Source organism: Triticum urartu, chromosome 5 (genome assembly GCF_003073215.2).
Source record: "Triticum urartu cultivar G1812 chromosome 5, Tu2.1, whole genome shotgun sequence".
NCBI classification, from domain to species: Eukaryota; Viridiplantae; Streptophyta; class Magnoliopsida; order Poales; family Poaceae; genus Triticum; species Triticum urartu.
The window spans coordinates 68,246,921-68,319,009 of NC_053026.1; the positions used below are offsets into that span (position 1 = coordinate 68,246,921).

General features: G+C 43.5%; 3 protein-coding genes across 3 annotated transcripts; 2 read left to right on the top strand and 1 right to left on the bottom strand.

The window, feature by feature from the left end:
* Positions 1-2,554: 2,554 nt before the first annotated feature.
* LOC125507930 (flowering locus K homology domain-like) lies at positions 2,555-9,205 on the bottom strand. Its single transcript, XM_048672459.1, has 7 exons — positions 9,044-9,205; positions 8,084-8,586; positions 5,365-5,611; positions 4,276-4,424; positions 3,918-4,202; positions 3,623-3,811; positions 2,555-2,952 (listed from the first exon to the last, which is right to left on the bottom strand). The coding sequence occupies exons 2-7, from the start codon at positions 8,579-8,581 to the stop codon at positions 2,758-2,760; spliced, it is 1,563 nt and encodes a 520-aa protein (XP_048528416.1). The 5' UTR covers positions 8,582-8,586; positions 9,044-9,205; the 3' UTR covers positions 2,555-2,757.
* Positions 9,206-9,367: 162 nt separating this feature from the next.
* Positions 9,368-14,324, top strand: LOC125507931 (ureidoglycolate hydrolase). The gene is made up of 12 exons (XM_048672460.1): positions 9,368-9,667; positions 9,881-9,966; positions 10,530-10,604; positions 10,995-11,123; positions 11,450-11,536; positions 11,674-11,876; positions 11,952-12,054; positions 12,135-12,226; positions 13,059-13,121; positions 13,216-13,456; positions 13,596-13,636; positions 13,941-14,324. The coding sequence occupies exons 1-12, from the start codon at positions 9,383-9,385 to the stop codon at positions 14,036-14,038; spliced, it is 1,503 nt and encodes a 500-aa protein (XP_048528417.1). The 5' UTR covers positions 9,368-9,382; the 3' UTR covers positions 14,039-14,324.
* Positions 14,325-19,573: 5,249 nt separating this feature from the next.
* On the top strand, positions 19,574-23,335 carry LOC125555664 (cinnamoyl-CoA reductase 1-like). Its single transcript, XM_048718541.1, has 6 exons — positions 19,574-19,853; positions 21,006-21,175; positions 21,957-22,142; positions 22,390-22,555; positions 22,723-22,912; positions 22,994-23,335. Exons 1-6 carry the CDS (start codon positions 19,724-19,726, stop codon positions 23,181-23,183), a joined length of 1,032 nt encoding a protein of 343 aa, XP_048574498.1. The 5' UTR covers positions 19,574-19,723; the 3' UTR covers positions 23,184-23,335.
* Positions 23,336-72,089: the final 48,754 nt, after the last annotated feature.

The window sequence follows — 72,089 nt, forward strand, 5'->3', positions numbered from 1 at the left end:
TATTATTGCCTCTAGGGCATATTTCCAACAGTCCCAAGCTTGGTGATATGAGCTAGATGGTAACAAGAGAAGTAGGGACACGATGTTTTACCTAGGTTCGAGCCCTCTTGATGAGGTAAAATCATACATCCTGCTTCTTATATATTGATTGCGATGGGGTACAGAATACAACATGATCTACCTCGAGGTCGTATGAAAATGTTCTAATCTCTAAAACTTGCGATCATGCCTCTATAGACTAAACCCCATGGCATATATAGATGCCCGGGGTATTTAGGGTTTACAAATGGTTGGTTGCGATCTTGGGATAAGCATGTCGATCCTTTAGATACAATCGTGAAGTGTACGCCAAGTCTTCGGAGATCTTCATTTGGATGACGGTGAAGGCATCAACCTAGTCAGGACCCATTCAACCATTTGTGAGTCCTCGGCTCGGCCCATGGTTGATGGGCCGTCATGATTTGCACCCCTAATCCGGGATACCGTCAGCAGGGATGGCGGGCCTACCATGGCACGACAGTCGAAGCACTGTCTGGTGGCCTTGCAGGGCTTATCGTCGATCTGCATCATGTGACTAGTACATGAGGAGGTGCATCCGTAATCATGCCACGAAAATGTAGCCATGTTGGTGAACCTCGTTAACAAACCTCGGTGTCGTGCTCTTACTTGTCCTCAATGGTTCGACGATGGCCTCAGATTATTGTAACAGGAGTCTTGACGCTACACCAAGGTAAAACACACCAAGGTAAAAACCTTCTGGTGGAGAGTCATTAATGTTTTTGTTCCATGCAAAGACAGTGCTGAGAGATCGACATATTGAGAATATAGGTTTCTATGAAGGTTGAGGAATTCAATCATTCATGCACTATTTGAATGCTCTTGGGCTCGCATATTCTGGCAGGAGACTAAGATGAAATCAGGGGTTAAGGGCATCTCCAACGTTGAGGAGTAAACCGGACAACACATCCGTCTTCGGACAGGGGAACCAGTCCGCAGACACGGATGTGGGAGTCGGCCTTCGAAAGCTAGTCGCATACATTTTAAATCGGGTTTCAACTAACCGGACGAATTTCATCAAGCACATTGGATTCATCAAAGTTTGGATAGAAAATAGCACAAATCATTCAAAATAGCGTGCAAATATGTCTAGCACAATAATAATTCTAATTCAACCGGATGTTCAACAAGTTTTTCATGGATAGATCAAATTCATGCTAACTCCAGTCCGGCACATGCTATCCTACACATACTGTCCCTTGAGCTTCGTCCAACAATACATGTGCGTGGAGCAACAATGAGTGACTGAATAAATCAATCAACATGTAGAGTAAGAAGAAGCAAAACCTACGATCTTCATGGTTGCCGCATGCAATGTCCACATTGCCTCCATGCGATGAATCGCGCCACAATACTTTGTTGCACAGTTCTGGATCGTGTAACATCAAACTTCACATTGCATTCATTGATGATGTGCATGTCGTAGGGCGCAAAGTGCTTTCGCACATGAAACGAATCATGCACGCGCTCCAAAAGAGCCCCCTTCTGCTCCTGCGTACAAAGTCCGCAGATATGGCCAACCATGCATCGCACCACAACTAATCCTCCATGGTTGAGTACCCCGTCATCCTTCTTACTCTAAAAAACAACATGAAGTTTGAAAACCTGTAGGGCGTGGTGTCCAGCATGGACATCGTTGACCGGGAAGGGGGGAGGGTACCTGGTTGCGGATAGGCCCGGGGTGGACGATGTCATAGTGCAAGGCGAGCGGGCACTTGGGGTGGTGGCTGCAGACATCCAACAATGCCTGGGTGGCGGTACAACGGGGACCCGAAGAGGGATTTGAGTGGGCCGGGGTGTCAGGAGTCCTACATGACAGCGGTCTAGACTCTCGCAAAGCTCCTCCCCCCAAGTTTGCTTCCAATTTGCAGAAAAAAACACATCCGAACCAGTTGGCAAACCGATACATAACTGCTTTGGATGACAAAACATGTCTAAAACACAGTCCTGACGATCGGCGAGATGCCTTAAGATACCAGAACTACATTCAGTTTCATGGGTTGGGGATTTTATCGAAGGAGTGGAGAGAATATCATGTGATACCATCTCTTATGCTCCCATGATATCAATTTCAAAAAGTGAAATTTAAATGCTTCAAAAAATTCAAAAACAATTTGTGGATGTTCACAACACATGTGTCTACAATCCTTGAAAAATTCAAAGTACACACAGAATAATAGTGTCAATAAAGTCAAAATCATGAACAGTTTAGATAGTTAAACTATGGGGGAGAAGCATCTTTGCGCTCGAACTAGCAATGTTTCCGCTTGAGGGCATCTTTGCGCTAGCTCCCTTGCGGAAACAATTCAGCAAGATTGTAATTCTATTCACTCAAAGTTTCCAAACAAAAGCCATAATTGTCAAATGCACACCCCCAGGTTGGTTCCATTGCCGTCAAAGCCCTTGTTGAAGGGCATGCCAATCTAGAGGTCTTGATTGCTTACCAACAACCGTTTCTTCTCCTTACCATATGGGTGATGGACCATTAGGTAGAGTATTGAGTATGAAAGAGCCCATAGATTACTGATCAAGTTTACAGCACCAAAAGGTAACTAAACAGCACATCAGAGAACAGCTGTGCTCCACAGTTTACACCACCAAAAGTTTGGAAATCCTAATAATGGTCTCACGTGCTCAACAGATTAACAGGCCGAAGAACAAAACCGAATTCGTCACTACATCCTAGTGTTTCATATCCAGCTAGTACCCGTAGTTCGGAGGGTAGTGTGCCCCATAGCCTCCTCCATTGTGAGGGGTAGGACCTGCGCCGCCTGGAGGGGTTGCATACGACGGTCCTCCATACGGCGGGTATGAGTTGTAGCCCGAGTCAACTGGTTGAGAGGGAGGAGCGGGACCTGGTGGAGGAACTTGGGGAGAAGCTTCGGCCATGAAATTCTGCAACAAGAGGATGGTGATCAAATTTAATAGAAGACGGAAGAACTGCAAAGCGCAAATGACAAGCTATACAATATATGATATGATTTTATGGCAACAATGACATTATTGTAGCTTCTGAAATTGTAATTTGAACCTTGGAAAATAAGCATCCAGCCATCTAAACACTCTGATAGAATAATCAAGGAGCCATCATAAGAGTTTTTCCTCTTCAAGTTGTGCAACATCTTCCATGTACTCCCTCCGTCCCACAATATAAGACGTTTTTGCAAGCTATGTTAGCTTGCAAAAACATCTTATATTATGGGACGGAGGAAGTACATCTGAAGTACTCCCTCCATTCCACAATGTAGTGCGCCCGCGCTTCCCAAGATCTAAGTTTGACCATACATTTAACCAACGAGACCGACTGCGGCGGGAGCAAAAATTATATCACTGAATTTGCTGCTCCCGCCGCAGTGGTCTAGTTAGTTAAATGTATGGTCAAACTTAGATCTCAGGAAGCACGGGCGCACTACATTGTGGAATGGAGGGAGTAGTACTTTGTAATATATATAATGACAATACTGAGGCTAGGAAATAGGATCCTCACCAACATGCAATTTTAGCCAAAATGCAGATGATGAATGCATGTGAAATTGATGCATTCTAAGAGGACAAATGAAAATACCTTGATCAGCTGCTGAGCAGTTTGAACTTGTGAGGCACTTCCTGCGATCTCGACGGTCATCTCCCCAGGAACACCTTCTTGAATACTTATTGTCGCACCACTATGCTTGCGGATATAGCTAATATTGGCACCAGCAGACCCAATCACAGCATCAGCGTAGGAAAGAGGAACTTGCATTTTTTGGGAAATCTGTCAATAAACCAAACAAATTTTTGGAAAAGGCAGTGTAAGCAATAAATTTACAGGCATAAAAGAAGACATCATGTTCATAATGGTCAAATTTAAAGCAACTAACTTGAGAAGACCCATGCGATAGGTGTTGATTCCCTGAGGTAGGAGCAGCAGTTGGATTTGCATCACGTCCATATGAAGAAATTCCATAGTGCGGTTGCTTCTCCACATGGTGCACATCAGGAGGAGGATAATAGTTGTCTTGTGGCCGTGGCGGCATAAAATGTGGATTCCCACCATAACCTGGGCCACTGGGAGGAATGTTTGGTGGATGACTCCAGGGCGGAGGAGGACCCCATTGCTGAGGAGCAGGCATAGGTTGCTCTCTGGGCGCACTGTGCACTTTCATCTGTCAAGAAGGACAAGGTTTATTGGATACTTCTTTCAAGCAAACAATTCGCTGCATAATAGAAATCACTTACCTGCATTTCGAATAAAGGGAGAACACTACGGTCAACAAGAAATTTTCTCAAATGGTTTGCAATCAGTTCCACTGCTTTGTGAACATCATGAGGTTCACCTTGTATCTCGACAACTCTGTCATCATTTAATGCTACAGGTGGCACATTCTCTGAAGGAAAAAAATTAGTAAATGGGCGTCATGTGTGAGTACATGCAAAACTAAGCCTAATGAAAGTTCAGTACAGTTGATTAGCAATGATTTAGCAAACCAAGGAAAAAAGTACAGAAACAAGCTGCAACAATCACCCCATCAAGCCAGGGGGTGGCACATGCTTAGTACATTCTAGCATAACAACAAAAACAACAACAACAACAACAAAGCCTTTTAGACCCAAACAAGTTGGGGTAGGCTAGAGGTGAAACCCATAAGATCTCACGACTAACTCATGATTCTGGCACATGGATAGCAAGCTTCCACGCACCCCTGTCCATGGCTAGTTCTTTGGTGATACTCCAGTCCTTCAGAACTCTATTGCATGCATCATAAAACTCAGATTCTGACATCTACCAGCCAGCAGAATTGAATTCTTAAAGGGCAGGCTTTTGTCATGCGTGTGCATGAATTCCATATCTTCAAAATTCCATATCTACCAGCCAGCAGAATTGAATTCTTACGCGCAAGGAGCAAGTAAAGAATCAATACACAAGGAAAATGGTTGATCATACAAAGTATGATAATCATAAATCATAAGCACCACTAGCATATGGTACACTGTACGCGCACAATCAGTCGCGAAAAGCTAGGAAATAATTTGGAAGTACACATGGTTCCCACAACGGGTGCCTATGTCCTGATCCATAAAGAAAAGGATAACAATGCAAAACATGAGTCATATCATCTTATCAGTTCAGTGACACAAACTGCATATGGCATGCGAGTAAACCACAAAAGAAAAATCACAGATCTATCCTTGGCTAGCTGAAGACAAGCAAGGAGCTACGAAACTTGGTATCAAGAGCAGAAGAGGTCTTATGTCATACTATACTACAACAATATGGTGAAGCATTGCCATGCTGAGACAACAATATAGGGGAAATATGAATCTTACCAAGAATGCGGAGGGCACACTTTGAAGCATCCTGTATTGATTTAATGGTTGCTCCTTGCTTGCCAATCAGGCTGCCAGCTTGGGAAGCTGGCACAAGTAGCCGTGTTGGCCCTGCAGGACCAGCACCTCGCTGAGCCTGGTCGGTTTCACTGTCTAAACCATCTGTTATTCTATTATGTACTCTGAGCAGACCATCAATGGCTGGCGGAATGAGTGCATCTGGCTCATCCTTTGCTGAAATCATTACCTTTAAACAGGAAAACAGTGTCTAGATGTCAGCAAGGAGGCACACAAACATGTTGCACAAGGATGGATAATACAGGAAAGCAATAATTAGTAGCAATATGCACGAGCATTGAGGAGACACAATATGGCATTGCAAGGATAAGCATATATTTACATCCTACATTAGTTGGATGATGAAATGACCACAATACTTACACTACACCTACTACTACCCCAAGGCCAAAATAATCAAAATGCTGCATGTTGCTAAACAAACTAAAGGGCATACACATTTGGACACCTCCCGCATCTGATTCAGCCTAGGCAAGAACAGCTTATGTTCAGCTGTGCAGATTGTAGAATATCAATCCTTCCCTATTTTAGCACAATTTATCCAAGATGTGTTAATTGGGGAATGTTTGGTTCATTCCTACGCTGTACTGTGGAATGCAATAGTGTTTACTCTTTCTGGTAACATTTATATTACATCTCTCAAAGAATAAAAAAATGTGAAATAAAACTGCCAATTAAAGTAATTAGACTGCCAAACTATGTGTTCCCATTGTGATTGCATAACTTCAAAGTTGTAAATAAGATCATGACATCTGATGCTGAAGTGGTTATGCACAGCACTATGGAGCAATATATAAATTATAAGCCCAGAAATTTCCCACCCAACTCGATATACTTGCTCATCATTTAAGTAATAATATTATTATTTTGGACTGTGAATGCTGCTTCAGTTAGTACGAATTCCTAAAATATTAAATACTAAAGAAAGCGTTATAAATGGCATTTTTACTTGCTGTTGACGGGTATGCACTTGTATATTTTGACTTTGAAGATAGTCATTTTCTGAAAGAACCATCTAGGATTTAATGAAATTGTTAGGATTAAGCTTTTTCATACTATTTTAGCCCTGTAAATTTTGCCAACTGATTTCCTTTTGGCCAAAAAATCAAACGGGTCATGGAATTACCAGCCAATATGTGGAGCTTCTTGACAGGGATCTTCATCCAATACTCAAAAGACTTAAAATCGTATTTGCAGCAGATGAGCACAAAACTGAATCTGGTAACCATGACTGTTCGTCTATTTTGGATACAAAATGGGATATGACTTGAGGCCTTAGACTGCAGTGAGAACCTGCAAAGATTAGTTTCTTACTGTTATCGTCACCATTAAGTTTTCGACTTAATGTCACTCTATGGATAGTTTGCTTGTTTTGGGTTTTACAGGTTCCATACTTGTGCAGAAACTTCTATGAATCATAGCATAAATATCAATGTCTTGTGTTGTCCTGTTATAATTGTTTTTTATTTGCATTACAAATATCAATATTTACAATTATAACTAATCAGCTCTTTTTGTAGCAAGAACATCCAAAATTATCCACACGGTTCATGAATAAATTTGGAAGCTTGCTAGGACTTTGACAATTATACATAATGTTCTTAAGTTGGCCGATAGCAGTACTCCTACCATATGATCAATCATTTTATTCTAGAAAAGGTATTTCAGAGTGCAACAATTACTTTATATCCATGTAAAAATCCAAAATTATCAATAGCTGCTTCCGGACTAAACTAACTCTTTGTTAGGACTTCACTTAACTAGTCAAACCAATATCAAAACATTCGCTTGCTCCTTGCTGGTTGCTGTAACAAAGGCATACAGCCATTCCATATAAACAGGTGGTTCATATAGCATTGTTTTTTATGAACAGTACAAAATGTAAAAAAGTATTTTTATAATATCTTTGATGATCCAATCTTCCAAATTCTAAACCTTCAGTCTGATTTAGCAGTGATAGTGATCATAATTAAATGGAGCACTATTAAGCCCCAGATTCACGAGTCTTAACTATTTTTGAAACATTCAGAAGCACCTGAAACAGATTGCCTCTTCAAAACTCAAGGACAGTAAGCATCCCTAATTGAGCAATTGGTTCCTTATAAGAGCAAAATCAATCTGCAACTACAAATGTACATTAATACGGCATTGTACAGCATACAAATTGAGAACCAGTTGATCTATTCATATCTATGATTTTTTAAGTGCGAGACTTACTAAGGCCTTCCGTTGCCAATTACTATAGGCATCTACAAGTAAACTATAGCACATCAAGACAACATATACAGAAACCTTCTGAACTTCTGATAACCCGGTAAATAAGAATGTGAGAAGGCACATCAACACAGAATATAATTGTAAGGTGCTGTACAGTCCTATAGCTACAATATAGTTGTAAGGCTTGCTAGTTGATCTATCCTTCAAGACAGCCACAAAAACAGATCACCATTATGCAACGAACCAATATACCTCTGCATCGTTCTATTAAAGCAACACTATAGAAAAAAAAGAATACTGATATGGGCAACAAATCAACCTTGGCTTTCACATGTACTCAGGATGCCTAGAAGGGAGACCTAAAACACTACTGAAAACTGTGATAATAACAATCAAAGATGGTACAAGAGAATGAAGAACTCACAGCTCTTTCTGGAACACCTGGTGGGCCATCAAGAATCTTTATGCGGGCTTTGGATTCATCACACATTCTTTTGATAAACTCCCCTTTGCGGCCAATGAGAGCACCCACCTTTTGGGCAGAAACCAGTACACGGAACACACTTTCTCCAGGCCACCCAGGCCATTTCGTGTCCTCCGTCTCCACATTGGCCAGTTGCTCTGCCTCAGCTGGCTCTTCAAGTGAACGGATAGCCTGGTCCTCGCTATTCTGATCCCCCATATCATCATCTTTCACAGTCACCTGCGCTTCATCGCTCGGGTTACCAGATTCTTCGTTGTTTGTGCCTTTGGGTTCCTCATCAGATGTATTTTCTGCTTCTTCCTTGATCTGCTCTGCCACATCACTCTCAGGATTGGCTTGCTCCTCAATGCTAGCATCGGCTTGCTCACCGCTGGTAGGATTAGGGATCTCGCTCATCTCATGCTCCGTAACAGCAGGAGCCTCAGCAGGCCCATCCATATTCTCTGCAACACACAACCAAAAACCACTGTCAACCACAGCCAAGTAGCATAAACTCTCTGCACATACTCTAGATGCGCTAACCACATCATCACCTAAACCTTGCACGGACCAAAGCATGCACGGCGAAACCACTAAAAAACCCAACCAGATGTTGCTCTAGACCTCACTAAGCACACAGGCCGCGGATCCGCGCGCAAACCCTAAGCGTCGGTCGCCAAGGAGAGACGTGGAGGGCGCACGGCCTCCGAACCCTAAATCCGGAGCACTGGAGCGCGCGCGCGCGCCACCATGCCCCGAACCGCGCGTCCGCGTCCAGAGTAAGCTACCACAAGCGCGCGCGTGCAAGGCTACAGCCGCCAGCCAGCTAATCACCTACGCTCAACCGCGCGAGCAAAGCTCCAGGGTTACGGGTGGCAGAGCGCGAGCGATAGGGAGAGGGAGAGAGTGCAGAGCGTGAACCTTGTACGGACGTGGAGGCAGCCCTCGCCGGAGAGGAAGCACGGCCGCCGCCGCCGCCGGAGAGGTGGGGGCGAGGGTTTTGACGGGAGCGAAAGAGCACGGGGGAGGGGGAGGGGAAGGGTGAGGATTTGGGTCGAGAGCGGGTTGTGTGCTCGTGCGCTTGCCGTTTTCGACATAGCTATATACTGGCTGCGGCGGCCCTGCAGGCCGGGCCCAAACGAGTCTCTGGGCCTTGGCTCTTCGCGTTCCTCTCATGGGCCGGGCCGAGTGGGCAGCGGGCCCCACCGAGCCAGTAGTGCCCGAGTTGTTTAGCTCGTTCGTTTGTTTCGTGGTGGACTCATGTCGTCTTCCTCGCCACCACACCACACCACTGCAGTGCCGTCGCGTCATCTCCCACCTCCCCCATCGGGCCAGCGGAAGCAGCAGCTGCGTTCGGAACCAACCATGCTCCCCTGCCTCCTCTCCCTCCTGCTCCTCGCCGGCGCCGCGGCGGGGGTACAGGGCCACGACGACGCGGCGGCGAGGCGGACGATGGAGGAGTTCGCCGGCTTCCCTGCCTCCAACGACGGCGAGGGCGGCCGCGCCTCCCCCTTGCGCGTAGACTCCGACAGCCTCCAGCGCCAGGTACACGGCGCCGTTGGATGCTCCTCATCCTCCCCCCTTGCGCTGATTTCCCGTCCGTCGCGCCGGCCGGCCAGGCCGCCGGTGACCGCGGACGTGGCGCGCGCAGTATTAGTGAACTGTGATCCGCGCGCGCTCCCCTTCTAATTGGTGCCGATGATATGTTGGGGTTGGCAATGTGGTGGTGATGGTTTCTCTTCCGCTTTGGTTGCGCAGATTGATGAACTGGCCTCGTTCTCCGACTCGCCGGCGCCGTCGGTGACGCGTGTTTTGTACAGCGACAGGGATGTGCAAGCTCGAAGGTGAGGATACCGCAGGCAGTTAAAATTTCCCGTGCCCCTGACTCGTGAGGGTTAGCTATGTTCCCTGGTCACGAGAGTTGGTAGCGAGTAGTTGCAATTAAAATAGCTTCGTTCGCCTTTACTCTGATTGCCTCCAGTTTTCTTGGAGTCAAATTGGCTTGTTATTCATTTCAAACTCGACAGAAATTTATTTCATTGACATATATAATTAATTGATCACTCTGGATTATTATGCTCTGAATTTACGTTGCTTCTGGTTTCACATACTGACCGTCAAATTTTGAATGGTTCTGTGCAAAGTTTTTGAAAAAACGCTAGGCATTAATTGTGAGTTTTTGCCACTGCCTTGTGCTTTTCTGACCAAAGCGCACGCTTAAGTGCAATTATGCGCACATTAAGCACAATTAACCGCTAGGCTTTTTGCTTTCGCCTATAACCTGGCGTGCCTTTTGTAACTATGGTTGTGTGTACAGTATACATGCTGTTGGCCCGTGACAGCGTGCATTTCTGCCTAGCAGCTACCCTATGCTGATCATTGATCTCTTCTCTTAATGCATATATAGGTATATTAAAGGGATAATGAAACAGCTTGGCCTCTCTGTTCGAGAAGATGCCGTTGGCAACATATTTGGCCGCTGGTGAGTTGGTACTTGATACCTCTGGGATTCTGTTGTTTGTTTATGTATCTGAATTTGAAAGTTGTTAGCAATGGACAATTGCAAACGATTCTTTCGCCAATCAGCTTTGAATTTATATGATTTGTATGGTTGGACCGTTGGAGTAATAGCTTTACCATGGAGCTCTTTTTTTTTGCTCGAGTAGCCGAAGTGATAATTTATTGGCATGATAGGAATGACCGCATCTGATAATGTGCCAATTATGAAACTAATTTTATTACTGTTCTTGTTCCCAGTTTGGATTTACTTGATGTGCTCAAACTCTCGGCATTGGACTTGATATGTATAAAAGGAACATATTTCTGCTGGCTAATTGTGTTTCACATTGTAACAGTGTGTTTGTTTCTACAGGGTGGGTTCTGAGGCAGAACTAGGAGCAGTTGCAACTGGTTCTCATGTTGATGCCATTCCATTTTCAGGCAAATATGATGGGGTCGTTGGTGTTCTGGGTGCTCTTGAGGCAATCAGTGTGCTACAACGGTACGAATTCTGTCTACTCATTTTTTTCATCATTTTTTGAACATAAATTTCATTTTCCCTTTTTTTGGATTGATATTAGGCCATTGTACATGTTATTTACCTTTCTATTATTCAAAGTGTCAGATGGTTAAACTGCACTTGAGACCACATAAGGCTATACAAATATTAGATTTAGTTATACTTTCGTATTGAAGAAAACCTGGCATTTTTTTTCAATGTTGTCACACCCTCGGAGACATGACTCCAGGCTAATATAAAATGTGAACTCCATTGTGATTTTCATCTTCAGAAAAACCTTACTTGCTTGGCCTGCATGTGTCATACAGGTCTGGTTTCCAGCCAAAAAGATCCTTGGAGGTTATTATGTTTACATCAGAGGAGCCTACACGATTTGGAATTAGCTGCTTGGGAAGGTTCACCCTCATTTACATGTTACATGGTTATTATGTTTACATGTTATTCTAAGAAATGATATCAATTCTGCTTGAGCTAATTGTCGCTTGGTCTTAGTTTGTCGGTTCTCATATGTGCACTCTTTGAAAATGTGCAGCCGCTTAATGGCAGGGAGCAAAGAACTAGTTCAATCACTAAAAAGGACAGTTGACAACCACAATGTATCATTTGTTGATGCTGCTGACTCTGCTGGCTACAAGATACACCCAGACGATCTACATAATGTGTTTTTGAACCAAGATGCATATTTTGCTTTTATAGAATTGCACATTGAACAGGGCCCCATTTTGGAAAAAGAAGGTCGGATTTGTTTTAGTTGTATCAGTATGTATGTGGTTCAAAACATCTCTTACTCATGTCTGTTCTTATGAACAGGCATCCCAATTGGCATTGTAACTGCCATTGCTGCTCCTGCGAGTATTAAGGTGGAATTTGAAGGGAATGGGGGTCATGCTGGAGCAGTGCTAATGCCCGCAAGGTTAGCATCCATTGTTTGGTGTTACAGTTGAAGGGTCTCCACATATATGTATGGTAAAGAGCCGAAGCAGTGTTTTGCAGAAATGATGTTGGATTGGCGGCAGCTGAGCTGGCATTAGCAGTTGAGAAACATGTTTTGGAATCAGGATCGATAGATACAGTTGGAACAGTTGGTATGTTTGATAAATTGGCTTTTATTTTCTAAGTCATGTGTAGTAGTACTAGCTCATGCATGTGCTACCGACTTATGTGTTCCTCTACAAAATGATTTGCAGTTGCACAAAGCATGTTTTGAATCCGGTGAAAGGATGCTTAGCCTGCATTTCCAAAATTATATTCATTTTAAGCCCTCTATGGATTGTAGGATTTCAATCCGTATGATTTTTTCCTATGGATTGCCTTTGGATCAAAGGAATGGTGCTAGCGAATTCCTATGGATTTGATCCTATGCCTCAATTCCATAAGAATTTGAACATCCACCCGAACCTCATTTTAATATTTAATCATGTAGGATCAACTCAATTTTCATGGGTTTCATCCAAATGACTATTCAGCAGTCCTCTGTGTTGTGCAATCATCTGTTTTGTACCAGCAAACGTATCAAATTTCTGTGGTTTTCCTATTCCTATGTTTCCTATATCTGTATTGAACCTTCCTTTGATCATTTCTTAGTTCAACTGTTAAAATAAATGCACATCTGATGAAATGCATCAAATGCAGATTATGTATCCATATATTTAGCTAAGCCATGAGACTTAACAACTTGAAAACATGAAAAGTATTTTGATGTTCTTTTTGAGTCAAAATAATTTGATGCTTAAATAAAAGGAATAGTGAGCATGGTTTGTAGTTATCTGTTGTAGACTAGGTGCTCAGTTATATATTCGAATGTTTTTTTCATCGTGAAAGTATGCTTATGCAGCTACTGGTCAACCAACATCTTAAGAAGATGGTCAAGGAAGGCTTGCCCACATTATATTTTTCTAACAAATTATTTTCATATAGGTATTCTGCAGCTACATCCCGGAGCTATCAATAGCATCCCAAGTAAATCACACCTAGAAATTGGTAGGAGCCTGTAACTTCAGCTACAACTATTGTTTTTCCTAAGGGGAAATGGTTTTTTTTTTCAACCAGTAAATCCAAAATATCATATGTACAGATGTAAGAGATGTTGATGAGAAAAGAAGGAATGATGTCATTGAGAAGGTTCACAAATCTGCCATTGACATATCAAAGATCCGTGGAGTAGAACTATCGGAATTCAAGATCATCAACCAGGATCCGCCTGCTCTGTCTGACAAATCAGTCATAAACGCAATGGAATTTGCTGCAAAACAGCTGAGCCTAGAATACAAATTGATGATAAGCAGAGCTTATCACGATTCACTCTTCATGGCCAGGTGAAGTACCAGGCCCCAACAGAGATTTTCTCATTTAGCAATATTTGCAATGTGCTGCTTTACTTCATTTCTAGTATCATTTTAGCGCATTCATTGTGAGTTCTCTCGAGTAACACATACACCTGTCTTTGCTCTGCAGTATATCACCAATGGGTATGATCTTCATTCCCTGTTACAAAGGTTTGTACTCCGCTCCTCCATAACGCTATCATATCTTTTGTCAAAATGAAGATGCTACAATGTCTGAGATGATATAAAAATCCGATACCAGTTCGGAAGTATATGCCATATGTTTTTTATAGTATAGATCCTGGTGGATATTGAAAAGTCAGGGTATTGCTTCTGTGTTTGGTGGAGACTTAGGTGATGTGACGTTCAAGTTTATAATGCACGAAGTAAAACTAACGAATGACTACAACATAAATGGCTGCTGAGTTCATCCTTCTTTTTCTGAACGGTGCCTAACATATCTTTCTGGCTGCAGGATACAGCCACAAGCCCGAAGAGTATGCATCGCCCGAGGACATGGCAAACGGGGTCCAGATGCTAGCCTTAACAATGGCCAAACTATCGCTGGAGTGAGCATGGCTTGGAGAGAAATCAAGAGGGACTAGAATGGTCTAATTTGTGATGTGATGACGTGTGGCGTTGATTATGCACGTGAAACCACTTAAGTTAAAATCATGGTCTCATTCTGAAACCATTTTCTAGCCGTTCTCTAGAGATTTTATCCGGAGGAAAGGGCCTCTTTGATTGGCATGACTCGAAAAACACAGTAATAAGAAAACATAATAATTCCATCCCCTTGTTGAATCATACGGGAATGGAAAATGCGTGAAGGTGTAATAGAAGGTCTCTGGTTGCAACATGGTCTGAACTTCACTAAAGGATTAATTGCTTGTCACGGGAACACGCTAAATCCAGGGACCCCTTTGGCTAAAATCATTTTCATATGAAATTTGAAGGACTGGAATTCATTAGTAATATTTTTTCTCGGTTTGTTGTTTGGTTTGTAGGATTGACTTCTACAGATTTTGTTTTTTTCTCTCTAATAAAAGAAGATTCCTGTGCATTATATTTCATAGAAATTTCACTATTGACATAGACCTTTTGTTTTCTCCTATGATGCAATCATTGCTGTCCTTATGATGTAATCAAACATATTTTGATGCAAATTATATCAGGTAGGAACCAAGTAGACGTGGCTCCTGCGGGTTTCTTTTTTCCCGTCCTAGCGTTTTAGGATTTCTATATGGAGTTCTCTCTGAAACTGCATATGAAGTAGTCCTTCAAAACTTCCTATGGTACTCTTTCCCGCAAAAAGAAAAAAACTTCCTATGATACTCAATCTTATACATACATAATCAAAAAGATCTACATGGAGTATGGAATATTCTCAAGAGCTAGGATCCTCTAAAATTTACATGAAGCTTCTATGTTTGAGATTTTTTTTTAACCGGCAAGGAGACGAAATAGTTAAGTGCATCATCGCTTGGCAGCTGCCGTGACAGATACTCGCGTTCTTTAGAGTTTGGCTGACCATAGGTGTGCCAAGTAAAATAACAGGACTCCCCCCCACACACAGAAAAAGTAAGAAAACAGGACTGCAGGAGTATACGATGTCGACCCCCATGAAGCCGTCGTTGCTTCGCCCGTTGCGTGTAGGGGATTGATTATGTTTCTGTGCCTCTCGTAGGAGTACTCTTCACGCTACTTCTATACATAGTAGTGCCTATATAATGCACCAAGTAACGACGAGGAGACTTGGAGTGATCTGATGTTCAAGTTCTATAATGCACGAAGTATAAAATCAACAAAATCACTGGAAAAAAATGGCTGCTGAATCCATCCTTCTTTTCTGAACGGTGCTGAACCCATCTCTGTGGCTGCAGGGCACAGCCACAAGCCTGAAGAGTATGCGTCGCCGGAGGACATGACAAACGGGGTTCAGATGCTAGCCTTGACAACGGCCAAACTATCCCTGAATCAAGAGGGACTAGCATGGTATAATTTGTGATGTGATAACGTGTGGCGTTGATTATGCACGTGAAACCACTCAAGGTCAAAATGTTGTCGTCTCATTCTCAAACCATTTTCTAGCCGTTCTCTGGTGATAATGTCCAGAAGAAAGGGCCTCTCTGATTCGCATGACTCGAAAAAGCATAGTACTAATAAGAAAACATAGGGAAATGGAAAATACGTGAAGGTGTAATGGAAGGTCTCTGGTTGCAGCATGGGAAAGGATTAATTGCTTGTCACAGGAACAAGGAAAACTTAGGGGCCTCTTTGGCAAAAATGGTTTTCATACGAAGTTTGGAGGACTGAAAATGGTTTTTTTTTTCTCAAATACGCTAAGGTAGCGTATCATTGCATTGATAGACGGAGAGAAAAAGTACAGGGGTGGGATTCATAGTCTCGTGCACACGGATGGCGAGCCTAAGAACCCAGGGGAGCAGAAGGCAGGGGTTGCTCAGTCCCAACAGTTACAAGGTCATGTTACAAAACGGTTCAAGGCGAGCCCTCGAGCTGCAGCGGTGGCCCAGGAGTGAGCTTCCTCTTTGATTGCGGCGATCAGGGAAGAGGAGGAAGGGGTAAACTTATCGAAGATGACCGCGTTCCGGTGACGCCAGAGGGACCAAGCAATGAGGGAGGCGATAGTGGCCAGGCCACGCCTACGCGCAGCCGGGAGAAGAAGGATGGCTGCGGAGAGCCAAGCAAAGTAGCCGGTGGTGCCATCCGGCGCAGCCGTCGTTGGGGAACACCACGAGAGGATCTCGTGCCATGTGATGCGCGCGAACACGCACTCCACCAAGATGTGATGGAGTGTTTTGGGCTCCTGACAGCAGAAGACACACGCGGGTTCGTGTGGCAAGCCTCGCCGGGCCAGCCGGTCAGCAGACCAACACCTGTTAAGGGATGCGAGCCAGATGAAAAATTTGACCGAGGTGGGGGCACTAGTTTCCCAGGTGAGGCGCCAAAACTCGGAGTCCGTGGAGCCGTGGAATAGGGCGCTGTAGCAGGAGGAAGCGGAGTAGGCGCCATTGGCTGTCCATCACCAGCGTAGCAGGTCCGGACGCGGGGCGAGCTCGACTAGCTGGAGGCGGCGCCAGAGCCCCACATACTCGACAGCAGCAGTGGGACCGAGGGGGCCCCGGATGTGTGATATCCAGCAGCGATCAGATAGAGCCTGGGCCACCGTGCGCGATCGCTGGATACGACGAGGAACCAACGCCACCAGGGAAGGGGCGCTGTCGAGGGGGTAGAGACCGTCCAGCCACGGGTCCAGCCAGAAGCGGCAGGTGTTACCATCATCGAGGATCCACGACGTGGATGCCCGGAAGAACCGAGTCACCTCAGGGTCGCGCGGGAGCTGGAGGTGCGCCCACGGCCGAGAGGGATCAGTAGCCTGGAGCCAGAGCCAGTGCGTCCGAAGCGAGATGCCAGTACGGTGAAAGTCGCGGATGCCAAGACCCCCCCCCAGCTCGATCGGGCGGCATACCCGTGCCCGGCTAACTAGGCAGGAGCCGGCGCGCGCGTCCTTCCTCCCGTGCCAGAGGAAATCACAGAGGATACGATTGGCCTGCTTAAGGATGGCGAGGGAGAGAGCCATGGCGAGGAGCATGTGGACAGGCATGGCGCTCAGGACTTGCTGAACCAGATTGAGCCGCTCGCCGCGGTTGAGCAAGGCAGCCTTCCATGTAGCAACTTTGCGACCAAGCTTCTCAATCAGAGGAAGCAGATGGGCGGCGGGCACTTTCCTGAGCGAGAGGGGGAGGCCCAGGTAATGAATGGGGAAGGCCACCACCGGGCAAGCGAGGGCAGCACTGACGTTGCTCGCAGAGTCGTCGGGGCACTGGATGGGAGCGGCAAGGCACTTCGCGAAGTTTGTGCGCAAGCCCGAGGCAGTGCCAAAACGATCTAGCAGAGAGTTGATAGCAGAGAGCTCAGATCTATCGGGGTGGCAGAAGATGATCACATCGTCAGCGAAGAGGGAGACGCTTGACGGGGCATGCATGCGCGTCAGCCGCTTGAGGATCCTGGACTGGACGGCGAACTGGAGCAGCGTGTTGAGCGTATCGATGACCAGCACAAACAACATCGGGGAGACCGGATCGCCTTGGCGAAGGCCCTGACCGTGCAGAATGGGGGGGGGCCCGGTGTGCCGTTGATCAGGACGCACGTCGAGGCCGTCGAGATCAGAATGGAAATCCACTCTCACCACCTCGGGCCAAAACCCATATGTTAGAGCACCTGAAGCAGGAACGGCCAAGAAACAGAGTCGAACGCTCGCGCGATATCCAGCTTGAGAAGCACACGGGGTTGCTTCAGTTGGTGCAGCTGTCGTGCGGTCTGCTGGACGAGGAGGAAGTTATCGTGGATGCTCCTTCCAGAGATGAAAGCACTTTGGTTGGGGGAGATGAGTTCGCCAAGACGCGGCGCCAACCGAAGCAAAAGAATCTTAGCAAATAGCTTCGCGATCAGGTGGATGAGGCTGATCGGCCGGTAATCAAAGAGGGAGGCGATGTCGGGCCGCTTGGGCAGCAGAGTGATGTATGCCTCGTTAAGCCGTTGAAAGGCTTGTCCATTTAGCGCGTAGAGCTTGTCGAAGACGTTGCAAAGATCATCCTTAATGATGAGCCAACATGAACGCAGAAACTCGACAGTGAAACCGTCGGGACCGGGGGCTTTTCCAGAAGGAAGTCGCTTGATAGCCTCCCATATCTCCGCCGACGAGAACGGGCTATCTAGAGCAGAGAGGTCGAAGGAGCGCTGGCCAATGGCATCTAGGTCAAGGGTGAACCCGCGCTCTGCGGGGGCGCCGAGGACGGAGGAGAAGTGCGTGAAAGCGGCTTGGGCTAAGTCAGCCTCACCTGACACGTGCACCCCATCCACGAGGAGGCTAAGGATGCGGTTCTTGTTGCTGCGGTGAGACGCCATGATCTTGGAGATAGCGGCCGCAGCTTCGCCAGCCCGAAGCCAACGCAAACGAATGCGCTGGCGGGCGATCGAGCGCTCAAGGGAAGCCAACCCGAGGTATTTGCGCTTGAGCTGCCGGCGGAGCCAGGTCTCAGGAGGGGATAGGCGGCGAGTGTCTTGAGCCTCGTCAAGCCGGGTAATGAGCTCGCAGGCAACCCCAAGTTGAGCGGCAAGATTGGAGGCGAAGCGAGAGCTCCATCTTTGGAGGCTGCGCGCGGTGACCCTGAGCCTAGCAAAAATGCGCCTGAACGGGTCATGCTCCTGGGCCGTGGAATGCCAAGCCGACTGGACGGTTTGCTGAAAGCCATCGAGGCTGGGCCAGTACTGCTGGAAGTGAAAGCGCCTGCTGCCGGACGCCCTGGTGGCACAGTCCAGGAAGAGGGGTGAGTGATCCGAGACCGAAGACGCAAGACAGCGCAAGAGGCAGTGGGCGTGGTCGAGCTCCCATGACGAGGTACACAGCACACGTCATTACGAACCAGGATCGGATTGTTCTGCTCATTGGACCAAGCGTATCATCGCCCGTGGAGGTAGATGTCGCGCTCACAATTTCCCAACACGTGTTATTTGGTTTGTATGATCGAATCCTGCAAATTTGTTTTTTCTGAACTAAGATTCTTGCATAATGGAGTATTTCATAGATATTTCTATTTTTGATATGGACCTTTTTGTTTTGAACACGCGGCAAGGGCATTTAAGGCCCCGCCTGGTATCGGTGTAAATTTTTACACCCGTATAGATTTTACAGGTGTATTTCACCGGCCGTAACGTGATTTCCATCTGGATAAAGAACGATGTGTGGAGGTATGTACATTTTACAACGGTATATCGCTGCGAAACAACGTTCCAATCAACGCGTTACACGTCGCCACCGTGAGACTGGAACACCGCAGGCCGGACGTGCTTGCTCTAGAATGCCCGTTTTGTTTTTCCCTGTAATGCCATCAAACAGATTTTGAGACAAATTCTATGGTGTAGGAATCATGTAGACGTGGGGTGTACCGAAGCAAAACTCCGTATACAATCCTGCATATATTTTTTAGAGCTTGGCTGACCACAGCCTTGCCAAGTAAAATAACAGGTAGTCTTTTTTTTTTTGCGGGGAATAAATAACAGGTAGTCGTCTTCGTGCGCTGATCCAATGGATTTGCGTAGAGCACTTGGACCTCGTCGTTGCTTCGCCCGCCCGTTGCGTGTGGGCGGATTGAATATGCTCCTGTACCTCTCGTAGAAGCACTCGTCGCACTACTATACATAGGAGAGGACATCATCGCCGGAGACCATAGGGAGATGGCCTCTTCGCCGCCGTCGTCGCAGCCGCGGGTGTGCGTCACCGGAGCCGGCGGGTACATCGCCTCCTGGCTCGTAAAGCTGCTCCTCGCCCGCGGCTACGCGGTGCACGCCACCGTCCGCGACCCATGTACGTGCCATGCACGCCTGCGCGCTCTCTTTGCTGCTCTCGGCACCTTGTTTAGTTTTGTGTTCTTCAAATCAAACATGAAAAATGGTGATATCTGGGATGAACAAAGCTGGAGTACGTACCTGCCACAAGCTAATTCTGCGTCGCCATTTCAGCTACTACAAGGGTGTATTCCATGCCCCCCTCCTTCGACCCTTTTAAACGTAGCAAATAATAGTGGGGCTAGAAAATTAATGTGTATCCGAGTCAGAGGAACCACTAGTAATCAGCGGTATGCTCGTATTGATGATGTTGTTGCTGTTGCTGTTGCTGTAATCAAGTTATTAATGATTGGATGAAAGCAAGAAATAACCTTAAGTCGGTCTCTTCCCTAAATACCGACTATGAAAGTGAACGTAGTCTTTTACTACTTTGAAGTACATGGTTTCCCGTGCAAAAAAAAAGGTACATGGTTCTTGCCCAAAAGAGTGTGTGTGTGGGTGGGGTGGGGGGGGGGGCACAACACTCTATGGATGAAATTATAAGTTTCATATTGTATATTTCATTCATGTCCTCACAGTCATTATGGTGGCTTTGAAGGGCCAGTTTTTTTGCTAGCTTTTTTGGGCCAGAATAAGCTACCCTCTACCTAGCTTATTCTAGAAGCCAAACCAAAATTTTCTTTTTAGAAGCCTACCAGTCAAGTCTTAACTACTAGGTTTCTAAAAAATAAATTTGTTTGGGCTTCTAAATAAGCTAGGTAGGGGGCAGTTCATTGCAGCTTATTTTAGAAGCCACCAAAAGAACTGGCCTGAAGTCCTGGAGTCTTTACTGTAAGCTTTGTCTTCATTTCTTGTACGCCTGTTATCATCTCCGTGTTTAATTATACTCCAGTGCATATCCTTCTTGTTCATGATAGGTTTCATTCTTGTGTAATATAAATTCTGACTTACATAGAATTATATTCTCATAAGCACTTGAAAGAGTTCCTAGAACAAAAGTACACGATACTTGAGTTGGCGTGTGCAAGCTAAGCCATTGGTCCTTGTGTTTCATGGAATTTGAACTAGTATATGGCCGCATGGGCTAAGAGTGTAATTCGGGTGCGGATGTTCTTATCATGTACTCACACTCCTCGTATAGGTGAATAATTGTTAATAACTTCTATCTTAGGTGATCCAAAGAATGCATGTCTCAAACAACTAGACAAGGCCCTGGAAAATCTCCGTTTGTTCAAGGCAGACATGCTTGACTACGACGCAGTGGCAACTGCGTTTGTCGGGTGCGATGGTGTCTTCCATCTTGCCTCTCCAGTGCCCATAGACAAGATGGTTGATAAAGAGGCAAGCAATGAAATACATTCACTTGAGGCTGGTTGGCTGATTTTCAATCTTACAATCTAGTAATTTGTTGTTACGATCATTTACATGAAATATAATTGACGTAGTAAAATTAACACATTTCAAATTAAACTAAAAATTAGATTTAAATTTAAGATACAAACCAAAAATAGAAATCAAAACTCAGTAAAAAAATGTATTATTTGTGCACAACAAATTAGGAATTCTGGAAAGAAAAATGGTTTGAATTTGATCTTAGTTTAATTCATTAAGACTTAGTAGATTGCATTTCAATTCTAAATCGGAAAGAAATATGAAGAAAAAAATGTAATATAGAGAATAATTGTAATGATTTCTAGGATAAAAACATTCATTCTAAAGTAAGTGAGGGCAAGTTATAAATTTTATTCAATCTAATTAGTTACTATGTTCATAAAATGTTGACATGGCCACGTTAGGAGCCGCATGGTCATGTTAGACGGGGCACTCTGTCAGAATGTGTATATTCCTTATGTCAAGTAAACGACAAAATGATGCACAAATTATGGGTAAAGATAAGGAGGGTGGTAAAAAATATATTTCAGCACTACACAGGTAGTGGTGAAAAGTAGTATTCAACATTTTCAATCTATACCTGCAACAACATTAGGCCTGGTCATAATAACATTTTCTTAGGATGTAAATATGTTTTTATGAGGTCAAGTAAGATTATAAGTATTACAAGCTCACTCTTTCTTAGGTACACATGTAATTCTTAATAAGGTCCTAAGTTTGAATTGTGCAGAAAGAGATGATGGCTCCTACTGTTAATGGCACCATGAATGTACTTAAGGCTTGCTCTGCTATGAGCATTCAAAAACTTATTGTGGTTTCATCCGGCGCTGCTATTACTTTGAACCCAAATTGGCCTCTAGATAAACTGAAAGATGAGAATTGTTGGTCAGACAAAGAGTTCTGCAAGGAAAATGAGGTTAGCAACGATGATTAATTATAAGATATTCATGCACCAAGTCTCCAGAGAGATTGATATTCATGCACCACGGAACACATGAAAACATGTTGATGTGTACCTTAATTAGTTTCTTTATGTGAAAATACAATATTTTTTATATTTCATAAATCCTAAAATTGTGCAAGATCTATAAATGGTTTGTAACTTATTCCTAGAGATGGCCGTTGAGAGGTACTAGGTAGGAGGACTAACTTACTTCTGGCAGATCTGGTATGCCCTTGCCAAGACGGAAGCTGAAGAGATGGCCCTCGAATACGCAAAGAAAAATGGATTACATGTCATTACATTTTGCTCCGGTGCGGTCTTTGGCCCACTGTTGCAGGCTGATGTGCTCAATATTACCACCAAATTCCTCCGCTATGTCATAAAAGGTTTAGTGGTGATCTATTCATCATGTTTTCTCAACATTTCTCTTCTCATTTATCCCAAGGATTACATTAGTACTACATTAGTTCAACAGAGGAGTTTAAGAAATAGATAAATTATTTTCTTCTTCTTTTTTACCCTATTATATCTCCATTAGTTGGATTAATTGCAGGAGGTCCTGACACAATAAATAACAAATTCTGGCCCATAGTAGACGTCCGTGATGTTGCTGATGCACTACTGCTGTTATACAACAAGGCAGGACCATATCAGAGGTACATATGTTCAGAACACCAAATCGACATAAAAGATTTGGTGGATTTGATGAAGAGCATGTACCCCAGCTATAACTATGCAGACAAGTAAGTCATATCAGCATACTTTCATGTTTGTAGTTATGTGGTTATTATTTCCACCAGATTTTCACCACTTTTTTTGTTTAGACTGGTTGATGTGGATTATAAGCTTGGGATGAATTCACATAAACTTAAGAATCTAGGATGGAAACCGAGGAAGTTGGAGGAGACACTTGCAGATAGCGTCGAGTCATATGAGAAATCAGGAATCCTTAATGCGGAGGAGGAACCTTGTCGTGTTCCGTATTTCTACCGTATGCCACCTGTCCTGGAGTGAATGGACATTGTTGTTCACCTATTGTCGTGTCATGGTTTATGCATTTGCTTGAAAGTTGAAACTTCACCGGATGTATTTCGTAAAACAGAAATAAGACTCATGAGTTAACCATGTGCATATGTTTATCTATGCTTGAGATATCCAATTTCCAACCCTCAACGAACCAGATGGTTCATGGTTCAACCATGCACTCAAAAAACCAGTTACCACACAATCTCTGAAGGAAATATGCCCTAGAGGCAATAATAAAGTTATTATTTATTTCCTTATATCATGATAAATGTTTATTATTCATGCTAGAATTGTATTAACCGGAAACATAATACATGTGTGAATACATAGACAAACAGAGTGTCACTAGTATGCCTCTACTTGACTAGCTCGTTAATCAAAGATGGTTATGTTTCCTAACCATAGACAAAAGAGTTGTTATTTGATTAACGAGGTCACATCATTAGCTGAATGATCTGATTGACATGAACCATTCCATTAGCTTAGCACCCGATCGTTTAGTATGTTGCTATTGCTTTCTTCATGACTTATACATGTTCCTATGACTATGAGATTATGCAACTCCCGTTTGCCAGAGGAACACTTTGGGTGCTACCAAACGTCACAACGTAACTGGGTGATTATAAAGGAGTACTACAGGTGTCTCCAAAGGTAAATGTTGGGTTGGCGTATTTCGAGATTAGGATTTGTCACTCCGATTGTCGGAGAGGTATCTCTGGGCCCTCTCGGTAATGCACATCACATAAGCCTTGCAAGCACTGCAACTAATATGTTAGTTGTGAGATGATGTATTACGGAACGAGTAAAGAGACTTGCCAGTAACGAGATTGAACTAGGTATTGGATACCGACGATCGAATCTCGGGCAAGTAACATACCGATGACAAAGGGAACAACGTATGTTGTTATGCGGTCTGACCGATAAAGATCTTCGTAGAATATGTAGGAGCCAATATGGGCATCCAGGTCCCGCTATTGGTTATTGACCGGAGACGTGTCTCGGTCATGTCTACATCGTTCTCGAACCGTAGGGTCCGCACGCTTAAGGTTTCGATGACAGTTATATTATGAGTTTATGAGTTTTGATGTACCGAAGGAGTTCGGAGTCCCGGATGAGATCGGGGACATGACGAGGAGTCTCGAAATGGTCGAGACGTAAAGATCGACATATTGGACGACTATATTCGGACATCGGAAAGGTTCCGAGTGATTCGGGTATTTTTCGGAGTACCGGGTAGTTACGGGAGAAGTAATGGGCCTTGATGGGCTTTAGTGGGAAGAGGAAAAAGGCTGCTGCGCCCCCCCTCCCCTCTAGTCCGAATTGGACTAGGGAAAAGGGGGCCGGCCACCTCTCCTTCTCCTCCACTTCCTTCTCCCTTCCTCCCCTCTTGATGGACTCCTACTAGGACTTGGAGTCCTAGTAGGACTCCCATCCTGGCCGCACCAATAGCCTTGGCCGGCCTCCTCCTCCTCCATCCTTTATATACTGAGGCAGGGGGCACCCCATAGACACACAAGTTGATCATTGAGATCGTTCCTTAGCCGTGTGCGGTGCCCCCTGCCACCATATTCCACCTCGATCATATCGTTGTAGTGCTTAGGCGAAGCCCTGCGTCGGTAGAACATCAAGATCGTCACCACGCCGTCGTGCTGACGAAACTCTTCCCCGACGCTTTGCTGGATCGGAGCCCGGGGATCGTCATCGAGCTGTACGTGTGCTAAGAACTCGGAGGTGCCGGAGTAACGGTGCTTGGATCGGTCGGATCGGGAAGACGTACGACTACTTCCTCTACGTTGTGTCAACGCTTCCGTTGTTGATCTACAATGGTACGTAGATCATACTCTCCCCTCTCGTTGCTATGCATCACCATGATCTTGCGTGTGCGTAGGAATTTTTTTGAAATTACTACGTTCCCCAACAATCTCAAAGTCTCAAAACCGTTTAATTCCTGCCTCACCCTAGTAGAAACTGCTTTCCGCATACGTTAGAGGTTTTGACTGAGTTACCGCGTCATTTGAGGGCTGCCCAACTCGCCGGTAGTGGGTAACTAATGTGTGATGTCTACTATGCAACATTCTTCTTGTAGACTCGTGTTGGGCCTCCAAGCGCAGAGTTTTATAGGACAGTAGCAATTTTCCCTCAAGTGGATGGCCTAAGGTTTATCAAACCATGAGAGGCGTAGGATGAAGATGGCCTCTCTCAAACAACCCTGCAACCAAATAAAAAAGAGTCTCTTGTGTCCAACACACCCAATACAATGGTAAATTGTATAGCCGCACTAGTTCGGCGAAGAGATGGTGATACAAGTGTAATATGGATGGTAGATATAGGTTTTTGTAATCTCAAAATATAAAAACAGCAAGCTAACTAGTAACAAAAGTGAGCAAAAAGGGTATTGCAATGCTTGAAAACAAGGCCTAGGGTTCATATTTTCACTAGTCCAAATTCTCTCAACAATGATAACATAATTAAATCATATGGCAATCCCTCAACGTGCGACAAAAGTCACTCCAAAGTTCCTGTCGCAGAGAACATAAGATGAAATTACTTGCAGGGTACGAAACCACCTCAAATTTATTCTTTCCGATCAATCCATTGAGCTATTCCTATAAGTGTCATAAACAATCCTAGAGTTCGTAGTAAAATAACTCCATATTATACACATCAATCAACCCTAATGTCACCTAGATACTCCAATGTCATCACAAGTATCCGCGGGTCAATTATACGATATGCATCAAACAACTTTAGATTCATAATATTCAATCCAACACAAAGAACTTCAAAGAGTGCCCCAAGATTTCTACCAGAGAATCAAGGACGAAAACGTGCATCAACCCCTATGCATAGATTACCCCAATACCTCGGGAATCCGCGAGTTGAGTGCCAAAACATACATCAAGTGAATCAATAAAACACCCCATTGTCACCACGGGTATCCCGCACAAGACATACATCAAGTGTTCTCAAATCCATAATAGTATTCAACCCGATAATAGTGAAACCTCAAAGGTAAAACTCAATTCATCACAAGGAGGTAGAGGGGGAGAAACACCATATGATTTAACTATAGTAACAAATCTCGCGGTACATTAAGATTGTGCCAAATCAAGAACACGAGAGAGAGCGAGAGAGATCAGACACATAGCTACTGGTACATACCCTCAGCCCCGAGGGTGAACTACTCCCTCCTCATCATGGAGGCCGCCGGGATGATGAAGATGGCCACCAGTGATGGTTTCCCCCTCCGGTAGGGTGCCAGAATGGGCTCCCGATTGGTTTTTGGTGGCTACAGAGGCTTGTGCTGGCGGAACTCCCGATGTAGATTTGTTTCTGGGGGTTTCAGGATTTATAGGAATTTTTTACGTCGGTTTCACGTCAGGGGGGGGGGTCCACGAGGCAGCGGCAAGACAGGGGGCGTGCCCTAGGGGCGCACCCTCCACCCTTGTCGTTGCCTCGGGACTCTTTTGGCCCAACTCTTGTGCTTCGTGGGCTTCTTCTGGTCCATAAAAAATCACCGTAAATTTTCAGCTCGTTTTTGGACTCTGTTTGATATTCCTTTTCTGTAAAACTTAAAAACAAGAAAAAACGAAAACTGGCACTGGGCTCTGGATTAATAAATTAGTCCCAAAAATAATATAAAATAGCATATTAATGCATATAAAACATCCAAAACAGATAATATAATAGCATGGAACAATAAAAAATATAGATACGTTGGAGACGTATCAAGCATCCCCATGCTTAATTCCTGCTCGTCCTCGAGTAGGTAAATGATAAAAACGGAATTTTTGATGTGGAATGCTACCTAACATATTTATCCAAGTAATCTTCTTTATTGTGGCAAGAATATTCAGATCCATAAGATTCAAAGCAAAAGTTTAATATTGACATAAAAACAATAATACTTGAAGCATACTAATAAAGCAATCATGTCTTCTCAAAATAACATGGCCAAAGAAATTTATCCCTACAAAATCATATAGTCTGACTATGCTCCATCTTCATCATAGAAAGTATTAAATCATGCACAACCCCGATGACAAGCCAAGAAATTGTTTCATACTTTTAATGTTCCCAAACTTGTTCAACATTCACGCAATACATGAGCGTGAGCCATGGATATAGCACTATAGGTGAAATAGAATATGGTGGTTGTGGAGAAGACAAAAAGAAGGAGGTAGTCTCACATCAACTAGGCATATCAATGGGCTATGGAGATGCCCATTAATAGATATCAATGTGAGTGAGTAGGGATTTCCATGCAACAGATGCACTAGAGCTATAAGTGTATGAAAGCTCAAAAAGAAACTAAGTGGGTGTGCATCTAACTCGCTTGCTCACGAAGAACTAGGGAAATTTGAGGAAGCCCATCATTCGAATATACAAGCCAAGTTCTATAATGAAAATTTCACACTAGTATATGAAAGTGACAACATAGGAGACTCTCCATCATGAAGATCATGGTGCTACTTTGAAGCACAAGTGGAAAAAGGATAGTAACATTGTCCCTTCTCTCTTTTTCTCTCTTTTTTTTTGTTTTTTTTCTCTTTTTTTGGTGGGCTTCTTTGGCCTCTTTTATATTTTTTGTGGGCTTCTTTGGCCTCTTTTATTTTTTGTAAAGTCCGGAGACTCATCCTAACTTGTGAGGGAATCATAGCTTCCTTCATCCTTTCCTCGCATGGGACAATGCTCTAATAATGATGATCATCACACTTTTATTTACTTACAACTCAAGAATTACAACTCGATGCCAGAACAATATATGACTCTATATGAATGCCTCTGGCGGTGTATCGGGATGTCCAATGATCAAGAGTGACATGTATAAAAATATGAATGGTGGCTTTGACACAAATGCGGTGTCAACTACATGATCATGCAAAGCAATATGACAATGATGGTGCGTGTCATAATAAACGGAACGGTGGATGTTGCATGGCAATATATCTCGGAATGGCTATGGAAATGCCATAATAGGTAGGTATGGTGGCTGTTTTGAGGAAGGGTATATGGTGGGTTTAATGCACCGGCGAAAGTTGCGCGGTACTAGAGAGGCTAGCAATGGTGGAAGGGTGAGAGTGCGTATAATCCATGGACTCAACATTAGTCATAAAGAACTCACATACTTATTGCAAAAATTTATTAGCTATCGAAACAAAGTACTACACGCATGCTCCTAGGGGGATAGATTGGTAGGAAAAGACCATCGCTCGTCCCCGACCGCCACTCATACGGAAGATAATCAATAAATAAATCATGCTCCGACTTCATCACATAGCGGTTCACCATACGTGCATGCTACGAGAATCACAAACTTTAACACAAGTATTTATACCAATCCACGATTACTCACTAGCATGACCCTAATATTACCATCTTTATATCTCAAAATAATCATAAGGAATCAAACTTCTCATATATAGTATTCAATGCACTTTATATGAAAGTTTTTATTATATTCCTCTTGGATGCCCATCATATTAGGACTAAATTCATAACCAAAGAAAATTACCATGCTGTTTAGAAAGACTCTCAAAATAATATAAGTGAAGCATGAGAGTTCAACAATTTCTATAAAATAAAACCACCGCCGTGCTCTAAAAAGATATAAGTGAAGCACTAGAGCAACTACCTAGCTCAAAAGATATAAGTGAAGCACATAGGTGTAGGATCGAAAGTATGTCTAGAGGGGGGGTGATTAGACTACTTGACCAAATAAAAATCTAGCCTTTTCCTAATTTTAAGTCTTGGAAGATTTTAGCAACTTAGCACAATTCAAGTAATCAACCTACACATGCAATCCTAAGAGTATAGCAGCGGAATGTAAAACAATTGCATACGAAGGTAAAGGGAGGAGTTTGGAGGGAGCAAACGCAATGTAGACACGGAGATTTTTGGTGTGGTTCCGATAGGTGGTGCTATCGTACATCCACATTGATGGAGACTTCAACCCACGAAGGGTAACAGTTGCGCGAGTCCACGGGGGGCTCCACCCATGAAGGGTCCACGAAGAAGCAACCTTGTCTATCCCACCATGACCGTCGCCCACAAAGGACTTGCCTCACTAGGGTTGATCTTCACGAAGTAGGCGATCTCCTTGCCCGTACAAACTCCTTGGTTCAACTCCACAATCTTGACGGAGGCTCCCAAGTGACACCTAACCAATCTAGGAGACACCACTCTCCAAAAGGTAATAGATGGTGTGTTGATGATGAACTCCTTGCTCTTGTGCTTCAAATGATAGTCTCCCCAACACTCAACTCTCTCTCATAGGATTAGATTTGGTAGAAAGATGATTTGAGCGGAAAGCAACTTGGGAAGGCTAGAGATCAAGATTTATGTGGTTGGAATGGAATATCTTGACCTCAACACAAGTGTAGGCGGTTCTCTCTCAAAAAATGTATGTTGAAAGTGTAGGCATGTTCTGATGGCTCTCTCCACGAATGAAGAGTGGGTGGAGGGGTATATATAGCCTCCACACAAAATCTAACCATTACACACAAATCACCAAACTCGGTGGGACCGAATTATAAAACTCGGTCGGACCGACTTAGTTCAAAATGTGAACGTTAGGATTTTCGGTGGGACCGACATGTCAACTCGGTGGGACTGATTCCATTAGGTTTAGGGCATAACATAATCTCGGTGAGACCGATTACACAAACTCGATGGGACCGATTTTGGTAATAGACAAACAGAGAGTTGGTCAGGCAAACTCGGTGGGACCGATTCGCTCATCTCGGTTAGACCGAAATGTTACGAAGGGGAAACAGAGAGTTTGCATTGCAATCTCGGTGGGACCGATCGCTCATCTCGGTTTGACCGAAACGTTATGAAGGGAAACAGAGAGGTTGCAATCCCATCTCGGTGAGACCGAGATCCTTATCGCTGAGACCGAAGTGACTAGGGTTTGTGGCAGTGGCTATGTCAAGTGAACTCGGTGGCACCGGATAGAAGATTTCGGTGGGGCCGAGTTTGACTTTTGGTTTGGGACATATGTAGATATGAGAAAGTAGTTGAGGGTTTTTGGAGCATATCACTAAGCATTTTGAGCAAATAACTCATTAAGCAACACCTCGCCCCCCTTTTAATAGTATTGACTTTTCCTATGGACTCAATGTGATCTTGGATCACTAAAAGTAAAATGTAGAGTCTTGTGCTTTGAGCTTGAGCCAATCTTTTGTCCTTAGCATTTTGAGGGGTCCACTTTCTAATCCATGCCATGCCAATCATTGAGCTTTCCTGAAATATTTATCTTAAAATAGCATTAGCTGAATGAGCTATATGTTGTTAGGAATTACCAAAACCACCCAGGGATAGTTGCACTTTCAATCTCCCCCTTTTTGGTAATTGATGATAACATATAGATCAAAGCTTCAACAAATGACCATAAGATTGAAAAACATCGTCGCTTTGAGAAGTATATGATAAGCAAGAGCTCCCACCTAAATTTGTGCATTATTTAAGATTTGCTTTTGAATGCAAATGCACAATCAATTAGGATCATAGGTTACTCTTTCATGTCACATACATCTTGGTGGAGCGCTCAAAAAGATAGAAATAAAAAGCATGAACTCATCACCAAGCAAGTGAATGATCATATATGAGATATAAAAGATAGTATCATCCAAACAAGCATTAAGGCAGCAAATGATCAACCACATGACCAAACAAGTATCTCACACAAGGACATAAAGTATCTCACACAATAAAAAGTTCAACCAAAATCAAGAGAGATAAAAAGCAAGACACTCTCTCTCGAAGCCTATGATCTATACATATTTCTCCCCCTTTGGCAACAAGTTATCAAAAAGTTTGAATATGCATAGTGCTATGCGTCTCTCAGGCTTGGTCTTCGGGAGGTGGTGTAGAGAGAACTCCAAGGACGAAGGCATCTGTTGATGTAGTTGGAGATGGTGGAGTGGGTGCTGGAGGTGGCACTAGAGCTGTAGCTACTGGTGCTGACAATGTAGCTCTAGCATATGAAACTGGCACTGCAGCAGACCTCGGACCCAGTGGCACACGCTGAAAAGCATTAGTAGTTGCCTTTCCCCTCCTCTCTTCTGCTTCCTCCTGAAGCTGCTCAACTGCAGTCTGTATCTCAGTTACCTTGAGATCAAGATCATAATTTTTTGTCTCAACAATCCTCTCCAAGCTCTCCTGATTCTGAGTCAAGGTGGCCAAGCCCTTCTCAATCCTCAGTGTAGCTTGAATAAGATAGCCTAATTGATCTTGCTTGCTCTTCAGGAAAACTTGAGATGCCTCTTCAACACTTGGCATCTTGGCAGCTTTCTCAGCCTTTGCTTTGGCTCTCTTCTCCTGTGCTTGAGCAGATGTGGGGTCTTCCTCATTCATCACGATAGTGTTGTCTTCAAATTCAGGATATAAGGGTAGATGCTCCTTATCCAGCAAATAAGTTCTTGTGCCCATCTTGGAGTTGATGAGCTCCTGAATGTGTGGAGCATACCCACAACTTCTCTTTTGATCAACAGCTGTCCTCTTGATTGTTTCTACAATCAAACTCATAACCTTGAACTTCTGAGGGACATCAAAAAGCTGTAGCAGGTTGATGGAATGTCCTCTGATCATCTTGTGATCTCCTGACTTGGGTAGCAGAGTGTGCCTTAGGATACAGTTGATAGTAGGCAGACCAGACAACAAGAAATGTATAAATCCAAGCTTGTGAGTCTCCAAAGCTTTATCAGGGATCTCTTTGTACATGTTTGCCATGGAGTTGTGATCCTTCTTCTTCTTGGCATACACATCCAAGTCATCCTCATATGTTCCTCTGGGGCATTGACCAGCTTGGCCCATTCTTCAATAGTGGACTGGTACCTTGTACCCTCAGACATCCATACTATCCTTTCATCTGGATAGAAGTGGGCAGTGGAGTAAAACTGCATGATCAGCTCATCATTCAATTTGGTGAGCTTCTGTCCAACAAATTCATCTACTCCACATGCCTTGAAGCTGTCATAAACTCCTGGGAAGTGATCTTCATTCTCCTTGATGTATTCCCAATCAACCCATCTCATGTCACAAACAATGGGCTTCTTGTCGAGCAAAATTGTCTCATAGAAGTCTTGTTGTTCCTTTGTGTGGAACCTGTAATCAACTGCAACCCTCCTCCTGACAGCATAGGGATCAGACTCTCTCCACAATCTCAGTCATGCATCTTTCCTAATGTGCATGTCCTCAGCGACTGGATGAGCATCATTGTGGTCAGGAATTTTGGGCTTCAACTTCCTCAAAACAAGGGAATCATCTTCCTCTTCTTCAGCTTGAGGCACTGGGGCCTTGTTGTTTTCCTCAGCAGGTATACTTCTGGTGTTTCTCTTGGGCTTTGGGGGTTTCTGAGCTTGAGCTTTGGGAGCAGAGACTCGGGCTTAGATGTTGCAACCCCTGACTTAATTGCATCTCCCATAAGCTTCTGAGACTTGGGAGCTGGAGCAGCATCCTCTTCCTCTTCATCTTCTTCTGGATCTCTCATAATGGAGGATCTACCAAGCACTCTGGCAGTGGTCTTCTTGACCCTGTCCTTCCTCTTCTTTCCTTCTCCAACAGCCTCTCCAGTTGGCTTGGAGGTTTCAGCAGTCGAGGCTCTAACCTTTAAGGTTGGCACCCTCTTGGTAGGGGCCTTCTTGTGCAAGCCAGGCTTAGTTGTAGCAGCTGACCCATATTCTTTCTTCAGCACCTTCTTCTTGGAGCTGACTTCCTCCTCAATAGCCACATAGTCCTCATCTTCAGAATCTAAGGTTTTCTTCTTCCCTGACCTGGTGGCTGCTTTTGGCAAGTTGCTTGGTGTGCTCCTGCTGCCATCACCAGAAGTGCTTGAGGGACTAGTGCCCTCACTCAATTGCACTTGTTCTTTAGACCTGTTCTGGCTGTCGCTTTGATCAGACATTTATGCAAACTTACTGACAGTAGACCCTGTGAATAGATATAGATGAGGTAGAGTGGATGAGCATCACAAAGTGCAGGTTTTTGCAAAACAGATGACTTAAAAACTTAGTTTTAGTTCTCCACAGAAAGCATTTCGGAGCTACCGATTTGTAAACTCGGTGATACCGAAGCAGCTTTTGGAACCTAAACTAGTGAACTCGGTCAGACCGAGTCACAGTTCGGTGGCACCGAGACTGCTAGGATTTCACAAAGAATCGAACTCGGTCACACCGATTTGCAGTTTTCGGTCAGACCGAAAGTGCAAGTGCAATGGCCTAAGCCAAATCGATGAGACCGATTTCTACAATTCGGTCGGTCCGAGATGAGTTCGGCGGAGACCTAGCCCTAAATTTTCAAATCCAATCTAATCTAAAGGAGGTTTTCAGTGGATAGAGTGTTTGCATACGTGGTCATGATCATGGCAGAGCAATGTGCTACGAATCAGAGTTAAAAGAATAGCACAAAGGATTGAACTCGTACCCTAGTTCGGCGGAGTTCGCTACGGCGGCAATGGAGGGGCAGAATTCCATTGACGGTGATGGAAACCAGCGGCGGGAGGTCGCTGGCGGAAAGAAGACGATCCGGAGACCCGAGGCGGCAGAGCAGGATACGCGCGGGCTGAGAGGTTTCGAAGAAATTTCCAAAATCTCACCCGTGGGTTTATGTATCCCGACCCTGTCGGTGTGACCAAGTGGAACAACTCGGTGGCACCGAGATGCAGAATCGCAAGCAGTTACTGCAACTCGGTGTGACTGAAAAGTTCAAATCGGTTGCACCGAGATTGAAAACCTAGATCAACTTAGTGATTTCGGTGTGACCGAAATGGATGACTCGGTCATACCGAAATACACAAAGAGGTTTTGGAAGTTTAAGTCTATGACGAATCAGGGACTCCAAGTGCTCCTCACACAGGGTGGTTCGAATCTGACTTGATCAAACTTTGTGATGTAGCATGAATAGAGTTTGAGACGAGAAAAGCATAGATAGCTAGAGGGAGTTCTTAGGCATTCTTGTCCATCCATTTGGCAAAAGAGAAAAAGCCAAAAAATCAAAGCAACAAATGGATGTCCTCGAATGAGTAAAATATGCATCCAACATGCTCATACAATAAAATGACAAATGAAATATGTGACAAAGCATGCACAATCACTCTAGCATCTATCAAGCAATTTGCGATGACTAGGCCATCTATATATGAGTATATTGACTTAGGAGTCAAATGAGAACATTTGATCATAGGTCATACTCATCGTTTAAGCACAAGTGGGGTTACCACTTTTACATAAAGCATTGTTGTGCTCACATCATTAGAATTGCTTTAGCTCAATTGATTAGAGTAAAGCTCCCCCTAGATGTGATATCCCCCCTAAGAGGGATGAACTAACCTTGGGTTTTGTCGATGATGACTTCATGTAGGTGTTGAAGATGTAGATGCTCAATGTTGATGTAGATCATTCGGAGCAATCCTTTGGAGTGAGTTGCACTTTCAATACCTACACGGGTTAGTCCCACAAGGAACAAACAAGGATATCCATAGACATAGAGTGATATTCACATGAGATGATGTCCATGAATGCATTTGGTTACCTTGTCCCTTTTATTACCAACAAGAGGGTTTGTGACTACTTGAACTAGTGCAAGATATGGAAGTTGTTTGCACTTGTCCTTGCCAAGATGATAAGAGTGAAGTATGTTGGCGGAGTCACCCTCAAGAACTCTCTAGTTCTTCTTCTTAGGGATCCACACCATCTTGATGGGAATCCTTGGAGTTGTAGTCATACTTGATGAAGTGGAACTTGATGTAGTCTTGGGAACCCACTTGACCAAGGCCTTAGGTGCTTCTTCAAATGCATCAATCTCCTCTTGAAGCTTGTCCTTGCCTTTTAGCTTGTGGTCTTGTGGTGGAAGATCATCTTGAGCTTGTGTTCCTTGGAAAGAAGTAGGATCATACTTCTCTTGTTGAGGAACAAACTTCGTCTTGGGGTATTGATCTTCTTCCCACTCAACTCCATTGGCATTGAACTTTCCTTCAAAACCAACACCTTGATTTTTCCGGTGTCTTCTTTGCTTGCGTACAATTTCCTCAAATTGCTTACTTCCGGCAAGACTCTTGTAAACACCTTTCTCTATAATTCCCTTCAATAAGCTATTTTCTTGCTCAAGTGTAACTTGGCTAAGAGAATCAATAGTGGAATCAAGAGAACTACTAGAAGCAACATCGTTGGGTTTAGCATGATTATTGTTACTACTAGAAGAAGAATCTTTCTTACTCTTGTTGCTAGATTTAACTTGTGGCATGTAAGTAGACAAGAGTAAACGCTTGGCAATGTAAGAAGAACTTTTATTGCGAAGGTCATTGTAGCGACTAGACCTCAAACAGTCTGATCTCTATGCATCAGTGTCATCCCTGGATCGGTAATGCTGACACGCACAGTACTTGAGGATTTATAACAAAGTAGCAATCACACACTTATTACATCGAATGTCTCAAAAGAGAACTTATTACAATAAATATGGCTTAAGGCCATCTAATACGATAACATCGGAAGGCTTGGAAGATAAAGTGAGTCCATCAACTCCAATGGCATCACTGAGTGAAAGACCACGACCTAAGGCTCCTTACTCGTCGTCTGAAAAGTCTGCAACATGATACGTTGTAACCCAAAAACGGGTCAACACATGGAATATGCTGGCAATGTGACACAAGAGAGTAATGAATAGAATAAAGCTATCACAACATGCATATATGGCTGGTGGAGGCTGTATGGTTAATAGGTTTTGCGAAAAGCCAATTTTTCCCTACTGCAAAGGAATATATTTTATTTAACTACAAAGTTGGGTGAAAACATTTAGAAGGTAAACCCCCTCTCAATCCCAATTAAAAGTAATCATTAACCCAATCAAATTATATTAAATAGTGATGAGATCCACATGATAATCCAAGAACCAGATACTCAAGATGTCCATAACCGGGGACACGACTAACCATCATTAGTTTCTACACTCTGCAGAGGTTTGTGCACTTTTCCCCACAAGACTTGATCTCCTCCGTTGGATTTCTCGCACTACATAATGTTTGAGAAACGGATGACCGAGACACAGTCTTTCCGAAGAGGTCCCCTTAACCGATAGATAGGCCGGTACACCTACAATCCCCTACATCTGCTAGCCCATCATGGAAAGGTTTCCCACAACTTACTCAACTATGCCAGAGCCCATAATGGCATGTGGTTGCACACGGAAGTTTCCAGTATGAATAATCTTATGATCCCTTTGAGCCTGGGTGGCAGTACATAGGAGAATCACACGGTACCCCGGGATTTCCAAAAAAAGGCAATCACTAGATACCCCAGGTGCCTCAATCCACCCAGATGTGTATTAAAGTTGCCACCTTAAGTTGAACCATTAAATAACAATCTCACATCTGTCATGGATACTCTCAAACCCAATCCACGTCTACGAGCATAGCATAGCATAACATAACATAATAAGGAACGTAGAAGTAACTCCCTAGGGTTTGATAATAAACAGGTGAATAGGTACTACCTCATCTACTTCCCAACCCACAATTTATTCAGATCCTAACCATGCAATTTTTTGAGGATTGATCTAATGCAATAAAAACTGGGTAGTGAAGAGGTATGATCAAAGTGTCACCTGCCTTGCTGATGATCCGTGAAACCTAGAGACTCGATGTAGCACACTTCGCACTCCGGGTACTATATCACAATCAAACAAGCATACAATAATCAATCAAGCAAGGGCACGAGTAAAACTCAAATAAAAATTCTAACCATAAAGTTCAACTGAAGAACTCCGGTTTGCAAAAAGAATCAACTCAAACGAAGCAACGAAACTCAAACAGCGAAAGAAACAAGCTTCATTTACTAATATGGACTAAAGTAAAATTTTACAGTAGCAAAAACTTGTTCAAGTTGGTTAAACAGAAAGAGGGTTTCGAGAGGAAACTCTAGGCGCTTGAATCGCTTGATTCCGATAAACGAGCGAAAAGTTATACTTGAACGAAAATCGGTTCAGAAATCGCGATTGAAAATGATCGCGGAAAATTGGAGAAAAAGGAAAACTGACGAACAGGCTAACGAACGAATGTTCGCTGTCTGCGGCTAAACGGTGAAAATCGTTCGTTAAAACGAACGTAAAAACAGGCGTTCACTAAATAACTAAACCAAAAAAATAAACCAAATCGGATAAAAAACGGATCTAGGGTTTCGAAAAAAACCAAACAGTTTTCTCACGAAAACCGAGGTGGCTACCTCGGGTCCGGCGATGGCGGGGCGGCTCCGGTGCGGCGGTGTGGGGCGGTGGACGGCGGCAGCGGCATGGGCGGCGGCAGCGGCGGGGCACTGTGGTGCGGGCAGCGGCGGCAGCGCGCGAGGCGAGGCGGCGGCGGCCCTGCTAGGGTTAGGGTTTGGGCGGCGGCGCGGTTTGGGCTGCGGTGGGCTCGGCGGCGCGGCTTAAAAAGCCCCCCCGGGCGGAGTCCCGCTCGGGTACGGCTCGGAGTCGGTTCACTTTTTTAAAAATAATTCCGATATGTAGAAAAAGAAAGAAATGAAATACTAAACGGACTCCAAAAATCCCAAAATAAATTTTCTCCGTCCTCTAAAAATAAGCCGGACAAGGTGAACATTTATTTGGGCCTAAAATGCAATTTTGGAAAACGCATATGTTTCCTAACTCAAATAAAATAGCGATAAAACTCCGAATAAAAATCTTATTTGATTTTAATATTAAATCTTCAACATTTCTCTATTTTGAGGAAGTCATTTTATCCTCTCTCTTTTATTTTTATAAAAGAAATATTCGAAGAGAAAATAATTAAAATCAAACGATCCTCTTTTCAAAATTCGAGAAAACTCGAATATGAAAATAATGAAATCCCCAACTCTCTCCGTAGGTCCTTGAGTTGCGTAGAATTTCTAGGATCAAGCCAAAATGCAATAAAATATGATATGCAATTATGATCTAATGTATAAAATTCCAAATTGAAAATTTGGGATGTTACAAACCTACCCCCCTTAAGATGAATCTCACCCTCGAGATTCAGGTTGGCTAGAAAATAGGTGTGGATGGTCCTTGTAGGTCTTCCTCTTGTTCCCAGGTGGCTTCATCCTCGGTATGGTGGCTCCACTGAACTTTACAAAACTTGATAATTTTGCTGCGTGTAACTCGGCTGGCAAACTCGATAATCTTGACTGGCTTCTCCTCGTAAGTCAAGTCGCTATCCAACTGTATCGCTTCTAGTGGCACTGTATCTCTCAGAGGGATATCAACCATCTCTGTGTGGCACTTCTTCAACTGAGAAACATGGAACACATCGTGAACTCCTGACAATCCTTCGGGTAATTCCAACTTGTAAGTAACTTCTCCCATACGTTCCAAAACTTTGTATGGTCCCACAAATCGTGGTGCTAACTTTCCCTTAACTCCAAAGCGCTTAACTCCTCGGAGTGGTGATACCCGAAGATACACTCTGTCTCCAACTTCGTAAGCTGTCTCCTTGCGTTTAGAATCCGCATAGCTCTTCTGCCTGGACTGGGCTACCTTGAGTCTATCACGAATCAGTTTAACCTTCTCTTCCAATTCTTTAATCAAATCTGGTCCAAACAACTGTCGGTCTCCAACTTCATCCCACAACAACGGTGTTCTGCACCTCCTTCCATACAATGCTTCGAAAGGGGCCATCTTCAAACTAGCTTGGTAACTGTTGTTGTATGAGAACTCTGCGTAAGGCAAATTTTCGTCCCAACTAGATCCATAATTCTAGTGCACAAGCTCTCAACATGTCTCCAGAATCTGATTGACTCTCTCAGTCTATCCATCCGTCTGCGGGTGAAAAGCTGTACTGAACTCTAGCCTGGTTCCCAAAGTTTCATGCAACTGATTCCAAAACTTTGAGGTAAACTGGGTTCCTCTATCTGATACAATTGTTCTTGGAACTCCATGCAAACATACGATCCTGGTCATGTATATCTTTGCCAACTTAGCACTGGTGTAAGTGGTCTTTACTGGGATGAAATGAGCTACTTTCGTCAAGCGATCGACTACAACCCATATCGAGTTATAGCCTGAACGAGTCCTGGGTAATCCCGTGATAAAATCCACGCCTAGCTTATCCCACTTCCATTCGGGTATCGGCAATGGTTGCAGCAATCCTACTGGCTTCTGATGCTCTGCCTTCACTCTCTGACATACATCACAAACTGCTACATACTCCGCAATATCCTTCTTCATTCCGGTCCACCAGAATCTATCCTTCAGATCCAGATACATCTTGGTATTTCCTGGGTGAATCGAATATGGTGAGTCATGGGCCTCCTGCAAAATCAACTTCCTGATCTCCTGATCATTTGGTACATATACGCGGTCCTCAAACCATAGGGTATCGTGTTCATCCTCCCGAAATCCCTTGGCTTTTCCTTTGCTCATCCTTTCCTTTATCTCGGCAATCTCCTTGTCCGTCTTCTGCGCTTCTCTGATCTTATCCATCAAAGTAGATTGAATCTCCAAAGCTGCTACATAACCTCTCGGAACTATCTCCAAACATAGCTCACGAAGGTCTTCTGCTAACTCCTTGGTAACTCTCCTGTCATGAGTGTATTGAAATGACTCTTGCGGCTCAACGCATCGGCTACTACGTTAGCCTTTCCGGGATGATAGTGCACCTTTATATCATAATCCTTTATGAGTTCCAACCATCTCCTCTGCCTGAGATTCAACTCCTTCTGTGTGAAGATATACTTCAAGCTCTTGTGATCCGTGTATACCTCACAATGGTTTCCAATGAGAAAATGTCTCCAAATCTTCAATGCATGCACTACGGCTGCTAACTCCAAATCATGCGTAGCATAAATTAACTCATGGGTTTTAAGCTGTTGTGAGGCATATGAAACAACTCTTCCTTCCTGCATAAGCACTGCTCCAAGTCCTCGACGAGAGGCGTCGCAATACACTTCATAATCCTTGCGTTGATCTGGAAGAATCAACACTGGTGATGTAATCAAACATTTCTTCAATTCCTGAAAACTGGCCTCACATTCCTCAGTCCATTTGAATTTGGTGTCCTTCTTTAACAACTCTGTCATAGGCTTTGCAATCTTCGAGAAATTCTCAATGAACCTCTGGTAGTATCCTGCGAGTCCAAGAAAACTCCGGATCTCTCCAACGGACGTGGGTGCCTCCCAATTTGTCATAGTGACGACTTTGTTGGGGTCTACTACTATTCCTTCTCTGGATATAACATGTCCAAGGAATCCAACTTCCTTCAACCAAAACTCACACTTGCTGAACTTGGCGTATAGCTAATGTTCTCTAAGCTTCCCAAGTACCAAATGCAAGTGCTCCTTATGCTCCTCTTCATTCTTCGAGTAGACCAGAATATCATCTATGAACACTACGACGAACTTATCCAAAAACTCCATAAACACCTTGTTCATCATGTTCATAAAGTAGGCAGGTGCGTTAGTCAGGCCAAATGACATAACGGTATACTCATATAGCCCGTACCTTGTGGTAAAAGCTGTCTTAGGTATATCCTGCTCTCGAATCTTCAACTGGTGGTACCCTAATCTCAGATCGATCTTGGAAAACACCTTAACTCCTTGTAGCTGATCAAACAAATCATTGATCATCGGCAGTGGGTACTTGTTCTTGATCGTCACTTCATTCAATCCACGATAATCAACAACCATCCTTAACGATCCATCCTTCTTCTCCACTAGAAGTACTGGTGATCCCCAAGGTGACGAACTTGGGCGAATATACCCTTTATCCAATAACTCCTTAATCTGCTTCTTAATTTCCTCTAAATCCTGTGCGGGCATCCTATACGGTCTCTTAGATATTGGCCCTGTGCCTGGCAAAAGCTCAATCAAAAACTCGATGTCTCTATCCGGTGGCATGCCTGGCAACTCTTCTGGAAATACATCCGGGAAATCCTTTACCACTGGTACTTCCTCCTGTACAACTCCTGTTAAGGAATTTACTTGAGTCCTAATCGGCACATGCCGGGATACATACTTGATCCTTCTTCCTTCTGGGATGGTGAGCAAAATCGACTGACTAGCGCAATCGATGTTTCCTCCATACATCGATAGCCAATCCATACCCAGAATCAAATCCAAACCTTGCGACTCCAGAATTATCAGATCTAAGGGGAAAACGTGCCTACCTATGGCCAACGGTATCTGAAAACATCCTTGGCTTGCCATATACTCAGCTCCTGGCGAGATCACTATCATAGGTGTACTAAGAACTTTGGTGGGAAATTTATACTTATCCACAAATCCCCTTGATATGTATGAATGCGATGCACCGGTATCGAAAAGTACGACTGCAGTAAAAGACTTAACCCAAAACTTACCTATTACTGCATTTGGCCGGGCTTCAATCTCCTCCACGTTAACGTGGTTCACTTGTCCCCTATTGAAAGGGTTGGGCTTCTGTGGCACCCCGGCTCAGAGAAAACCGGAATGCCCCATATTCCAGCCCAGAGATCGAGGAGAAGTCTTCTGGAATACGACACTGCTTAGTATAGAACAAACCAGCTCTCTATTACAACACCAGTATGAATACAAGGGTTCCGATATTACAATGAATAACATTAGCACGGCGACACTACGCCAACCACGGTTGCTCTATACAAGCAGCATAACAACTCGAAGCAGGGAACAACTACTGGCAGCGGAACACCGAACAACGATGATGGACTCCAATCCGTAGGGACTCTGGCTGGAACGTTTATCCTAGCTCGCGAACACAGGAACAACACCAAACAAGCAAGCAATCCAGGCACGACCTGCAAACTGGCATGACACGCCAGGTCAGTACATTGAATGTAATTGCAAGCTCACAATAACCAGAAGCATTCAAGACAAACAACAGCATGGCAATTACAGGTTAAGCAGGAATTAACATGAGATCATTAGAATAACATGGCATTAACAACATGAACATAAAACTGCTAGAACAATATGATCATGGCAAGAACATATAAATCTGATGATACTAGCATGCAACATGATAACACTACATGCATCAATTATTCTGCTCGGGTTACCTCGTAACCATCACATGCATCACTTACCAACTTCGGACATTACACGATCATCTCAGGATCAAATCAAGCTTGGTATAAACAATACCGTAGTAATCATCAAATGACCACAAGGAGCTTGATCTTTACCCACGATTCTCGCACAACATCACGAATACCAACAACTCGGTATCCTTGATACCACAGTGATCATTCCGGCGATCACAACCATGACCAACACTTGGCCTCAAACCATGATCCTTCCGGCGATCACAACTAGCTTATCTCAAACAGTGATCCTTCCGGCGATCACAACCAACTTATCTCAAACAGTGATCCTTCCGGCGATCACAACCAACTTATCTCAAACAATGATCCTTCCGGCGATCACAACCAACTTATCTCCTCATCGAGCACATTATTATTATTATTATTATTATTATTATTATTGCTGTTGACTCATAGTGTGACCAACTACGAACTGGGCCCTTATCCGCGGGCGTGGCTATCGATAGATTTAATATACACTCTACAGAGGTAGCACACTGTACCCACACCACGAAACCCATGGCCTCGCACTCCCATTCGGGTGGACCAATGACACTCCGACAAAACCGATCTACTGCCATGACACTCTCCTGGGCACTCCGACCAACTCCCCTTTGGGCTAAGTCCTGGGTGGCCCTGTGTCTACCAAAGACACAACGACCACCGTCATAGTCCGTCCCAAACAGGGACAAAAGTGCTTATCATCCAACTACGGGCACACAAGGTTATGTTTGCTTACCGGGCCATGGTACGCATGCCCATAACCTTACCTAGTTGGAGGCACCAGTGAGAGGCACGACAATAGACCCAGTTAGGACCCTCCCATAAAGGTAAGCGTGGTTGCACTGGTCAGTTCGATATGGTGGCACCATGACTCAGCCAACAGGTGTTCAAGTTCAATTTAATCCGGTTAACTTGAATGCAATATGCTGAGTCATGATAAAATAACATGATGCAATTACAATGCAGAAACATGATATCAACATAAGCATGAGAGGACCACATAATTATCCACCATATCAATAATGAATCATATCCAACTAAGCATGGCATACTGACTAGCATGAACATCATAAGTACATACTTCTCCGAAACATAACATGACCACTAGCATCAACAATAAATATCATGCAAGAACATATCAACAATGCCATCATGCAAGCATTTAACCAACTGGATGCAATGGAACATGCATAACAACGGTACCTAGGACAGACGACAGTCATGCACCGAAGACCATTACCAACATCAACATATACTACTAGCAAGCATAAGCATATGAAAAGAATACTAGCAACTAGCAGGACATGACAACTAGGTGCATAACAACATAGCAAGAAAGTAAGCACGAATCCATAAGCATTATCGAAACAACTATAACCATATTTTAAGCAAGCAAACATTTAATAAATATTCAAGTTGAAAACCATGGCTACTGCATGACTATCATGCAAGTGGGTATTGTGGCTTGCCTGGGGTGACGGAGACTCCAGGAAGAAGTGCAGTGAAGCCGCGGAATGAAACGTTGGACGGTTCTTTCTCGGAGGGGGCTGATTAGAGGCAAGGGAAAAATGGTCATTTTCCCTATGATAACACCTAGTGAAAATGTTACCAAAAGATAGAGCTCGACGATATGAAGAAGTGAGCGCTGGTTTCACCTCAATCGGAGTTACGGTTGCGGAGTTATGAGGTGTAGAAGATCATGGACCTATTGGTGAAAAAAATTCAGCAAACAGGCCCCTGGAGGAAAAACTGAACACGCCTTTGGTCCGAATACGTTTTCTGCGTAGAGAAACGTATTTTGAGCCGAAGAGCAAAGTGAATATGCTTTCATAATGGAGACAGTGCGTTTCAGATAAAAGGGGAAGGAAATACGCTTTCATAAAATGAAAACGTATTTCAAGAAAACGTTTCCACTTACAGGCGCGGGCCCGGAACGAAGTCAACACTGAGACACTGCCAAGTGGGGTCGGGGAAGGCGCAGGGCCCACTTGGCCTTGTCTTCTTCCTCCTCTCCCTGCCCCCAATGGAAACAGAGGAGGGAGCAGGGGAGGGCGCTGCCGGCGATGGGCCGGCCGTCTCAGGCGGCCTCCGGCCGAACGGAGAGGACCGTCGGACTCCGGGAAGAGTGTCGCGCCCGCCTGGAGCAGCAGGGGTACCGGGGAGAGACGGGATGGCAGCGTGCGGCGAAGGCAGAGAGCCAGGGCGCGGCAGCCGTTGAGGGAAGCCTGCGGCCACGGGAGGGCTTCGGCTAAGGCGAGGCCACCGTTGAGTTCATGGGGACGAGGCGGTCCTGTTCTGAGGTAGAACGAGTGTCGGGGAGTAGTGGAGAGGAGGGGAGGCCGCGACAACAGAGGAGGTTACAGAGAGCTCGGTGGTGGAGGTACTCGGCGATGCGAGCTGCTCCAGCGAGGGCTAGAGGGGTGGGACGATGCGCAAGGGTGCAGGAAAGCTAGTGGACATCTCTGGAGGAGAGGGGCTAGGTTCGCCGGAACCAAGGAGAGACCAAAGCGGTCGAGGCGAACTCCGGCGAAAAGAGGAGGGGGCCGAGGACTCCGGTGGACTAGAGAGGCGAGGGAGGGATGAATGAGCTGTGGGAGGGCTCGGGTCATGCTTATATAGCCGAGGGGAGGGCTCTAGAGCTCACAACCGAGTTGGGGCAGTGCACTAATGGAGGTCAGGGGCTGAGCACGGCACGTGCACTGTTTTAGCGGCGCATTAATGGCGAACCATGACAAGGCAGCGACGCAGGGCGATGCAGTCGAGCACGGGCGAGCTCCAGGACATGAATGGAGGTCGAGACGAGGAGGGAGGAGACGAGCATAGTGCCTGGAACAAACAAGAGCACGCCTGCAGCCATGACGCCAGCGTGATCACCATGCGTACTGGCGCAAGCAGCGCTCTTTGGCGTGGCCAACCATGTCCAGTGGATGGACCGTCGTGTCCTTAGTCAAAATGAGGAAATAATTTGGTCCAGGGGCAAAGAAGTGATTTGCACTTAGCTCCAAAAGTAAATCAGTTAGAAGGTGCTTGTAACTTGCTGTGGTTAAACCAGCTAGGTAACGTGGTAAAGAGTTTGTCTGATGATGATTACATACTAAGGTGATGCTGATCACCAAAAATCAGACTAAGAGGAGGAGGTTAGATGGTGGTTGTAGTAGAAAGTGCAAAACTGGCCAGAATTGAGGATTTGGATGATGCACTCACATACTTGATCTCTGTGAGCTGAAATTTGGCAGAGAGGGGTTATATGATTATATGAAGATTTTGTAAAAATTTCATGCCAGTTGAAAATACTAAAGTGACACTTGCTTCACAAAGCTTCATTCTGGGCAGAAATTTGGACAAATTACCCAGGGCAATTGGATTAACCAATTGAGGTAAAACTTGGTGGAAGGAGTTGATATAGGTAGAAGCATGTCCTCCTAAAGTTTCAGATGAATTGAAGCAATAGAAAATATAGTTGCTTCACAAACTGAAAATCTGACCAGAAACTAAGATTTGGGGCTGGGCTCACATAGATGAGTTACATGATCTCATATTTGGTGGAGAATCATGATTTGATAATGTAAAGGAACTTGCAAAATTACAACTCATTTGGACATGTCTAGCTTGTACTTCCTTCACAATCACTTCCCTCATGCAGGAACTTTGAAAACTTGCTCAGGCATATTTACTAGGCAAATTGAGTTGAATTTTGGCATGAGCCAATGATATGGACAGGAAAAGATGTCCTAGAAGTTTGGGGTCAATCAAGCAAATATAAATAGCACTTCCTTTGCAAAGTGCCATTTAGGACAGAATAGGAAAAGAATTATTGGAGGATTATTTTTGAACATGGCAATGAAATATTTTGCCATACTTGATCAAGATAGGACCCAAAAAATTTATGAGAATTATTTGGGAATTTTAGGAGTGACAGAAATATAGGTTGCTTCACAACCTAGGGTTTTAAGGGTTATTCCTTTATCAGAAAAGGAATATTCCCAACAAAAGAATTTTGGGTTAGGTCAAGGATGGCAGTGACATGATCTTATGATGATGAAGAGGGTGACAAGACACTATAAAACCTAGGAAGACATGATCTTCCCAAGTTTCAGACCCATATAGCCACGGAAAAGCAAAACAAAACCGGAAATCCAAGAAAATCAAAGGAAAAAGAAAAGGGCAAAAATCCAGGCTGTTATAGCTTCTTCCCAGAGCTTCCATTGCCATTTCCGTTCTTAGCTTCAGGACATTCATTGGCGTAATGTCCGGTCTTCTGGCACTTGTAGCAAGTAACGTGGCTTAGATCTTTCTTGGCGGGCGTTGCTGGGTTGGAACGGTTCTGTCCGTTGCTTCCTCGATTACCTTTCTTGGAGCCACTATGGTTGTGAGAAATTCCTCCATTGTGAGTGTGGCCTTCATGGTTATGCACAAGTCCTCCCGAGTTCGGGGTGAAACGGGGTCTCTGCTGAGCTCCAGAATTATACTTCCTCTTGCGGTTATCTATCTGCTGCTGCTTCCCTTCAATCATGAGAGCTCTATCTACCAACTGTTGGTAGTTATTAAAGGTTGCTACCATCAACTGCATGCTCAACGCATCATTCAGTCCTTCCAAAAACTTCTCCTGCTTAGCTGCATCCGTAGCAACGTCATCTGGGGCATAACGTGCTAGCTTGCTAAAGTCAACCACATACTGGCTAACGGTGCGTCCTCCTTGGTGTAAGTTGCGAAACTCATGCTTCTTTATGGCCATAGCTCCTGCTGATACATGGGCAGTGCGAAAAGCCTGCTGGAACTGGTCCCATGCAACAATGGCTGTAGGATATGTGACAGTGTAATTCTCCCACCATGAGGCTGCTGGTCCATCCAATTGGTGCGCGGCAAAACACACCCTCTCAGCATCTGTGCATCCTACAGTGGTTAACTCCCTTCCAATCCTGCGGAGCCAATCATCTGCCACTATCGGCTCGGTGCTACTAGAAAACACCGGCGGCTGCAACCTCAAAAAACGGGCTAAATTGTCAACTGGGGGTGGTGGTGGTGGGTTGTTGTTGTTGTTGCCTTGGTTCTAAACTAACAACTGCATCAGGGTATTCTACTGCTGGATCAACTGAGTGAGCTCCGGTGGAAAGGTAAATCCGGGGTGACATCTCGGAGGCATCTGAGGGTTTAGAGGGAAGATAATAGAATAGAATGAGGTCTAGTGAGAAAACACTACCCATATGCACATGAGACAAGCACAATCATATCACTCAATCAATCAAGCAAGGGCATACAATCGGTCTAGAACTTATCGTTACAAAGTGCTTGGACTATACTATTTACATGGTAGACTACTACTACTATTTTGGTGGTCAACTAGAAATATTGTTCGGTCGAAGACTCCATGATATCCGCTCCAGCTTCATCAACATAATCATCATCACTATTGTCAGGGTCCGAGTCGGTGTCGTCGATGATGATGTAGTTTTCCGGGCAAGTGGAACCGTCATCTTCTCCTCCTGGCGCGGGGTCTCCCATGAATACTCCTAACTTCCTTGTCAAGTCGTCATTCTTCTCCACTAGTACGACGATTTCTTCCTCATAATCTTCGAGAGTTGGCTTGAGTTCTTCCTCAAGCTCCGTGATCCTTGTCATCGCCTTCTTCAGATCTATCATGCCTGCGCACATCTAATTTTCCTGGCGGTGAATATGCTGGTTTAACTCCTGGATGAAAGCGGCAATTGATCTATCCTTCCTGGTGCTGATCATCTCCCATTGCTCATCTTGGCGCCCACAAATCTGGTAGATAGTATCCTTGAGATCCTTGTGGTAAACTTCTCCAATGCGTCCCATGGTGATGTGAGCTGCCATACTCTTTCCTAGACTCCAGGTTGGTGCATCGAAGGAAAACTCTATGGGCTCAGTGACTGGCGTGAATGTCCTTCCTGGAACTTGAACTTGAATCATCCATCGCTCTTCTTCTGGTAAAGTGGTGTTGTAAGTCCCGGTGAAGCTTGGTATTCCGATGTTCAGGTACCTAGTGACTTCCTTCAAGTGGCGTCCAAAAGGTGTGTCTTCATCTGGTTGTGCAAACTTGTTCCTTGCATCCGCCATCCTAAAGAGTAGAAAATGGAGAGAAGTCAGAAATGAGAAGAGAGTAGTGATCTAGGGCTTTAGCTTAGTGGTCGTGTCCTACAGTCAGCGTGTGCTCTGATACCATCTTATAGCGACCAGACCTCAAACAGTCTGATCTCTGTGCATCAGTGTCATCCCCGGATCGGTAATGCTGACACACACAGTACTTGAGGATTTATAATAGAGTAGCAATCACACAATTATTACATTGAATGTCTCAAAAGAGAACTTATTACAATAAATATGGCTTAATGCCATCTAATATGATAATAGCGGAAGGCTTGGAAGATAAAGTGAGTCCATCAACTCCAACGGCATCACTGAGTGAAAGACCACGACCTAAGGCTCCTTACTCGTCGTCTGAAAAGTCTACAACATGATACGTTGCAGCCCGAAAACGGGTCAACACATGGAATATGCTGGCAATGTAACACAAGAGAGTAATGAATAGAATAAAGCTATCACTACATGCATATATGGCTGGTGGAGGCTGTATGGTTAATAGGTTTTGCGAAAAGCCAATTTTTCCCTACTGCAAAGGAATATATTTTATTTAACTACAAAGTTGGGTGAAAACATTGAGAAGGTAAACCCCCTCTCAGTCCCAATTAAAAGTAATCATTAACCTAATCAAATTATATTAAAGAGTGATGAGATCCACATGATGATCCAAGAACCAGATACTCAAGATGTCCATAACCGGGGACACGGCTAACCATCATTAGTTTGTACACTCTGCAGAGGTTTGTGCACTTTTCCCCACAAGACTCGATCTCCTCTGTTGGATTTCTCGCACTACATAATGTTTGAGAAACGGATGACCGAGACACAGTCTTTCCGAAGAGGTCCCCTTAACCGATAGATAGGCCGGTACACCTACAATCCTCTACATCTGCTATACCATCATGGAAAGGTTTCCCACAACTTACTCAACTATGCCAGAGCCCATAATGGCATGTGGCTGCACACGGAATTTTCCAGTATGAATAATCTTATGATCCCTTTAAGCCTGGGTGGCAGTCCATAGGAGAATCACATGGTACCCCGGGATTTCCAAAAAAAGCAGGCAATCACTGGATACCCCAGGTGCCTCAATCCACCCAGATGTGTATTAAAGTTGCCACCTTAAGTTGAACCATTAAATAAAAATATCACATCTGTCATGGATACTCTCAAACCCAATCCACGTCTACGAGCATAGCATAGCATAACATAACATAATAAGGAACATAGAAGTAACTCCCCAGGGTTTGATAATAAATAGGTGAATAGGTACTACCTCATCTACTTCCCAACCCACAAATTATTCAGATCCTAACCATGCAATTGTTTGAGGATTGATCTAATGCAATAAAAACTGGGTAGTGAAGAGGTATGATCAAAGTGTCACTTGCCTTGCTGATGATCCGTGAAACCTAGAGACTCGATGTAGCACACTTCGCACTCCGGGTACTCTATCGCAATCAAATAAGCATACAATAAGTAATCAAGCAAGGGCACGGGTAAAACTCAAATAAAAGTCTAACCAGAAATTTCAACTTAAGAACTCCGGTTTGCAAAAAGAATCAACTCAAACGAAGCAACGAAACTCAAACGGCGAAAGAAACAAGCTTCGTTTACTAATATGGACTAAAGTCAAATTTTACAGTAGCAAAAACTTGTTCAAGTTGGTTAAATAGAAAGAGGGTTTCAAGACGAAACTCTAGGCGCTTGAATCGCCCGATTCCGACGAGCGAAAAGTTATACTAGAACAAAAATCGGATCAGAAATCACGATCGAAAATAATCGCGGAAAATCCTAGAAAAAGAAAAACTGACGAACAGGCTAACGAACGAACGTTCGCTGTCTGTGGCTAAACGGTGAAAACTGTTCGTGAAAACGAACATAAAAACGGGCGTTCGCTAAATAATTAAACCAAACCGGATAAAAAACGGATCTAGGGTTTCGAAAAAAAACCAAACGGTTTTCTCACGAAAACCGAGGCGGCTACCTCGGGTTCGGCGAGGTCCGGGGAAGACGGGGCGGCTCCGGTGCGGCGCCATGGGGCGGCGGACGGCGGCGGCAGCGGCAGCGACGGGGCACGGTGGCGCGGGCGGCGGGCGGCGGCGGCAGCGCGCGAGGCGAGGCGGCGGCGGCGGATCGGCGGTGGCGTGGCTAGGGTTAGGGTTTGGGCGGCGGCGTGGTTTGGGCTGTGGTGGGCTCGGCGGCGCGGCTTAAAAAGCCCCCCGGGCGGAGTTCCACTCGGGTACGGCCCGGAGTCAGTTCACTTTTTTTAAAATAATTCCGATGTGCAGAAAAAGAAAGAAAAGAAATACTAAACGAACTCCAAAAATCCTGAAATAAATTTTCCCCATCCTCTAAAAATAAGTCGGACAAGCTGAACATTTATTTGGGCCTAAATGTAATTTTGAAAAATGCACATTTTTCCTAATTCATATAAAACAGCGATAAAACTCCGAATAAAAATCCTATTTGATTTTAATATTAAATCTTCGATATTTCTCTGTTTTGAGGGAGTCATTTTATCCTCTCTCTTTTATTTTTATAAAAGAAATATTTGAAGAGAAAATAATTAAAATCAAACGATCCTCTTTTTAAAATTCGAGAAAACTCGAATATGAAAATAATGAAATCCCCAACTCTCTCCATAGGTCCTTGAGTTGCGTAGAATTTCTAGGATCAAGCCAAAATGCAATAAAATATGATATGCAATGTTGATCTAATGTATAACATTGCAAATTGAAAATTTGGGATGTTACAGTCATCATTGATTGCCTTTAAGAACTCATGCTCTCGCTCAAGGTTGAGCTTTTCAAAGCGTAGCTTCTCATGAGTCTTTAAAAGTTCTCGATGATCTTCCGAGGTAGTTTCATGAGCTAACTTAAGAGTGTTTAATTCTTTAGTTAGACGCTCAATATCCTTCTTATCATTGTAATTCGTTTTGTCTTGATTAGCATGATTAATAGCAAGTTCATCATAGTTTTCATAACTAGAGTTATCAACAAGTAAATCATCGTCTCCTAGCAAAATAATCTTCATCACTATTAAAATCAACATACTCGGGTGTGTGTTACCTTTGGACCTTTAGCCATGAAGCATCTTCCAATTCCTTCATTTGGTGACTCAAATATGTCATAGGAGTTAGTTGACACAAGTGCTAGACCGACACACCTTCATCTTGAGTATATTCGGAGTCAGAGTGATAACTTCTTTCGGAGTGATTGTCGGAGTTGGAGCCGGATACCCATTCACCAACATGAGCTTGATGTCTTCGTTTTGTGTAGCTCTTTGATTACTTGTCCTTCCTTTTCGAATCCTTGCTTCTCCGTGATGTTCTTCATTCATAACGATCATCTCTACTCCTTCTCTCTCTTGGTGGTGATTCTTCTCTTCTACTTCTTCTTTTGGGAGAATCTTCTCTTATTTTGTAGGGAGCCGTACACTCATTGGAATGGTGTCCGGGTCTTCCACAATTGTAGCAATTGCTCTCACGACTAGAAGATCTTTTGTCATTGTAGGACCTTGACTTGAAACTTCTTTCCTTGCTTCTACTCTTGTAAAACTTGTTGAAGTGCTTCACCATTAGGCTCAATTCTTCGTTGAAGGTTTGTTTCTCACTTGATGATGTTGGAGCTTCACATGAGGCTTTGTAAGCACCACTTGACTTGTTGTGAAGCTCTTCCTTATCCTTGAGTGACATCTCATGAGCAACAATTCTTCCAATGACTTCTGTTGGCTTAAGATCTTTGTAATTGGGCATCATTTGGATCAATGTGTACACGGTATCATGTTTTCCATCCAAGGCTCTTAGGATCTTCTTGATGATGAATCTATCGGTCATCTCTTCACTTCCTAAGCCGACAATCTCATTTGTGATGAGAGCAAGCCTAGAGTACATTTCAGCGACACCTTCACCATCCTTCATTTTGAACTTGTCAAGTTGACTTTGAAGCACATCCAATTTGGATTCCTTTACGGAGTCGGTACCTTCGTGCATATCAGTCAAAGTATCCCAAATTTCCTTTGCATTCTCAAGACGACTGGTTTTGTTGAATTCTTCAGGGCACAATCCGTTGAAGAGAATATCACAAGCTTGAGTGTTGTATTACAGCATCTTCAACTCTTCCGAGGTAGCTTTACGGTTCGGTTCTCTCCCATCAAAGAATTCACCTTGCAAGCCAATACACACAATAGCCCAAACGGCAGGGTTATGTCCAAGAATATGCATTTTCATCTTATGCTTCCAACTAGCACAATTAGTACCATCAAAGTAAGGACCTCTATGGTGGTAATTTCCCTCACTAGACGCCATACTCTCCTAGGCTGTGAAACCAAGGCTATGATCACCAAAAGCTATGGAAATCAAAGCAAATGGAGACCAAAGCTCTGATACCACTTGTAAGATCGAAAGTATATCTAGAGGGGGGGTGATTAGACTACTTGACCAAATAAAAATCTAGCCTTTTTCCCCATTTTAAGTCTTGGCAGATTTTAGCAACTTAGCACAATTCAAGTAATCAACCTACACATGCAATTCTAAGAGTATATCAGCGGAATGTAAAACAATTGCATATGAAGGTAAAGGGAGGAGTTTGGAGGGAGCAAACGCAATGTAGACATGGAGATTTTAGGCGTGGTTCCGATAGGTGGTGCTATCGTACATCCACGTTGATGGAGACTTCAACCCACGAAGGGTAATAGTTGCGCGAGTCCATGGAGGGCTCCACCCACGAAGGGTCCATGAAGAAGCAACCTTGTCTATCCCACCATGGCCGTCGCCCACGAAGGACTTGCCTCACTATGGTAGATCTTCACGAAGTAGGCGATCTCCTTGCCCGTACAAACTCCTTGGTTCAACTCCGCAATCTTGACGGAGGCTCCCAAGTGACACCTAACCAATCTAGGAGACACCACTCTCCAAAAGGTAATAGATGGTGTGTTTATGATGAACTCCTTGCTCTTGTGCTTCAAATGATAGTCTCCCCAACACTCACTCTCTCTCATAGGATTGGATTTGGTAGAAAGATGATTTGAGTGGAAAGCGACTTGGGAAGGCTAGATGTAACGCCCAGAGACCGATGTGCCAGGTGTCTTCCAGTTATTCGCTGTTGTTGCCTCGTCATTGCTTGCGTGTCATGCATTTCATATCATGTCATCATGTGCATCACATTTGCATACGCGTTCGTCTCATGCATCCGAGCATTTTTCCCGTTGTCCGTTTTGCATTCCGGCGCTCCTATGTCCTCCGGTGCCCCTTTCTACCTCTTTTCATGTGCGGGTGTTAAACGTCTTCGGATTGGACCGAGACTTATCATGCGGCCTTGGTTTACTATCGGTAGACCGCCTGTCAAGTTTCGTGCCATTTGGACTTCATTTGATACTCCAACAGTTAACCAAGGAACGAAAAGGCCTCATGTGTGTTGCAGCCCAACACCCCTCCAAAGTGGCCCAAAACCCTCCAAAACCCCCACCATCATCTAGGCTGTTCGATCACGATCGCGTGGCCGCAAACCGCACCTCATTTGGACTCTCCTAGCTCCCTCTACCTATATATATATGTGTGCCTCCCAGATTTTTTCGCGGATGAACCCTAAACCCCGCTCCTCTCGCGCCGCCGGACATGTCCGCTTGCTGGCGGACGCGTCCATCCAGCCGGCCATGTCGCCGAACCAATCAGCGGCTGCCACGTCGTCACCGCCGCCTCCCTCCTCCTCTAGCGCGCCGCCACGTGTCTCCCAGCGCCCCACTTTGCCGCGGGCCCGCTGAGCCCATCTGAGGCCCGTGCAGGCCCGGATCCCCGCCACCGCGCCCGTTCCAGGTTCCCGCATCGAGGGGAGGAGCCCCTCGATCCCGTAGCTCGTCGCCGGCCACCGGATCCGGTGAGCCCTCGCCGGAGCTCCTCTGCTGTGCGCCTCGCCTCCCTGCGCTCCTCCGTCGGCGCCGGTGAACGGAGTCCGACGATCGAGGTCAACCCGAGCCGCAGCCCCTGGATCCCGTCGCCCCGCCGCACGGTGCCCGTCGCCGCCCCTGCCTCGTGTCGCCGGCGGGAAGCGCCGCCGCCGCCTCCTGCCTCCCCGATCCAGGCGGGATCGGGAGGAGGACGAGCGCCCGCTCGGGCCTGCCCTGTTCTCAGTGGGCCCCGCCCCACGTCCGGCCTAACCCTACAACCCAACTGCTCCCTGGGCCGAAGCCCACGAGGTGACGCCCCGGTCCAGTTTTTGCCTCCGTGTTTTTTTCACTAAGTCCCTGTAATATCATATTATGTGTGCATCTTCATCGCATCTTAACTTCCTCATCGTGGCTTCGATTCGTGCGTGTAGCATATCGAAATGTTCTTCTCGACGAGTACATCATTTCATCTCATTGCATCATTTTCATTTGAGCTCATCTTGATGCCCGAAATGCTGTTGGAAGAGGGCTATGTGATGATAGTTTCAGATCTGTTTCAGCAAATGCACTTTTGTCATTTTTTCCATGATTAATGTGTGCATGATATGATCCTGAGCTCTACATGTGTTTTGAAGAATGCCATGCCATCTTTACAGGGGTGTATGCCATGTATTTTTGTGATCTATGTGGTGACTAGCACAAGCATGCAAAGTAGCTTACTCAATGATGCTGATTTCAGGGACTTAGAATTTCACTAAGTCCTTGCCCTGTCATTATTTTTATGCCATATGTTCATGTTGTTTTCTAGTGATCCGTGACTCTTTTGAGCATGATCAGTAAGGATGTTTTGTAGATAATGTTGTGCTCTATCCATCCATGTCTTTGTTTGCAATTATGGAGCACCCTAGCTTGAGTAAATCGAGCTCTACTTTTGCTATAAAATGTTCCTGACAGATTGTTAACATGTTTAGTATTTTTGCCGAGCTTGTTGTAGTTGATCCGTGCATGCTATGTTGTTGTTCTTGCCATGTATAGCTTCTATGCCATGTCTATTTGCTGGGTGTATGCTTAGTTTGTCATGCAATGCCTTGTAGTGAGTGCATTGAGCTCATAAACATGCCTACTTGATATCTGTTTTGCCATGCTCCAGTTTTTCACTAAGTCTAAATCTGTTTATGTTTTTGGTATGTTCACATGCTTGCAATTGTATTTTCTGATCCCTTTTGGCTCATGGTCACTAAGGGACTTTTGTTATATGCTTTGATTAGCTTCGTGCCATGCCTTTATTTTCCATGATATGTCCTGTAGCATGTCGTTATCATGCTCTAAACATTGCTTCCTGATGTTAAATTCCTGACATCATGTTATTTTCACTAAGTCTGAAACCTGTAATCTTTTGCACTTTTGCCATGCTTGTTTGAACCTGTTAATGAGTGAATTAGCCGTAGCTCAGTGTTCATCTTTTGTCAAGCATCATGAGTGGATCCCTTCCGTGTATTTTGTTGCCATTTTTGAGTGCAGTAGCTTATTTATCTTGATGCATTTAGATGGTCACTTGCTGATTATCGCAGACCGGTGCCATATTTGTTTTGTTTGCCATTTCCAAACCGTGCATCCGATTCCGGTGATCTTTATATCGATTTTGACCGAAATCAACTCCTCTTTCCAGTGGCACTCTTGGATTTCCAAGTTGAGGCCAGGTTCAATCATTCTTTCCCAAATCATGCATATGCATCGCATACTGCATCCCGCATATCATGCCATGTTCATGTGTTGGTTGTTTACTATGTTGTGTTCTTCTTTCCGGTGTCGCTTCTTCGGGTTAGTTCCGATAACGTCGCATTTGTGAGGATCCGTTCGACTACGTCCGTTTGTCTTCTTCATGGACTCGTTCTCCTTCCTTGCGGGATCTCAGACAAGATGACCATACCCTCGAAATCACTTCTATCTTTGCTTGCTAGTTGCTCGCTCTTTTGCTATGCCTATGCTGCGATACCTACCACTTGCTTATCATGCCTCCCATATTGTTAAGCCAAGCCTATAACCCACCATGTCCTAGCAAACCGTTGTTTGGCTATGTTACCGCTTTGCTCAGCCCCTCTTATAGCGTTGCTAGTTGCAGGCGAAGATTGGCGATCGTTCCTTGTTGGAACATGTTTATTGTCGGGATATCATAATATTATCTTGTTTATCTTAATGCACCTATACACTTGGTAAAGGGTGGAAGGCTCGGCCTTATGCCTAGTGTTTTGTTCCACTCTTGCCGCCCTAGTTTCCATCATATCGGTGTTATGTTCCCGGATTTTGCGTTCCTTACACGGTTGGGTTATAATGGGAACCCCTTGACAGTTCGATTTGAATAAAACTCCTCCAGCAAGCCCCAACCTTGGTTTTACCATTCGCCACCTAGCCTTTTTCCCTTGGGTTTCGCGGACTCAAGGGTCATATTTATTTTAAACCCCCGGGCCAGTGCTTCTCTAAGTGTTTGTCCAACCCAGAGCACCGTGCGGGGCCGTCCCTTGGCAACTTGGGTTATGTTGGCTTCCATACGCTTAGCTTATCCGGTGTGCCCTGAGAACGAGATATGTGCAGCTCCTATCGGGATTTGTCAGCACAGCGGGTGGTCTTGCTGGACTTGTTTTACCATTGTCGAGGATGTCTGGTAACCAGGATGCCGAGTCTGATCAGATTGTCTTGGGAGAAGGAATATCCTTCGTTGACCGTGAGAGCTTGTGATGGGCTAAGTTGGGACACCCCTGCAGGGATTTGATCTTTCAAAAGCCATGCCCGTGGTTATGGGCAGATGGGAATTTGTTAATTTCCGGTTGTAGATAACCTGAAACTTAACTTAATTAAAATGCACCAACCGCGTGTGTAGCCGTGACGGTCTCTTCTCGGCGGAGTCCGGGAAGTGAACACGGTGTTGGAGTTATGCTTGACGTAGGTTGTTCTAGGATCACTTCTTGATCATAGTTTCTCGAACGTGCTTTGCCTCCTCTTCTCGCTCTCATTTGCGTATGTTAGCCACCATATATGCTAGTCGCTTGCTGCAGCTCCACCTCATACCTTTTACCCTACCTATAAGCTTAAATAGTCTTGATCGCGAGGGTGTGAGATTGCTGAGTCCCCATGACTCACAGATACTTCCAAAACCAGTTTGCAGGTGCCGATGATATCGTGCATGTGACGCAACCAAGCTCAAGGAGGAGCTCAATGAAGATCTTGTCCTTTGTGTTGTTTCGTTCTAGTTGATCAGTAGTGGAGCCCAATTGGGGTCGATCGGGGATCTGTGTAGCATTTGGGGTAGTCTTCTTTTATTTTTGGGTTCCGTAGTCGGACCTTGTGTGTATCTGGTTGATGTAATGTTTTATTCATGTAATTGTGTGAAGTGGAGATTGTAAGCCAACTATGTATCTCTTTCCCTTATGTATTACATGGGTTGTTGTGAAGATTACCTCACTTGCGACATTGCTTTCAATGCGGTTATGCCTCTAAGTCGTGCTTCGACACGTGGGAGATATAGCCGCATCGAGGGCGTTACACTAGAGATCAAGATTTATGTGGTTGGAATGGAATATCTTGACCTCAACACAAGTGTAGGTGGTTCTCTCTCAGAAAATGTATGTTGGAAGTGTAGGCATGTTCTGATGGCTCTCTCCATGAATGAAGAGTGGGTGGAGGGGTATATATAGCCTCCACACAAAATCTAACCATTACACACAAATCACCAAACTCGGTGGGACCGAATTATAAAACTCGGTCAGACCGACTTAGTTCAAAATGTGAACGTTAGGATTTTCGGTGGGACCGACATGTCAACTCGGTGGGACCGATTCCACTAGGGTTAGGGCATAATCGGTGAGACCGATTACACAAACTCGGTGGGACCGATTTTGGTAATAGACAAATGGAGAGTTGGTCAGGCAAACTCGATGGGACTGATTCTCTCATCTCGGTTAGACCGAAACGTTACGAAGGGGAAACAAAGAGTTTGCATTGCAATCTCGGTGGGGCCGATCGCTCATCTCGATTTGACCGAAACGTTATGAAGGGAAACAGAGAGGTTGCAATCCCATCTCGGTGAGACCGAGATCCCTATCGGTGAGATCGAAGTGACTAGGGTTTGTGGCAGTGGCTATGTTAAGTGAACTCGGTGGCGCCGGATAGAAGATTTCGGTGGGGCCGAGTTTGACTTTTGGTTTGGGACATATGTGGACATGAGAAAGTAGTTGAGGGTTTTTGGAGCATATCACTAAGCATTTTGAGCAAGTAACTCATTAAGCAACACCTCACCCCCTTTTAATAGCATTGGCTTTTCCTATGGACTCAATGTGATCTTGGATCACTAAAAGTAAAATGTAGAGTCTTGTGCTTTGAGCTTGAGCCAATCTTTTGTCCTTAGCATTTTGAGGAGTCCACTTTCTAATCCATGCCATGCCAATCATTGAGCTTTCCTGAAATATTTATCTTAAAATAGCATTAGCCCAATGAGCTATATGTTGTTAGGAATTACCAAAACCACCCAGGGATAGTTGCATTTTCAATAGGGTATTCTAATAAATTCATGATTAATGTGTGTCCCTCTCAAAAGGTGTGTACAACAAGGATGATTGTGGCAAACTAGAAAGCGAAGACTCATATCATACAAGACACCCCAAGCAAAATACATATCATGTGGTGAATAAAAATATAGCCTCAAGTAAATTTACCGATGGACGAAGACGAAAGAGGGGATGCCATCCGGGGCATCCCCAAGCTTAGATGCTTGGTTGTCCTTGAATATTACCTTGGGATGCCTTGGGCATCCCCAAGCTTAGGCTCTTGCCACTCCTTATTCTGTAGTCCATCGAAACTTTACCCAAAACTTGAAAACTTCACAACACAAAACTCAACAGAAAACTCGTAAGCTCTGTTAGTATAATAAAGTAAATCACCACTTAGGTACTGTTGTGAACTCATTCTAAATTTATATTGGTTATATCTATTGTATTCCAACTTCTCCATGGTTCATACCCTCTGATACTACCCATAGATTCATCAAAATAAGCAAACAACACAATGAAAATAGAATCTGTCAAAAACAGAACAGTATGTAATAATCTAGAAACTTCGTATACGTCCACTCCAAAAATTCTGAAAAATTAGGACAATCTGGGCAATATGTATATCAATCTTGTGCAAAAAGAATCATGATTTTATCGTGCTTCCGTAATAAATGAAAATTATTTGACTGGGCACAAAAGTTCTTGTTTTTCAGCAAGATCAAATCAACTATCACCATAGACCATCCCAAAGGTCTTACTTGGCACTTTATTAAAACAGAAGCTATAAAACATGGTTAATACAGTAGCATAATAATGTTAACACACAAAAAGAGTAGTTATAAATGTTGGGTTGTCTCCCAACAAGCGCTTTTCTTCAATGCCTTTTTAGCTAGGCATGATGATTTCAATGATGCTCACATAAAAGATAAGAATTGAAACATAATGGGAGCATCATGAAGCATATGACTAGCACATTTAAGTCTAACTCTCTTCCTATGCATAGGGATTTTATGAGCAAACAATTTATGGGAGCAAGAATCAACTAGCATAGGAAGGTAAAGCAAGCAAAACTTCAAGATTTTCAACACATCGAGAGGAAACTTGCTATTATTGAGATATGTAAAAGTATAAGTTCCTCTCTCCTAATAATTTTCATTAGCATCATGAATGAATTCAACAACAATATAACTATCACATAAAACATTCTTTTCATGATTCATAAGCATAATTTTTTTACTACTCTCCACATAAGCAAAATTCTTCTCATTCATAATAGTGGGAGCAAATTCAACAAAATAACTATCATGCGCGGCATAATCCTATTGAAATTAAAATCATGATGACAAGCTTCATGGTTATCATTATTCTTTATACCATACATGTCATCACAATAATCATCATAAATAGCAACTTTGTTCTCATAATCAATTGGAACCTCTTCCAAAATAGTGGATTCATCACTAAATAAAGTTACGACCTCTCCAAATCCACTTTCATCAACATAATCATCATTAATAGGAGGTATGCTGTTGTAAAACGACGGCCAGTGAATTGTAATACGACTCACTATAGGGCGAATTCGAGCTCGGTACCCGGGGATCCTCTAGAGTCGACCTGCAGGCATGCAAGCTTGTGGCTTTGCATATAATTAGCATCATGGATATTCAAGAAATTCATAGTAACAACATTGCAATCATGCTCATCGTTCAAAGATTTAGTGCCAAACATTTTATTGACTTCTTGTTCTAACACTTGAGCACAATTTTCATTTCCATCATTTTCACAAAATACATTATAAAGATGAATAATATGAGGCAACCTCAATTCCATTTTTTTGTAGTTTTCTTTTATAGACTAAACTAGTGATAAAACAAGAAACTAAAAGATTCAATTGCAAGATCTAAATATATACCTTCAAGCACTCACCTCCCCCACAATGGCGCCAAAAAAGAGACTTGATGTCTACTACACAACCTTCTTCTTGTAGACTCGTGTTGGGCCTCCAAGCGCAGAGTTTTGTAGGACAGTAGCAATTTTCCCTTAAGTGGATGACCTAAGGTTTATCAATCCATGAGAGGCGTAGGATGAAGATGGTGTCTCTCAAACAACCCTGCAACCAAATAACAAAGAGTCTCTTGTATCCCCAACAAAATACAATGGCAAATTGTATAGGTGCACTAGTTCAGCAAAGAGATGGTGATACAAGTGTAATATGGATGGTAGATATAGGTTTTTGTAATATGAAAATATTAAAACAACAAGGTAACTAGTAACAAAAGTGAGCAAAAACGGTATTGCAATGCTTGAAAACAAGGCCTAGGGTTCATACTTTCACTAGTGCAAGTTCTCTCAACAATGATACCATAATTAGATCATACAACAATCCCTCAACATGCGACAAAAGTCACTCTGAAGTTCCTATTGTGGAGAACATAAGATGAAGTCGCTTGTAGGGTACGAAACCACCTCAAAGTTATTTTCCGATCAAATCATTGAGCTATTCCAATAAGTGTCACAAGTAGCCCTAGAGTTCGTAGTAAAATAACACCATATGATACACATCAATCAACCCTAATGTCACCTAGATACTCCAATGTCACCACAAGTATCTGTGGGTCAATTATATGATATGCATCAAACAACTTCAGATTCATAATATTCAATCCAACACAAAGAACTTCAAAGAGTGCCCCAAGATTTCTACCAGAGAATCAAGGACGAAAACGTGCATCAACCCCTATGCATAGATTACCCCAATGTCACCTCGGGAATCCGCGAGTTGAGTGGCAAAACATACATCAAGTGAATCAATAGAACACCCCATTGTCGCCGTGGGTATCCCACGCAATACATACATCAAGTGTTCTCAAATCCATAATAGTATTCAATCCAATAGTAGTGAAACCTCAAAGGTAAAACACAATTCATCACAAGAAGGTAGAGGGGGAGAAACACCATATGATTCAACTATAGTAACAAAGCTTGCGGTACGTCAAGATCGTGCCAAATCAAGAACACGAGAGAGAGAGATCAAACACATAGCTACTGGTACATACCCTCATCCCCGAGGGTGAACTACTCCCTCCTCATCATGGAGGCTGCCGGGATGATGAAGATGGCCACCGGTGATGGTTTCCCCCTCCGGCAGGGTGCCAGAACGGGCTCCCGATTGGTTTTTGTGTCTATAGAGGCTTGAGGCGGCGGAACTCCTGATCTAGGTTTCTTTCTGGGGGTTTCAGGATTTATAGGAATTTTTGGCGTCAGTTTCACGTCAAGGGGGTCCACGAGGCAACGACAAGACAGGCGCACGCCCTAGGGGGGCTCCCTCCACCCTTGTCGTTGCCTCAGGACTCTTCTGGCCCAACTCTTGTGCTTCGTGGGCTTCTTCTGGTCCATAAAAAATCACCGTTAATTTTCAAATTGTTTGGACTCCATTTATATTCCTTTTCTGTAAAACTCAGACAAGGAAAAAAACAAAAACTGGCACTGCGCTCTGGGTTAATAAGTTAGTCCCAAAAATAATATAAAATAGCATATTAATGCATATAAAACATCCAAAACAGACAATATAATAGCATGGAACAATCAAAAATTATAGATACGTTGGAGATGTATCAACGCGCACCTTTGAAATCTATCCACCCAAGCTGTCACAAACAACACCACTGAAAACAGTGGTGTCGCTTCCGAGATCGCCATTGACAAGCGGGTCCAGACTCACCTTTATCCCCCCACACGCCACTCCAACTCACCCGCATTGTCCCGCCTTTGGTGCTTCTTCTTCTTCTTCTTCTTGCCCAAGACTGGTGCTCTGCCAACGTCCATGTTGATATTGTGTGCCCCCAGCCTCCTACTGCTACCTCTTGAGCACTACGTTGGTTTTCCCCGAAGAGGAAGGGATGATGCAGCAAAGTAGCGTAAGTATTTTCCTTAGTTTTTGAGAACCAAGGTATCAATCCAGTAGGAGGCTACGCGCGAGTCCCTCGCACCTGCGCAAAACAAATAAATCCTCGCAACCAACGCGAATAGGGGTTGTCAATCCCTACACGGCCACTTACGAGAGTGAGATCTGATAGATATGATAAGATAATATTTTTGGTATTTTTGTGATAAAGATGCAAAGTAAAATAAAGGCAAAGTAAAAAGCAAAGGAAATAACTAAGTAGTAGGAGATTAATATGATAAAGATAGACCCGGGGGGCATAGGTTTCACTAGTGGCTTCTATCGGGAGCATAGGTATTCTACGATGGGTGAACAAATTACTATTGAGCAATTGACAGAATTGAGCATATTTATGAGAATATCTAGGTATGATCATGTATATAGGCATCACGTCCGAGACAAGTAGACCGACTCCTGCCTGCATCTACTACTATTACTCCACTCATCGACCGCTATCCAGCATGCATCTAGAGTATTAAGTTAAAAACAGAGTAACGCCTTAAGCAAGATGACATGATGTAGAGGGATAAACTCATGAAATATGATGAAAACCCCATCTTGTTATCCTCGATGGCAACAATACAATACGTGCCTTGCGGCCCCTACTGTCACTGGGAAAGGACACCGCAAGATTGAACCCAAAGCTAAGCACTTCTCCCATTGCAAGAAAGATCAATCTAGTAGGCCAAACCAAACTGATAATTCAAAGAGACTTGCAAAGATAACCAATCATACATAAAAGAATTCAGAGAAGATTCAAATATTGTTCATAGATAGACTTGATCATAAACCCACAATTCATCAGTCTCAATAAACACACCGCAAAAAGAAGATTACATCGAATAGTTCTCCACAAGAGAGGGGGAGAACATTGTATTGAGATCCAAAAAGAGAGAAGAAGCCATCTAGCTAATAACTATGGACCCATAGGTGTGAGGTAAACAACTCACACTTCATTGGAGGGGCTATGGTGTTGATGTAGAAGCCCTTCGTGATCGATGCCCCCATCGACGGAGCTCCGGAACAGGCCCCAAGATGGGATCTCGTGGATACAGAAAGTTGCGGCGGTGGAATTAGGTTTTTGGCTCCATATCTGATCGTTTGGGGGTAGGTAGGTATATATAGGAGGAAGGAGTACGTCGGTGGAGCAATAGGGGGCCCACGAGGGTGGAGGGCACGCCTTGGGGGGGGGGGGTAGGCGCGCCCCCGTACCTCGTGGCCTCCTCTTTTGTGTCTTGACGTAGGGTCCAAGTCTCCTGGGTCTTGTTCGTTGAGAAAATCACGTTCCCGAAGGTTTCATTCCGTTTGGACTCCGTTTGATATTCCTTTTCTTTGAAACCCTAAAACAGGCAAAAAAAGCAATTCTGGGCTGGGCCTCCGGTTAATATGTTGGTCCCAAAAATAATATAAAAGTGGATAATAAAGCCCAATAATGTCCAAAACAGTAGATAATATAGCATGGAGCAATCAAAAATTATAGATACGTTGGAGACGTATCAAGCATCCCCAAGCTTAATTCCTGCTCGTCCTCGAGTGGGTAAATGATAAAAACAGAATTTTTGATGCGGAGTGCTACTTGCCATAATTTTAATGTAATTATTCTTAATTGTGGTATGAATATTCAGATCCGAAAGATTCAAGACAAAAGTTTAATATTGACATAAAAATAATAATACTTCAAGCATACTAACAAAGCAATTATGTCTTCTCAAAATAACATGGCCAAAGAAAGTTATCCCTACAAAATCATATAGTCTGGCTATGCTCCATCTTCACCACACAAAATATTTAAATCATGCACAACCCCGATGACAAGCCAAGCAATTGTTTCATACTTTTGACATTCTCTAACTTTTTCAATCTTCACGCAATACATGAGCGTGAGCCATGGATATAGCACTATAGGTGGAATAGAATGGTGGTTGTGGAGAAGACAAAAAGGGAGAAGATAGTCTCACATCAACTAGGCGTATCAACGGGCCATGGAGATGCCCATCAATAGATATCAATGCGAGTGAGTAGGGATTGCCATGCAACGGATGCACTAGAGCTATAGGTATATGAAAGCTCAAAAATAAACTAAGTGGGTGTGCATCCAACTTGCTTGCTCATGAAGACCTAGGGCAATTTGAGGAAGTCCATCATTGGAATATACAAGCCAAGTTCTATAATGAAAAATTCCCACTAGTATATGAAAGTGACGAAATGAGAGACTCTCTACTATGAATATCATGGTGCTACTTTGAAGCACAAGTGTGGCAAAAGGATAGTAGCATTGTCCCTTCTCTCTTTTTCTCTCATTTTTTCTCTCATTTTTTTATTTGGGCCTTTTTTATGGCCTCTTTTTTTATTTTTAGTCCGGAGTCTCATCCCGACTTGTGGGGGAATCATAGTCTCCATCATCCTTTCCTCACTGGCACAATGCTCTGATAATGATGATCATCACACTTTTATTTTTCTTACAACTCAAAAATTACAACTCGATACTTAGAACAAAATATGACTCTATATGAATGCCTCCAACGGTGTACCGGGATATGCAATGACTCATGAGTGACATGTATGAAAGAATTATGAATGGTGGCTTTTCCACAAATACGATGTCGACTACATGATCATGCTAAGCAATATGACAATGATGGAGTTTGTCATAATAAACAGAACGGTGGAAAGTTGCATGTCAATATATCTCAGAATGGCTATGGAAATGACATAATAGGTAGGTATGGTGGCTATTTTGAGGAAGGTATATGGTGGGTGTATGATACCGGTGAAAGGTGCGCGGTATTAGAGAGGCTAGCAAAGGTGGAAGGGTGAGAAAAATGCGTATAATCCATGGACTCAACATTAGTCATAAAGAACTCATATACTTATTGCAAAAATCTACAAGTTATCAAAGCAAAGTATTACGCGCATGCTCCTAGGGGGATAGATTGGTAGGAAAAGACCATCGCTCGTCTCCGACCGCCACTCATAAGGAAGACAATCAAAAAATAAATCATGCTCCGACTTCATCACATAACGGTTCACCATACGTGCATGCTACGGGAATCACAAACTTTAACACAAGTATTCTTTAAATTCACAATTACTCTACTAGCACAACTTTAATATCACCATCTTCATATCTCAAAACGATTATCAAGCATCGAACTTCTCATAGTATTCAACACACTCATAAGAAAGTTTTATTATTAATCTTGTATAGCAAGCATATTAGGATTTTAAGCAAATTACCATGCTATTTAAGACTCTAAAAATAATCTAAGTGAAGCATGAGAGATCAATAGTTTCTATAAAATGAATCCACCACCGTGCTCTAAAAGATATAAGTGAAGTACTAGAGCAAAACTACATAACTCAAAAGATATAAGCAAAGCACATAGAGTATTCTAACAAATTCCAAATCATGTATGGCTCTCTCAAAAGGTGTGTACATCAAGGATGATTGTGGTAAACTAAGAAGTGAAGACTCAAATCATACAAGACGCTCCAAGAAAAACACATATCATGTGGCGAATAAAAATATAGCTCCAAGTAAAGTTACCGATAGAAGTAGATGAAAGAGGGGATGCCTTCCGGGGCATCCCCAAGCTTTGTCTTTTAGGTGTCCTTAGATTATCTTGGGGGTGCCATGGGAATCCCCAATCTTAGGCTCTTGCCACTCCTTGTTCCATAATCCATCAAATCTTTACCCAAAACTTGAAAACTTCACAACACAAAACTTAAAGTAGAAAATCTCGTGAGCTCCGTTAGCGAAAGAAAACAAAAGACCACTTCAAGGTACTGTAATGAAATCATTATTTATTTATATTGGTATTATACCTACTGTATTCCAACTTTTCTATGGTTTATAAACTATTTTACTAGCCATAGATTCATCAAAATAAGCAAACAACACACGAAAAACAGAATCTGTCAAAAACAGAACAGTCTGTAGTAATATGTAGCTAGAGCAAGATATGGAAACCCAAAAATTCTAAAATAAATTGCTGGATATGAGGAATTTATCTATTAATCATCTTCAAAAATAATTAACTGAATAGCACTTACAAAATAAAAATGGCAGCAGTTCTCGTGAGCGCTAAAGTTTCTGTTTTTTTACAGCAAGTGTAACAAGACTTTCCCCAAGTCTTCCCAATGGTTCTACTTGGCACAAACACTAATTAAACAAAAAAAACAACCAAAACAGAGTCTAGATAATTTATTTATTACTAAACAGGAGCAAAAAGCAAGGAATAAAAATAAAATTGGGTTGCCTCCCAACAAGCGCTATCGTTTAACGCCCCTAGCTAGGCATAACAAGCAAGGATAGATCTAGGTATTGCCATCTTTGGTAGGCAATCCATAAGTGGCTCTCATAATAGATTCATAAGGTAATGTAATTTTATTTCTAGGAAAGTGTTCCATGCCTTTACTTAATGGAAATTGGAATCTAATATTTCCTTCCTTCATATCAATAATTGCACCAATCGTTCTAAGGAAAGGTCTACCAAGAATAATAGAACATGAAGGATTGCAATCTATGTCAAGAATAATAAAATCTACGGGCACATAATTACTATTTGCAACAATAATAACATCATTAGTTCTTCCCATAGGTTTATTAATAGTGGAATCCGCAAGGTGCAAGTTTAAAGAGCAATCATCAAAATCACGGAAACCTAACAAATCACACAAAGTCTTTGGAATCATGGAAACACTAGCACCCAAATCACAGCATAGCATTCAAGATCTTTAATTTAATTTTAATAGTTGGTTCCCACTCATCATAAAGTTTTCTAGGGATAGAAACTTCCAATTCAAGTTTTTCTTCATAAGATTGCATCAAGGCATCAACGATATGTTTAGTAAACGCTTTATTTTGACTATAAGCATGAGGAGAATTTAGCATGGATTGTAACAAGGAAATACAATCAATCAAAGAGCAATTTTCATAGTTAAATTCCTTGAAATCCATAATAGTGGGTTTAGCAACATCTAGGGTTTTAATTTCTTCAATCCCACTCTTATCAATTTTAGCATTAAGATCAAAAAATTCCGAATTCTTGGGACGCCTTCTAGGTAAAGGTGGATCATATTCAGTCCCATCATTATCAAGATTCATATTGCAAAACAAAGATTTAATAGGGGACACATCAATGACTTTTAGATCTTCATCTTTATTTTCATAGCAATCTGGTTTAGCGGCCATCCTATTAACTAAGGTGGCTTGCTTATCCGAAATTTCAGCGGTCAACTTCTCAAGACGGGCAATTTGGGATCTCAAACCATCAAATTCTTTAGACATATCATCAAGATCTTTATTCATAAAACTCATAAAACTTTTCTGTTCCTTAAGCTCGTTTCTAAAGAAACTATTATGTTCAAATTGCAAAACCATAAAGCTCCTGACATTGCTTTCGATCTCCTCTAATCTTTTAAGGTGAAGATCACCAAATTTAGGTAGAGACATCATGACAAGCAAGCAAACTAACACACAAGCAAACAAAAATCAAGCGGGCAAAAAGAGACAAATAGAGAAAGAGATGGAGGATAGAGAGAGAGAGGGCGAATAAAACGACAAGAGTGAAGTGGGGGAGAGGAAAACGAGAGGCAAATGGAAAATAATGTAATGCGGGAGATAAGGGTATGTGATGGGTACTTGGTATGTTGACTTTTGCGTAGACCTCCCCGGCAATAGTGCCAAAAATCCTTCTTGCTACCTCTTGAGCACTGCGTTGGTTTTCCCCGAAGAGGAAGGGATGATGCAGCAAAGTAGCGTAAGTATTTCCCTCAGTTTTTGAGAACCAAGGTATCAATCCAGTAGGAGGCTACGCGCGAGTCCCTCGCACCTGCACAAAACAAATAAATCCTTGCAACCAACGCGAATAGGGGTTATCAATCCTTACACGGCCACTTACGAGAGTGAGATCTGATAGATATGATAAGATAATATTTTTGGTATTTTTGTGATAAAGATGCAAAGTAAAATAAAGGCAAAGTAAAAAGCAAAGGAAATAACTAAGTAGTAGGAGATTAATATGATCAAGATAGACCCGGGGCCATAGGTTTCACTAGTGGCTTCTCTCGAGAGCATAGGTATTCTACAGTGGGTGAACAAATTACTGTTGAGCAATTGACAGAATTGATCATAGTTATGAGAATATCTAGTTATGATCATGTATATAGGCATCACGTCCGAGACAAGTAGACCGACTCCTGCCTGCATCTACTACTACTACTCCACTCATCAACCGCTATCCAGCATGCATCTAGAGTATTAAGTTAAAAACAGAGTAACACCTTAAGCAAGATGACATGATGTAGAGGGATAAACTCATGCAATATGATGAAAACCCCATCTTGTTACCCTCGATGGCAACAATACAATACGTGCCTTGCTGCCCCTACTGTCACTGGGAAAGGAGACCGCACGATTGAACCCAAAGCTAAGCACTTCTCCCATTGCAAGAAAGATCAATTTAGTAGGCCAAACCAAACTAATAATTCAAAGAGACTTGCAAAGATAACCAATCATACATAAAAGAATTCAGAGAAGATTCAAATATTGTTCATAGATAGACTTGATCATAAACCCACAATTCATCGGTCTCAACAAACACACCGTAAAAAGAAGATTACATCGAATAGTTCTCCACAAGAGAGGGGGAGAACATTGTATTGAGATCCAAAAAGAGAGAAGAAGCCATCTAGCTAATAACTATGGACCCATAGGTCTGAGGTAAACAACTCACACTTCATCAGAGGGGCTATGGTGTTGATGTAGAAGCCCTCCGTGATCGATGCCCCTTTGGGCGGAGCTCCGGAACAGGCCCCAAGGTGGGATCTCATGGATACAGAAAGTTGCGGCGGTGGAATTAGGTTTTTGGCTCCGTATCTGATCGTTTGGGGGTACGTAGGTATATATAGGAGGAAGGAGTACATCAGTGGAGCAACAGGGGGCCCACGAGGGTGGAGGGCGCGCCTGGGGGTAGGCGCGCCCCCCTACCTCGTGGCCTCCTCTTTTGTGTCTTGACGTAGGGTCCAAGTCTCCTGGGTCTTGTTCGTTGAGAAAATCACGTTCCCGAAGGTTTCATTCCGTTTGGACTCCGTTTGATATTCCTTTTCTTTGAAACCCTAAAACAGGCAAAAAAACAGCAATTCTGGGCTGGGCCTCTGGTTAATAGGTTAGTCCCAAAAATAATATAAAAGTGGATAATAAAGCCCAATAATGTCCAAAACAGTAGATAATATAGCATGGAGAAATCAAAAATTATAGATACGTTGGAGACGTATCACCTACGTCCCTCCTACCATCAGCGTCTCTACATGCTTGATGTTTGTTGATGTTCCCGTGTTGTGTGACACTTCTAATATCCCACTCTAGGGTCAAGCTGACACTAATCCCGCCTCATGTCATTCCTCAGCCCATGCTACCGCTGCTAGGTTGCTCCTGCCTCTCGCCCCGATGCAGCTACCTCCCTACAACTTCTCCTGCATTGTGCGTTGCTACAACTCCCTGGACGTCATGCTGTGTTGTGCCGCTGATGCACCTTGGCTGCTCCGCGCCCTGCACTTCACACATGTGAGAGCCACCATCACCACTTCTACAAGAGAGCCGACTAGATTCTCATGGACACCGCCTACAAAATAATAATAATAAAGATTCACATGGACACCAGAGCGGCCTGAATTGAAGCCATCGTTGGTGCAACATGCGAAGTTAGCATGACCGATGATCGAGGTGGGATGGTAGAAGGCTTGAGGCTAGGGATGGAGGAGTTGATGACAATGACGATACCATCTGGATCGACAACGATGTGTGGTGCCCATGTAACATTCCAAAATTTTGAACTTTGAAATGTTAACTAATAATAGGAATGTAATGCATGAGTAACTGATACGTCTGCAATGTATCTATAATTTTTGATTGTTCCATGCTATTATATTATCAATCTTGGATGTTTTATAAGCATTTATATACTATTTTATATCATTTTTTGGGACTAACCTATTAACCTAGTGCCTAGTCTCAGTTCCTACTTTTTTCTTGTTTTTGGCTTTTTCAGAAAAGTAGTACCAAATGAATTCCAAATGCGATGAAACTTTACGATGATTTTTTCTACACCAGAAGGGACCCTATAAGGTTTGGGAGGAGACCACAAGAGCTATGGGAGAGCCACAAGCTCGTAGGACGCCCCCCTCCTCGAGCTTGTGGGCCCCCCGTAACACCCCTTGGCTTAATTCCACCTCTATAAATTCAAAAATATTCCCAAACCAACAGAGAGCCACCCGAAACACTTTGTCCGCCACCACAAGATTCTGTTCTTCCATGATCCCATCTGGAGCCTTTTTTCAGTACTCTGCCGGGAGGGGAATCGATCACGGAGGGCTTCTACATCACCCTTGTTGCCTTCCGATGATGCTTGAGTAGTTCACCACTAACCTATGGGTCCAAGTAGCTAGATGTCTTCTTCTCTCTCTCTTTGATCTTCAATACAATGTTCTCCTTGGTGTTTTTGGAGTTCTATCCGATGTAATCTTCTTTTGGGGTGTGTTTGTTGGGATCAGATGAATTGTGGGTTTATGATCTAAATATTCATGAGAATTAATTGAGTCTTTTCTGAACTTTATTATGCATGATTGTTATAGCTTTGTATTTCTCTCTGATCTATCTGTTTGGTTTAGCCAACTAGATTGATATATCTTCAGTGGGAGAGGTGCTTTGTAATGGGCTCAATCTTGCGGTGCTCTATGTCCAATTGACAGAAGGGTACAAGACACGTATTTGTATTGTTTCCATTAAGGGTAAAACGATGAGGTTTATTCATATTGATTGGGTTTACTTTATCTACATCATGTCATCTTGCTTAAGGCGTTACTCCATTTGTTATGAACTTAATACCATAGATGCATGCTGGATAGCGGTCGATTGGTGGAGTAATAATAGTGGATGCAGGCAGGAGTCACTCTACTTGTCTCGGACGTGATTCCTATATACATGATCATTGCCTTGAATATCATCATAACTATGCGCTTTTCTATTAATTGCCCAATAGTAATTTGTTGACCCACCTTATGCTATGTGTTCATGAAAGAAACCTCTAGTGAAAACTATGGTCATCGGTCTACTTTAATCATATTTAAAAAATCCAAATACCATTGCTACAATTTTATTTGTTTTATTTTGTTTTGCAACTTATCCTTCTATCAGCAGAAGGATTGATCCTTGCAAGCAACAAGTTCAATGGGATTGACAACCCTCTTGCCCGTGTTGGGTGCAAGTATTTGGTTTTGTGTGTGCAGGTGTTGTTCATGCGGCTTTGCGTGATTCTCATGTTGGTTCGATAAACCTTGGTTCTCACCGAGGGAAATACTCATCTCTACTG

Bases quoted from the DNA above. Each gene is read 5' to 3' on its own strand.
- LOC125507931 (XM_048672460.1), top strand. From the start codon at position 9,383: ATGTCGTCTTCCTCGCCACCACACCACACCACTGCAGTGCCGTCGCGT. The intron at 11,124-11,449 runs GTACGAATTCTG...TGTGTCATACAG, and splicing joins GCAATCAGTGTGCTACAACG to GTCTGGTTTCCAGCCAAAAA. The intron at 13,122-13,215 runs GTAGGAGCCTGT...TCATATGTACAG, and splicing joins TAAATCACACCTAGAAATTG to ATGTAAGAGATGTTGATGAG.
- LOC125507930 (XM_048672459.1), bottom strand. From the start codon at position 8,581: ATGGATGGGCCTGCTGAGGCTCCTGCTGTTACGGAGCATGAGATGAGC. The intron at 4,425-5,364 runs GTAAGATTCATA...TTTTTCCTTCAG, and splicing joins GTGTGCCCTCCGCATTCTTG to AGAATGTGCCACCTGTAGCA. The intron at 2,953-3,622 runs GTATTTTCATTT...CTCTTGTTGCAG, and splicing joins CTGCTCAGCAGCTGATCAAG to AATTTCATGGCCGAAGCTTC.
- LOC125555664 (XM_048718541.1), top strand. From the start codon at position 19,724: ATGGCCTCTTCGCCGCCGTCGTCGCAGCCGCGGGTGTGCGTCACCGGA. The intron at 21,176-21,956 runs GCAAGCAATGAA...TGAATTGTGCAG, and splicing joins ACAAGATGGTTGATAAAGAG to AAAGAGATGATGGCTCCTAC. The intron at 22,913-22,993 runs GTAAGTCATATC...TTTTTTGTTTAG, and splicing joins AGCTATAACTATGCAGACAA to ACTGGTTGATGTGGATTATA.